The following is a 72,089-nucleotide window of genomic DNA, read 5'->3' on the forward strand; positions in this document are numbered from 1 at the left end:
CTTTGCGCTCCCTCCTCTCTTTTTCTTTGTCTCAGTTCCTGCGTCCCTTCCGGGCGCGGAGTCGAGTTGCATTGTTCTTGCCGCTCTACCGGCGCTGGAGCATCCTTCCGTAGCCCGCGCACAAAGGAGAGGATCCTCATTATAGGAAAGATGATCGCGCGGAGGCTGGCGAGCAACGGAAGAGGGGAAAGGATGCGGCGGATGCGGAGATCACCGAGGCTGGGGCCGCCGCGTGCCTCAATCATCTCAAGTCTGTGCACCACATCGTCTCTCTCCCTCTCGCTCCTCCCTCTCTCTTGATGCGCATCACTTTTTATTGTTTTTTGTTCTCTGAGGTGGAGCTCCGCGTATAGAACCTTTTTCTTGTCCCGTGTTCTGTGCACTGGACGAACTGTACGGAGATGTGATCCGAGTTTCTATCCTGAGAAAAACGCGTCTCTTGGAGACTCGTGGTCAGTGAGCAAGCAAGAAGATCTGATGACAGTTATTTATAACTAAGTTCGCAGCACACTCATTTGGTACAACTTTTTATCCGTGAAATTATGAAGGATTACATGCCCGAGCAAGGCTACTTAAAGTCCGCCGTCAAGAGCAGCGCAAAGCTGGACAATGGCTGCACGCGCTCACATCGTCAGCAAGCAATGAAAGTGACACCGATGTTGTGCGCTGGTGCAACAGGGTAGACCCACGGCATCGCGGACATTCGAGGTTCGACGTAATTGCCAATCGGGAAGGATGAGAGCTCTCATGCTGTGTATATCGGAAATGGAGTCATGTACTTACTGGTTGTTACCTACACTTTCAGTCTGCTAAATTACCCGCCGCGGTAGCTCAGTGGCTAAGGCGTTGCGCTGCTGAGCACGAGGTCGCGGGTTCGATTCCCGGCCGCGGCGGCCGCTTTTCTGATGGAGGCGAAAAGCAAAAACGCCCGTGTGTTCAAGATTTCGGCGCACGTTAAAGATCCCCAGGTGGTCAAAATTAATCCGGAGCCCTCCACTACGGCGCGCCTCATCGCCTGCGTTGCGTCGGCGCGTTAAACCCTACAATCAATCAAATCAAGTCTACTAAATTGGAAGTAACTGGCAGTGAACGAGCAGATTGAAACGGAAAGTGAACTAGCAGACGAAAACCTGGTATAGAACAGTTTCTAAATCGTACTCATTTGTTTCTTTTCGATATCGCTCCATCTCTCCGCCATGGTCTAACCAAACGGGCTGCGAAGCGAGACATGAAAAGGCCAGTGCCTTCTTTAAAAGCTGGGCCCCTCCGTGAGAGCTCGCGTGGCGTTCAGCGGAGTATCATTTCCCTCCGCAGTGCGAATTCCAAGCAGTCCATCCACACGTTTTGCAGAGCACTTTGTGCCAACGGCATTGCGCTGCCATCCCACGAGGCTGCCATCCCACAATCACTTAACCGGGCTGTCGCGCACTCAAGTGGCCGCGTTGAGTCTCCCGTCGCGCCGGCTATTTAGAGTTGTTTGTCGGACGGGCACTGCAGCGTCCAAGCGGCTACACACGGGGTGGGCCTCAGACGGCGAGACTACGGAAAGCGGTTGAGCCGCACGCCTCGTAGGAGAGCGTCAGTGGGCAGTGTGGCCTTCTCTTCTTGGATCGGCCTTCTCCCAACTCATTGAGTCGCCCGCTCCTCACTCGGCCCACTGCTCCGGTGGCGTGACGGGTCGAAGAGCCATCGACGTCCTGCGGACTCGCTGTTTGCACGGCCGGTTGCAAGAGCGGCGGCCGTGAGAAACCCGAACTGCGAAAAAGCCTACGTCCTCTCTCGTCCATGCCATCTCCCTACGTCCCTCCCGTCAGCTTCGTTTGTGTACACGAAGCACAATACGGCGCTTCTCCTCTGACGGCCGTCCTCAGGCGAGTGGCCCTCGCTGAGAATTGGTTGCCTGCTGAAATCACCCTCCGCACACGCACACACTTCAGCCCGTGGATTCTTTCACTTCATGTTAGTGACAGTGACAAGCCACGTAACCCTTCTGACTATAGTTCGTACCACAAGCTACGTGCAGCACTGTGGAGGCTACATTGTTGTCAACAGTCCGCTCACTGAGCACGCCTAATCCATCGTGAAGGGGACCTTGGAAGGACATTTCCTTCGGCGCCCTCAGTTTGCCGCCCTCAGTGGGCGGACAGTTGACAACAAGGTAGCTTCCACAATGCTGCACGTAGCTTGTGGAATGAACTATAGTTCGAGCGACCTTCATTCAGTAGTTTACGTATTGTCTCATCCTAGCATTGATGCCCTCTTTTTCGCAACTTGCGCCTTGTACATCGGCCAAAAAATCATGCAAGCAGTTTTTGTGCCATCTTTTTAATCGTATGGAGCGCCAACCATGCTCGGAGAAAAAATACTTCTTTTTCTTTGGAAGGTTATCAAAACATCGGTTTAATGATTGATTGTGGTGTTTAATGCGTCGACGCAACAATGGCGATGAGGCGCGCCGTAGTGGAAGGCTCCCGATTAATTTTGACCACCTGGGGATCTTTAACGTGCGCCGAAATCTCGTACACACGGGCGTGTTTGCTTTTCGCCTCCATCAGAAAAGCGGTCGCCACGGCCGGGAATCGAACCCGCGACCTCGTGCTGAGCAGCGCAACGCCTTAGCCACTGAGCCACCGCGGCGGGTATCAAAACATCGGCATGGGGTATTTCAATCGAAACGGTCGAAATACCCCCCCCCCCCCCCCCCCCCAATCCTCCGTAAGCACGTGAACACAGTCTCCGTTCAACCGGTCCAAGTGCACACGCGGTAACATTCTCGCTTCAGCCACTGGTGTAAGTCTCTTCGAGCGAATGCCCGGGACAGCGAGTTGACACTCCAAACTCTCGAAAGACCACGGCGGGTCCAAGTGATGCCCAACTCAGCGGCTTTTGTGATTCCCGGAATAAACGTTTCCTGGGCAGGCTCGCATTGGCCATTTGGTACCATCTACAACGGCAGAGTGTATAGCAATTGAGGTGGTTCTGAAAAAGATCAAATCGCTTCGGGTGCGGCAATTCTTACGGGTTCCAAGTCAGCCCTACAACTCTTGAGCTTGGATTTCCCGCAGATGAAACCAACGCTCCCTACGTCTCCTTCAACAGCTAAAGGACAACTGGATTAGCGTTCGCTTCCAATGGGTTCCTTTTCATGTCGGAGTGCTTGCAAACGAAGCCGCGGCCAAGTTGGCCCGAGAAGCGACATCTTGTACTTGTTTTCTGAAAGTGGCTCCAGACGAACGGCAAACTGTAAAAACTATCATTAAAGAACACTTAATATCTCTGTGGCGACCACAACACCAACCTTGTGTTACCAAAGGAATGAAGAAGACAGGGGCATCCCTACAGTTCCGCATCCGGACCAACTCAGCGCGGACACCGGCGTGGCTTCGTAAGCTGAACCTTATCTCCTCACCTTTGTGCTCAACATGTTGTGTAACAGGTTATATCGGACATTTTCTTATAGACTGCCGAGAGCATGCGACGGAGAGGTTAGATTTGTTTAAGAAACTTCGAAGGAAAGCCGCTTTGCGTAACTCTTTGGATGATATAATTTTTCCTATAGCACATTGGATAACCAGGAGAGACATTTTGCGCCTGATCCTCGGGTTTTTAAGTGGCACACGCCTCAGTGACTCCTGGTGATTTCCCGCGCAAAGCGCAAGGTATTGATCGGGGGAGCAATTGCCGGCACATCACGCAAGGCTAGATCTACCCGTCAATAAACATCATCATCCCCCCCCCCCACACCCCCCTAACTAAGAATAAAGAAAAAGATAAGTCACCAGTGAACCCCCAAAAGCCCCGGCCGCACCATCAGAGCTTGACGGCTTCGCGAAAAGTCAAGGCTCTGTAATTGGTACAGTTCGAATATTCCACGCCACTACAAGTGGGTGCTCGTTGTCGCGAATGTAGTTCTCGGGGCACCAACCTCCGCATCGGACCCCCTCACACAACACATTTAGAAAAGACCGCGCTCTTCAACCGCCGTCTCCTGACTTGACAGTAACAAAGAGCCCCGCCTCCCTTCCGACTGCCACCGCAGAAGTTCACTGCGTCGCGCCGACCACCGCCGTCTGGCTCGTGCGTTCGGTGATCCCACGGCTGTGGGGGAGCGCGCACGAACCTCCCGCGAGCCACGCAGACAGACGCACGTAGGCGTGAGGAGGGGGCTCGCGTCTGCTTTTCTCCGGGTGACGGCGACCGCAGGCGCGGGGAGCACGCACGCTCGCGAGCGCCCAGGGCAGCACCGGCGGCGCTGTTTGTTCCGCGCACACTCGGCAGCCGGGGCACAAAACGGCGGGTCCGGGAGGCGAGCCCCGCGTGAATGATGCGACGTCGCCCCTCTCATTCACCGCCTCCATTGTGACGCGCAGGTCCTGCTTCAGGAACGCGACCTCCCTCCCCTCTTCCCACCACGGTGTGACGGGCTGCGGTGGGCTCTTTTTCCTGGACGTTTGACGGACCGACAGCACGATCTGCATGCGTCACCTTCGCTTCGCGGCCGCCGCCGTCTACGGTCCAGGAGCTTCGCAGGTGACCGGGTCAGGTCGAGTCCGGGGGGGACTCAGCTGCGAAACGCGCTGTCTGCGTCGGCCCCCGCTCTATCGCTGCGAACCGCCCCGCTCCGCGACGGCTGCAGGGGCCGCCGCATGGACGGACCTCGCCGTCTCGCTCGGCGAACTGGCCCACGTCAAGCGGCCGGAGAGAGAAACATCGTTCGTTTCAGGTGCGCGGGCTTTCCAACATGAATGAAGACCGAGCAAACGCAGCCCTCTCACGGAAAGTTATGGCGAGTAGGGGGGAGAATCACTTGAGGGGGTTGGGTCAATTTTTCAGAGTGCCGTGCTTTTCGATGGACCCTGGGAAGTGCAAATTTAGGCCGGGGAGGCCCATTGTAGCCGTTGGGTGGCGCTGACATGGATGAAAGCTGGATGAAAGCTTCGGGGTATTCGTGACGGATATGTGTACATTGTAGACGTGAGTTTGAACAGAAAAAAAATCGGTAGAGGTAGAATAATGTAACCGTGGTCGAAAACGGGGCGGGTAAAGGAAGAGGGAACTCGTAATATGATAGCAGCGTAATAATATGAACATATTGCTGAATGTCAATTGCGAGCGGCGCACCGCTGCGCATGAGCGCGACGTGCTTCGCCATTGCCCTGTGCGCCTGCTACAGCAAGGAACGACTCCTGACAAGCGCCGTTCGTCCACTGTTCTAACGTTGGTCGGATGTCAACGGCTTTTTGTAGGAAAATGCTTTACGATCAATTTGACGTCATTCTTAACTTCCGCGAGGCCACTTATTTCTTCGTACGTCAAGCACGTATACGTCCGTCTATCGCATATACGATACGTTTAAACCGCGGAAGCGGGTTCACTTGTCATTCTCTTCCTCGCCCTCTCGCCGTCGGATTCGGGAGAGATGACCCAGGCAATGAAAAGCATATAACGGCCGTACATTCTTGATTTCTTAGTTTGATTTGCGGGAGGATGGGCCTTTGGTGGCCCAATCATCGTTTTGAGGCCTCAGTAGGGAATAAAACAGACTTGAAAAGATTGCTCGGAAAATTACTTATAAGGAATAATTTGAAGAAAGATCATCTTGATGAAAATTTGCGAAGTGTCTTTGAAAGCAATCGAATCTATGCGGAAACTTCGCCTGATACAGGCCCAATAAAAGCAGTTTTTTTTTCATCCTCACATCTTCGAAACTTCGTTTAGTTAATGCTACTCTCAACAGGTGCGGCTAGGGAACGTGCCCGCACAACCTAAAGAGGCTATGAAGGAAAAATATGTTTGGTTCACTCGGCAAATTGCCTGATTGGAGTATCTCTCAATTACGTATAACAGAAACCTCACTCAAACAGGCCATATAATGAGGACAGAACAGAATAGGCAGGTGAGTCACCGGCTAATTTCCCGCTCTAGATTAATGAGTGATTACGGAACGCTTGTAAGCTTGGCAGAGGCTGATAAAGTACAACGCAAATTAAACAGGGATTATAAGCTTGCATAACAGCTATTTGTGCTTGAAATATAACGCTTATTCTTTCTATAGCTGTAAGATTGGTAGGGCAGACACTAAGGGTTCCAAACGAACACGTAAACATACGGTAGTGCGTACGGAACTGCAGCCGGCTGGGCTACAAACACCCCCTTCGTAGCCCTATATTTCAAGTTCACTGTAAGGATGTGTGACACGACACCGACCAACTGGCATAAGCGACACTGCCATTTACGTGAGCCTGTTCGTCAAGTCATACGCGATTTTTTGACGGAAGAACTACTATGAGCCGTAACAAAGCATGCCACATGCAGTTCCGATCAGAAGTAAACTGAGCGTGGTAGTAGCCACCCAGCTAAAGCCACTGGCACACCGAGCTAGGGTGCCCTACGACAAGCAGCATCGCTGCGCCACCTAGGAAGGCGGACGGTAAACAAGCAAATTTTGGCATGGCCCCCTGTCAGCCTTAGTTCCAGTTCTTGGTGGATTTCAGCATTTGTGGGCGACATGGAGTCAACATACTAACTATCCGTTTTAGGTTGCTGACAAACGGAAACATGCGATGCAGCGTGAGAATTGAAATGCCGGCCTTAATTGTTGAATGTCTCAGTGAATAAAGCATCGTCTTCTGCGGAAAAGAGATGATGGTGCTGCAAAACACCGAAGCATTTGAATAAAACAAAAGTTGTATGCTGCCGTAACGCCCCGTTTACGCTAGAAGTCAATTTGGATGCCTGCAGCCTTCACCGCAGCACAACAACGGTTGCGGTGGAGCACCCTTTAAAGGCGTGCATAACCTGCCCCGTTACCAGATCGGCCTTACTCTGGGTTTTAGCTCTGCATATTTGCTTTGCGCGGCAGTGGCAATAAAGTCGTGGCAGCAAACTTTGAAACGATATCCCAGGGAGAGCCGGAAACGTTCTTCGCCCTGTGATGGTCCGGTTTCTAGCAGTGACCCTGGGTCCACACTCGGCGCCTTGCATGGCGGGATGAGCAGTTTCTGAGAAGAGTCACCGGCTGGTGCCCCTTCCACGAGCGTGAGCCGTCACAACACTCCACTATGGTTTAAATGCTAGACAAAGTTAAGCTACAAACTTCAATTTTCGGATTGGACATGTTGCATGCAAGAGGGAGTGGTGAAATTTCGTTGGAAGCTGGCGGCGCCATGGTTGAAAAAGTAAATCTCAGTCTTCAGCACGAGAGCATTTATTAAAACATGTTACACAAAACATACATTAATACGCAGATAACGCGGATCTGTAAACAAACAAGCAAACGCGTGGTAAGCGCTCTCACACTCGCTAAATTTCAACGGAAGCGGCAAAAAAAAAAGCAACGCGTCCGAAAAAAATTGCCAGCCATTCTGACCTTACGATAGAGGCCTAAAGCAGTAATGCTCCATAACTGAAGCTACAGCGAGGCGTTGCGCTCTACGTTAAAAAAAAAGCACTGTGGACTATGTGATTTCAGAGTTAATTCCCCTCTGAAATGAATTGGCCAGAACTGACGATCACTATGAGAAAATGCTCTTCCGCAGGAACTTTAATACACTGGGCACAAACAGTACATAGAATAGACTTGTGCGCAGTGGAATGCGGGAGCGGTCGGTGATGGGTTCGTTCGTCAGCAACTGCGCCACCCCGGAGGGAACGTAAGGAGTTTCAGGTGGAGAGATCTCGCTACTTACATACGAACAAACGGATGGATGCCCGCACGGACAAAACCTTTCCAAAGATCCCCGGCACACATCATATTCTGTGTTCGACATTGTCGGAATGTCGAACGCTCGACGTGAGCCGGACGGTCCTCATCCGCTGCACGTGCGCACGTCTTCTGGACTGGGGAATACAGAGGAATGGAAGCCTTTCACAAGCGAATGACAAGCACGCAGGAAGTCTCCTCCGTCGCCGATGCCCCGGCCGGCAACCCAGCTCCTGGGGGGAGAAAAGAAAAAAAGATGGCATACCAGAGGTCCTAAGGGATACAAAACAAATAAAAATCAAGACAGCGCGGAGGTGGAAGCCCAGAAAGAAGGACGCCGCCTGCGCAGGACGGCAAAGTGATGCCCTCGCGTCCGCTCCTCCGACGATCCCGCGGGCGGCGCGGCGGCGATCGGATTTCCTCTGGAAGCGGAGAAGTAGGATCAGGAGGGAGCTGGAATGAGCGACATGAAGCGGAGATAAAAAGAAAAAAGAGAGCCTGCTGCGCAAATATAAAGGTCGGGGGAAAGGAAAATAAAACGGAGCAGGCGTTGGCGGCAGGGGAAATAGCCAGATAGAAAGCGCCGGCGGCAGCAGCGCTGCGTCGTCGCTCCCACCGAAGAAGAAGCGGCAGAGTTGGCACACAAGACGAGAGAGGAATGGGATGGGATCCAAGAGGCGCAGCGGATGAGGAGGAGAAGGAGAACCGAGAGGCGCGCGTCGGGCCGGTGAGGATAGGAAACCACCGCCGCCGCCGGGAGCCGAGAATCCCCGGAGCGACGGCAGCGGAGGCACCGGCCGCTCAGCCAGGCGTGAGCGCGCGCACACACCCGGGACCTAACGATCGCCGCCGAGCAGCGCAAAGGAGCGGAGAGGGAGGGCGCTGCCGCTGAAGTACAAGTACGAGGGGTTGATGTGTGCGGGGAGGAAAAAAGCTCCGCTGCCTGCCCGCTGAGTCGCTCGCTGGATCGCTAAACGCCTTCTAGATAAGTGAAATGCCGCGCCTCGCTTAAAAATAACTCTATTTCGTTTGTACACGCCATCCCGCTCCCTTAAGAAGTGCTTTACATATTTTGCCTAGTTAAGCTAACGGAAAGTTCGTTGTCAGTGCTTCTGCCGCGACACTGAGAAGACGGCTTCTGTGCCTAGAGGGTGTTGACTGGAGAGCCTCCGCCTGATGGGGCCTTCCTGCGCGCGGGGTCCGACGGCGACGACGACACGACGAGAGCGGAGGCGGGTCGTCGCGGACCACGCTGGGCGGCGGCTGTGTGGGGAACGTCACTTCAGCCACGACGCTGCGGCCCGACTCGTCCCCCTCCCACCGCCGCTTTCCTTGCGCGGCCTTATAAGCGTGGCGGGTTGTAGTTCACGACCGGTGGACCGGCGTTGCTCCGTCGTGCACCTTTGGAGTAATCGGCAGTGGTGCGTCTTTTGCCTGCACCGCTTTCACAGAAATGTTTATTAGAGAGGGAAAGCAAAAATAAAGCTAAGCCGAAAAAAATTACGGGTATGCTTAGAACATCTTAAGACTGTGAAGCCGAAAGCCTAGGTGGGCTTTTTGTTGATATTGACACGTAACAAGAATAATGACGAAATAGTCCGGGTGGGTGATGGTAATTTAATAAGGCGAACTTGTGCCTCCTAGTCACTCAGCGAAGAAGTTGCTTCCTCCGGCCCACCACGCGCTAGACTGCTGTTCTCGATCGTCCAGCTCGGTCCACGTGCTCTCGCGCGCCACTGCCCGAGACACTCTGCTCCTCCTCGTCGTCGTCGACAGTTCGTCGGCACGCGTTGAAGACAGGTGGCTGGAGGCGTTCCCTTCGTCGTCGTCTTCTTTAAACTTCTTGTACACGTGACAATATATTCTCGAACTTTACCTCAAACTTTACGGCCTCGCTAGTCACCACTTGACCAGTCTCCAGGACATCACCCTCTGAAGCTCGTTCTGCTCATTGAACATCTCCAGGAGCCTTGTCTTTGTCGCGATGTCGGGCTCACGCTCTCCGGTTCGCGCACTCCCAATGCGCGCGATTCGCGGCTCACGTTTCCCTCCCGCGCAACTTCACCATACAGCGATTTTCTGTACCTCACTTGTTCCATGGTACAAAGAGATCTCAACATTCCTCCTTAAAAATTACGGTGGATGCTTAGAAGATCGTTAGAATGCGACCCGATTGTGCACGGCATAGCCCGGTTTTGCACTAAAGCGCGTAACGGCTCCTGGTTTTCGGGTGCCACTTCGGCAAGGCCACGGCTAGGTCACCAGGCTGTAGCGCATCTATAGTTCAAGTAGAAGTAGCCATCTGCTGCGGTTACCAAGTAGAGAGCCTGGCATGACTTCTGGAGAACAGGAGGGGGGGGGGATGACAATCTCAAAGGCTGAAGCATTCAAAATAGTTCTCGCTTTTGTAAAGTGTGTGAGCTTTTAATTGACGGGGGCAATTTTCTGTTAGGAGTGCTGACAGTTCACCCCTACCGCACATTGCTGGTAATTGAAGAGCTGAACGAGCTAAAGCCACACTGGTGCATACGTTTTAACTTTTACCCATGCATCTACAAGAATGGAATAACCGGGAGCAATTAGGCTCGCTTGCCCTCAAGACAGTTCACCACATGGCAGCAAAAGACTTAGGAGGTTCTCCTCCCAGCTGACTTAACTTCTAGGCCTCGCTTTATGCTTCGGCAGAGAGCATACACATCACGAATATTGTTCCCTACATTTGCCTTAGAGCACTTTTTTTGTTAAAGAGACAGAGTACCGACATTTGTTGAGTCCAAACTAAAGAGCATCACGGAAAATTACGAGCGAGCATTCTGACTGATGGGGTGGGGCTCACTCAAGAACTGGCATTCAATTTGTGGACAAACTCGTACGACAAAATGACTTCATTGCACGCTCCATCTTCATATTCACCATCTCTCCCACCCCCTTCTGTCCAACCCCCCCCCCCCTTCGCCACTCTGCATACACATGTGCACTTTGCCGAAGCTTCATACCGACGACGCCGATGCCGGGTTTTCGCGAAACAGCACTTCTACTTCTAGTTCAGTTTAACCGTGTGTAGTTAGTACGCAGAACGTAAAAAAAAAATTGGTTTGGTAGCAATGCCGCGAAACGTTTTTAAACGTATTCTTCAGCTTGACCGACGTTGGGTGCACGCCTCTGGACAACCAAGGTGAATGCTGGCAACTGTAGCAGCACTGGAACCCTTGCACGGAGGACAGGAAAGTCCTGAAGACATCATGACGTCACGCACCGCGAAACCGGGAACGTTATCTTAAAAGAAGCCCCCTCCTCATTTTTTTAGTCTGTATGGCTCACTCCTGCACCCCCTCTGCTGCCTTTACTCGCTTCTGCCGCTTTCTGCTCCTGCCCCGGTTAGATATCGCCCAGGCCAAGCCACCGCGGCTAGCCTGGGTGGGCCGGCTTCTCGACCACCTTCTCCGCTGGCAGCAAAAAAATAAAAAGGGGAAGGCAGGGGAAGCTACTTACGCCACACTTTTAGGGGCTCGGGCTGTCGGCGTCTCATGTCTTCATCGTCGTAACCGTTGTCTCATGTAGACGTAGTCATGGTACTAAAACACCGGGACACTCGTTTACGCCTCGCGCTGGGACGCTGCGTGCTTCAAAGACACGAGACTTTTACAGAAAAGCTGTATATACACCTCTAACGCCCAACGGTTTAATCTCCGTTGGAAGAAACGCCACGGCGCCAAGAATACACTTATACACTGCATGCTTCGCCCCTCCCCAGGTTTCACGTTAGTGGAGATGCTCAGGGACTTTCTCTGCAGAGCACGGGGACAGCTGCGGGTGTCTCCTGATCTTTTATTTCCTCAACGATTACGATGTAAATTGAGATTATTTGTGTCTAAGGATATCCAGAGTTTGGACGACACCGGCTATTCATGATGTCCGAAACCGCCTTTATATCAGCATCGAGGCTTGCCTGTAGAGGGTGCTCCCTAGCAACCACATCTGTGCTTAGGTAAAGGCAGCACTACAGTTACCGACGAGGAAAATATCACAGCGGTGACTAATAATAGTAATCATAGTTTAAGATAATTCGGACAACAATAATCACATTACCTTGGTGTAATCGACTGCCGATTTTTTCCTTTGTGTGTAATAAACGTGTCGTGGCAACAATTTTTGTTTGTGCGTTTATCGAACGCTTTAATAGTGTTTCTGTCGACTAAGTTTTAAAATCTCGTCTAGCTTACAGTTAAAAATAAGAAGTGAAGTCACAAAACGTTACCAGACTGAAACAAATTAAAATTATTTGCTCTAACCTTATCGTGATTATTTGAATGTTCATAAGAGCGCATAAACCAACTTTTAACTGCATGGCAAAACGTACCGTCGAGAAATTTCAGCTTTGAGAACTTTTGAGGTCAAATTGTAGGGTGGTTTATGTGCTATCGTGATAAATTGAAATACGAACAACGGGGCGCGTGGTTTTTAGTACATTATCCGCATCCTAAGCGAGGGGATGCGCCTGCGCAGTAAGAATAAGTTACCAGAGGGCTTTCCCAAACTTATACCTGCTGTGCGTACACGGACCGTCTCCAGGGAGCGCAGCATGTACTGAAAACCACGCGCGCGGTTGTTCGTAATTCAATTTATCACGATGGTATGCAAAAAGCATACGGCCCTCTCTGGTCAAGAAAAAGTGGAAGTGCGGTAATGGGCTTCCGTGGTCTTTGCAGCCGCTGTCGCTCCGATGCTCTCGCTTCGCATATGCGTACTGACTCGTGACATCTTTAGACAGTTATGGTAGAGCGGAGAACCGGTCCCGGTACAGTACCCGGTACACCTGTGCATGCGCACGACCAGTTTTTTTTTCGCCTCTGAGCACGCGCGATAGCACCGACTGCCTTTTGGGTGCCGCATCGCGCCGGTTCTCCGCTCAGCTATTGCAACCGGTACCTATCGTTTACCGTGCAACATGGCCTCGGTTTTTCAGTACCTGAAGCTCAAAATTTCTGGGCCGCGGCTACTGTGGCAGTGACGGAATATTTTGCGCTTTCTGACAGCACATGGCAGTGGCAAGGCAAGGGCCGCTGTCGGCCGAGAATGAACGAAAATTCTCGTTGCCGGGCCGCCACAGGCCGTGACGCCTGAGGTAGCGGCGGCGTCATGCCATCGTTTTATACCTGTACTTTGCAGCCAGCCATCTTGATAGATGAAAAAAAAAAAAAAAGCACGAGGCTAATTAAACCACGCAAACTTATATAGTAGCCTTAGCGTTCAAAGATGGTGGAGTTCGGTCTTACAAAAAAAAAAAAAAAACTGCGGTTGATTCGTCTGTCGTAGGAATCAGTAAAACAAGAAAGTGAAATGTGCAGCGAAATCTACAGCTGAGCCTAATTTGTGGGTTGGCGGCTGTCTTGTGGGTGTGCTTGGCGAGCGGCGTCATGCTGGCGTGTCGCTTCGGCAAAGGTGCACTGGCGTCACTTCCGTGACGAATATGACGTCAGTGAAATCTTGCGGTCACGATCGCGGCATAAAACACTTTTGTGCTAAAATATAAAACCCGAAAACGAACAACCCTAGTATAATGTACTCTTTAGTACTAACTGTTGCTTCCCTGCAAGAAGACGCTGTGTGCAGGGATGCACCCTTTACAGGCCACTTGCTTTGTTGTACTGGCGTCACTTCCGTGACGGATATGACGTCAGCGAAATCTTCGTGTATCCCGGAATAAAACACTGTCGTGTTAAAACTTGCGTTGAAGAACGATTTACAGCCGTTTCACCGGACCATGCTCCATGCTACTTACATAACAGCCCGTACATCTAATAGTTCGAAGTGCATGAACAATCCAAAACGATTTTACAGCTCACTTTCTTTAGAGAAAGACGTTAACATTTACATGGTTACGAGACTGTTTTAGCGGCCAAACTTGGTGTAGGCTTTTTGTAATGGAAGAAATGTGCGAGCGCGCGTCACATGTCCTTACTGTGAACATGACCTCCCTTCGATCAGTTTCTGATGAGCTACCCATACAGTCCGCCTGCCGTACGATCTCTGGATTAATTACGCCCAGCTGCAGTGCTTCTGTCTCGCGAACTGGCCCTTCCAATCAACGGTGCCTGTGCCTTGCTTCGAAACCTAATCCGGCTTTCTACCTGTCACATCGCAGTTTTACAAAGTACCGTCTTCTCTACAGATATAACCAGTTTTGTCCACTATATTTAATTACTGCTGGAGCACTTCTCAGATGCACCTGACCCACGGCAATCCTTGGCAGCGTTTTATCTCCGTGGCTTGGATCTGCCCGTACTCCACATCCCACAACGCGCACCGTCCGGACAGGCGTGCGGCCGCTCCGACGCCCGACGTCTACGCTCGCCGTGTCAGCGGCTCCTGCCCGCTCTCGGCCTCCCCCCGTGGGAGACGAGCTCTCGCACGCGCCCCTCGCTCGGCGGCGGCGCTCGACCGGTGCCCGGCGGCCGCTCTCGCGTTCCTGATTAATGCATCGCGCCGCCGGCTGGCTTCTCCGCGGGTGCGCGCTCGAGCGTGCGTGCGTGCGGTGTGCTGCAAATAGCGCGCCGCCGGCTCCTTCGCTTCGGCGAAAACTTTGGCCCAGGTGCGCCGCGCGAGATTGCGAGGGAGGAGGAGTGGGGGAAGGCGCGGCGCTGCTTTGCTCGGTGCCGAGTGCCGCGCGCGCCGTGCGGTCCTGCGCGCTGGCTCGCGGGCCGCTGAGCTGGCTCTCAGCTGGCAGGGGGGCACGGATATATGCGTGCCGTCGGGGAAGGCCGCCGCGTTGCGTACTGAGCTTGAGGAGTGCTCTTCGGCGTTCCCTGTGGGCCCCGCGCGTGTGTGCTTAGAGCACACAGGCAGACGCATCGGTGCCGCTGGGTCGCCGCCGAAGACCTCGTCCTTTAGAACCGGCGCCGAGGTTCGCCCGGTCTCGGAAGGACCGCGCTCTTTTGTTGTCTCAGTCCGAGTGGCCTCGCCTATCCGAGCCCGGCGGCGGTGGCAGCGGTGGCTGATAGCGCTTCGAGAGGCCCGCTTCGCTCTGCTCTGGGCTTCCCGACACCGGAAGCGGTGGTCTGTTGGTTCCTGGTCAAATGCTGCCCGCGGGCTGAGTTTTAGGCCTAGAAAAAAAGAGTTGGGAGGAGACCTACCCGTCGTTCTGGGCGACTTGGCTTTAGAAAGGACGTTTTTTTTCGTTTAATATCGGTGCGTAATACGGGTATTACTTTAACACTGCAACTAATAAAGCGAGGACGTTAGTTCTATTTTCGCCACCCCATTTCGTGAATCTTGAGTGTCGTCGTTGTTGGCGTTCGTGATTGAACCTCCCGAACTTGGCACATGCCCACTTGGTGGATTGCAAATGGCGATGGTAGCTAGCCATCAGAACTTGAAGAGGTTAATGTGCTCCTGGAAACAATTTACGACATATCCACCTGCGCCGCATCAACGTGAGGTGCAGATAGGCTTGGATGGAGCTTTGGTGTTCATACTGATGGCGTTCAGGGAAGAATACGGCTTTAAGAGCGGAACTGCGGTTTAAAATCGCCCTCAAACCTCTCAAATCACCCATAACTGCTCAGGGGGATTGGATAGCGAGAGTGACAGCTACCATGAGAAGTACAAAAATTAGTTACTTGCTCCTCGAAAGCAGTTTACCGCCAACTCTGGTACAGGTGCTGTCATAAGAATTTGTGAATATCACAAAATATTTGTCTTACTAGCTTTATGACAGCCATCAGCGGCTTACAGGAAGTTTGTTCTATTAGCGAGGACTCTTTTAAACGCACACCAATGCAACCAGGCAGTTTCTGGATGAACAAATTTCTGTAAATTTATGAGACCGTGTTCTTTTAACGGTACCTGTACATGATTCCCGTGGTTTGAACGCAGGAGTGAAGGGCGAAGGGGGGGGGGGGAGGGCGGGGGATCTTTCTTTATGAAAAAGGTCACCCCTCCTAAGTGCGCTCCTCATATAATGACCGGAGTCTATGACACAACATCGCCACTGTTTAGAAGGAGGGTTTCAATTCCTCTTCGCTGGGAATGAGGGATGACGTTGGTGAAGAGCAGGATGACCGTCACTGCCCCTTCTGTTGTGCCTACTGATTTGCAAGTTTGTAACGCAATGATGGGCATATTCGCTAGATTGCCATTTCAGCAGACGCAAATACGCAGAATAAATTTTTAAAAGGAGGCTGCAGGTACGCGTACTTCATTTTCACCGCCTGCGAATCAATGCTTAGTGCCGTATGACGAATTCGATGAATCGAGAAGTTCGTAATCGGAAGTTCATCTATTCAAGCTACAAAACCAATGTGCTCTGCCAAGGACCACAGAAGCAAGTACTTTTAAGACCAGGCGCCGACTAGCCTGGTTCCCAACTGGTATTCTGATCTTTGGACCGTCTCTCTTTCCTCTCATTTTCTTTTGGCGGTCTTAAAGCTTGAGGCTTCCTTTACTGCCTGTACTTCAGAGCCAGCCGTGTCTGGCGGTCGACCACTACGAGTCCAAAGGCCCATATAAGCGAAGCCAGCCGTCGGTCGCCTGTTCGCTCCGTCTCCTCCTCTCCGCCCTCTTCCAGTGCAAACAAACAGAGCCGGGTGGGAGCGAAAGTGCGCGTAGGCCACCGTTCTGACTCGCGCGTGCTCCGAACGAGAGCGGCGGCCTGTCCGTATCTGGCCGGCCAAAAGACAAGCCCCAGCGCGGCCACCGTTGATGCCGACGCCGCCGGCCAGCCGGCGCTTATCGGGGAGGATTTATTCCAGCGGCGGCGGCGGCTATCGCGTGGCGTTGCTGGCTCGTTCTCCCAACAGCACACATAAACACACACAAGTGAGCCGCACTCGTGGAGAAGAGGACGCCGCTCGCACGGTGCAGGGGGGTTCTCGGTAGTGGGGGCGAGGAGGAGGACAGGCCTCTTCTGAACGGCGGCGAGGTCATCGCGGAACCGAGTCCGGGGCTGCCTGCGCGACAGCCGAGGCGGCGGCGGCAGCGCGGCCTTCATAAATTGGCCGCCGGCGCGCTATCTCGCCGCGCGGTCGCAAACCCCCCGCCGCCCCTCCTTCCTCGTATCCCCCCTCGTCGCGTCGTCTGGCCCGCGGGCCACGTCCGGGCCTCAATTATTCAACCGCCGGCGAGGCCCCCCACCCCCCTCCCCCTACCTTCCCCGGGTCGTCGCTCGCCCAGCCCCCGGAGCAGCGCGCCGTCTCTGCGCCCGAGGCGAGGCGGCTGTTGTTGATGCGCTCTCCTAGCGCTGGGTCGAAGCGTGCCAAACAGCACGGCCCCCGCTACTCGGAGGAGGGCCGCGGGCCTGGCCGACGGGTCGCACGTTTTCATTTGCGAGTCCGGGAACGCTGTCCGTCGCAAGGGGAAGACGTCTTTCGCGCGCGCGCGCAAGGGGGGGAAATGGAAATGCGGCTTCGGGAGCGCCGCTTCGACGTGACTGCTTGCTGAGCGCCCATCTCCCAGAAAATGTTTTTCGGTGGAATTTGTTCAAAGTCTAATGCGAATAAGGTTAGCGGTATTTAGGAAGAAACTGCACAGGCCGAGGAGGGTTCTGGCGCCCGAAGTCCGCGTTATGCCAATATTTTCTGCGTGGAAGCAGCTCTTAACGCACTCAGGGCTCCGAGGTTACTCAACGACAGATTTCACGGGCGTGTGCTCCTAAGTTTCAGGGACGTTGAGGTTTTGAGGCATGTTTGATATTGAGAAACGCAGTAATGCTTGTCTGGCCTGTTTTCTAAGAACACCACCAATGTCATTATCGTCTGCCTAATTTCATTTGGCTTTGTATGTGTTTTATCTGGTAGGGATATTTTTCAAATCTTTAATGAAGCTGAAGTTGCATTGAGTCTCAAAAAAGAAGGGTGGGTCGAATGACCCCAGTTTTACATTTGATAGCTGAAAAACGTTCAGCTACGAAATAACCTTTCATTGTTGTTCTGAACTAAGGTTTCGATGAGACATACACTTCGCGCCTCTCTCTCTTAAGGAATAACATGAAAGGAAGCACACATTTCTGTTTAAGCAGAGCTTTGGGAGAGACCAGCTCCTCCGACCCCTATGATCAGCGCCTGCCGATGTTCAGGGCAGCTAAAGCTGGGAGGGCTCAGACTCTTCTCAATCACTTTCAGCAATAACCACGTTTATTCTCCCCCTCTTTCCCTGATCGTTTCCCAGCGGGAAAATTACTTCATCGAGCTAGCCCTAGGCATTCACTTCAAACAAGACTTACACGCTCTTGCGAAGGGTGCTGTATTAATTCAGTTCATCTAATGCAGTACTGCCACAAATAACGCAGTTGGTTTGATATACCAAGTTCAACCTATGTTACCAAAAGGGGGGCTACTATTGAAGCGTCAATCAAGAAATGCTGCAATAGAATGGTTTCGTGCAGCTGGCTGCACAAAATTGTGCTTTGGCTTGTTCTTAGCGGAATCACGATTATAGAGATTGGTTCGTTGTGTAATTCAGGGCCCTACCTCCAACTTTTCACTGCTACCGGTGAAAGCTAGGCATCACAAACCAATCCCTCGCAACTAATCACCAAAGGAGAATTCATTCACCTCCGGATTACAACCCCCACCCCGCCTACCCCTTTCGCCCGGCTGGTGGTGACATTCCTTAAGTGAAACATGTCTGCCAAATCGATGCTTAGTGAACAGCAAAACGTTAATTACCGGACGTGGACGGGCAGACGACTGCGAGCCCATGAGCCGTCGCAATCGGTGTGTGATTCTTTTGCTATAGCGTGCAGAAGCAAGTCTGCGGTGGAGCTGGAGCGACAGACAGGCTCGGCCGCACAGCAACAAAGATGTAGCGGCGAGCAGCAACACCTCGTTTGCAACAGCGTCAATCCACGGGTACCCTCAGCTGGACCGCACGCGCAATCGAACAGGCCCTCTGCGTGCCCAGGTGCAAGCCTGACGGGCAATACTCGCCGGAGGGCCGTTTGCGCAGCCGACGCTCGGGCGCCAATCAATTCTGCCTCTTCCGTGTCTTCCGTGTGCGGCAGGTCGGGTGTACGAGAGGACGGCCTGGGATATACGGTGACAAGAGCACGTACAGAGGTGGGGTGGCGCGGATTCCCGCTCGCCAAACGGGGCGTCTATTATTCGGGCAGCGAGCGAAGGGAACCGTCGAGCACGTACACACTAATTCGGCAGGGAATCGCTGGGGGCCCCGCTGCCCAGCCCCAGACTATACGCGCGAAATTCAAATGCGCCGTAATTGAAGATTCCGCGCGGCGGCAGCGCGGCTGCCGAACTCGGGGCTTCGACCGGGGGTGTACAGGCTTCTTCTGCGCCGGCTTCTTCCAACCCTCACTCAGCGCTCCGGCACAGCTCGGGCGTCGCCCCTGGTGGCGTCTCTTTCAACGCGCTGTTAATCCCCTGAAGGGCGTAGGCTTCTTTCTGTGGTGGCCCGTCCCGAACGAACCCCGAGTGAGGCTTTCTCTTGTTTTTTCAGTCATCTTACAATTTCTCGTTTTCTTTTTTTTTGTGTGTGTGCGTGTGTGTGAGTGTTTTGAACAGCGACCGGCCCCAGCTTCAAGCCCCGACGGCGATGGCGGCGAGGCGTCTCCGCGCTAACTAGGCCGGACGAATTCGAGCCGCGTACGCGCTGCGCCGCGCTCAGCTCCCCGGCGCCGTGCCGCGCGTGATCCCGCTGAGGCCGCCCCCCGCCGAGCAGCGGACGACCGAGCCGTGACGCGTAAATAGCGTGCGAGCGGGACCCGCCGCGGTGAGGACCTCTCGGAGCGGTGGCATGCGGGGCTCGCATAATCCCGTCCGGAACAAAGAACGCAGCCGCGCGCAGTTTGACTGCGCATTCTTGAGTAGGAAGGGGAAGGAGGGGAGGGGAGGTTTGTTAGTCGTGCGCTACAGGGTCGACGGCGTTGAAGCTTGAACTTAGTTGTGAATGAGGCAGCTTCGAAGCCCTTTAGTGGCTCTCAACAGGCATGTTGCAGAATAGAACTTCATTACACGGAACTCGGTTAACCAGTAATTTAGGTTCGGGCAAGCGCGTTAAACAAGCAGAAACGTCACCTGGGAGCTTTATCTGCAGCACGCCATAAAATTGTAAGCTCTGGAAGCGAAAACACGGTTCTCTAGGTTACGCTAGCAGAACAGCCCATACTTAAGGCAAATCAGAAAGCAAATGACGCTTACTTCAGCGGGGGTAACGTTAAGCGCGGGAGAGCAGGGAGTCGTCACCGAGCAAGCGCTGTTTCCAAGGGCCCAAAACTGCGAGGGGCCCGCGGTTTGTGCGTCCGTTCATAACGCGACGCTTACCGATGCTTAGGATGAGGTCACTGCCCAAAGAAAAAATTCCGGGCCATCTCCACTAACACGAAACCCGAGGAGAGGAGAAGCATGCAGTGTATAAGTGTATTCTTGGCGTCTCAGCGTTTTTGCCCACGGAGATAAAAACCGTAGGGAGGTAGAGAGAGAGAGAGAAACAACTTTATTTATGCTCAGGGATCAGGTGAGGGGGGTGGGGGCGGTCCACAGGGCCGCCGCGACCGCCAGGGCCCGGGTGGTCACCAAGCCTTGACTCGATGCCTCCGGGTCGCGCAGCGCCTGCTCCCAGAGGGAGGGGGAAGGAAGGGGGGGAAAGGGGTCTGCTGGGCACTCGCACAAGGAGTGATAGTGCGTGTCGAGGGCCCCGCAGGCAAGGCATGTTGGGGAGTCAAAAAGGTGTGGATGGGTGTGAATGAGCTGAGTGCGGTGAGGGAAGGTGAGGGTCTGGAGGACGCGTAGGCAGTGAGCTGCGTCCAGGGTGAGTTGGGGATGTGGTGGAGGGTACTGGCGGCGGAGGAGGCGGTAGTGAAGGGTGATGTCGCTGTAATGCAGGAGCCCGGCGGGGCTACCGGAAGGGGCACCGCGTGTAGGCGTAGTTGAAGTGGTGGCCCGGTCTACTAGTTCACGAGCACGTACGTTCGCCACCTCATTAGCGCCTACGCCTGTGTGGGCTGGAGTCCACAGCAGGCACACGGTGTCGGTTGGGGGATGGGTGGTCAGAATTTTCAGGGCTTGTGGGGAGATGTTGCCCCGGAGAAAATGGCGGATGGCTGTCTGCGAATCGGAGAGGACGTAAAGGGGGGTGGGGCGCTGGGAAAGCGCGAGGGCAATAGCCGCCTCCTCCGCCGTCGTGATGTTAGAGGTTGGAATGGTGGCAGTGGCTGTGCTGTGAGGGGAGTTATGTCCGATGACTGCAACACAGTGCGCGGGGCGTTCGGGGTACGGAGCGGCGTCGGTGTAGAGGGTGTGTGACGCTGGGGGGTATTTGTGGGAGTGCGCGACTGCTCGGGCATGCCGGCGAGCTGCATGGTATGTGGGGTGCATGTGTCTTGGGAGAGGGCGGATTTTAATGTGTGCGCGGATGTGAGCTGGTATGGGGGTGGGAGGGGTAGGGAGTGTGGGGGGCGTAGTGTTAATAGCTTGTAGGATGTAGTGCCCTGTTGGAGACGAGGCTAGCCGCGTGAGTTGGGACGTGTGGTGAGCGTCTAGGTGCTCTCTGATAGTATTGTGGACGCCCAGGGCTAGGAGCTTGTCATTGGATGTGTAGGGAGGAAGGAGTAGTGCATGTCGATAGGTTTTCCGCAAAAGGGCATCAAGTGTGTTGAGTTGGGTGGGTGTGAGACGAAGGTAAGGGAGGTGATACATAAGACGGTTAATGAGAAAGCTGTGCACGAGCCGTAGACGATCCTGCTCATTGAGGCCGTGCTGTTTGTTGGCGATACGCCGGATGAGGTGTGTGGTCTGTGTGGTGTAGCGTTTAATGTATTGGAGGGTGGGCACTGGGGAGCGGTTGTGGGTAAGAGTAAGCCCCAGGAGGCGGAGTTGCGAGACGTGGGGGACTGGGGTAGAGCGGATGTAAAGCTGTATAGGGGGGCTCGGTGGTGGTTTGGAGTGGGGTAGGGTAAATATGAGAAGGGCGGATTTTTGGGGAGAGCAGCTAAGAGCGAGGGGCTCGATGTGGTGGAGAACTGTGTTGAGGCCAAGTTGCAGAGTTGTCTCAATATGGTAGTCGGAGCCGGAGTGCACCCAGATGTTAATGTCATCTGCATAAAGCGTGCTGCGGAGAGTGGGAATGGTGAGGAGGGTGCGGGCAAGGGGTATGAGTGTTAGATTAAAAAGCATGGGGGATAGAACGGCACCTTGCGGGGTGCCTCTGTTTGGCATGGTGAAAGGAGCTGATTGTGTGTGTCCGAGGCGTATGGTGGCGGTGCGGGCAGACAGGAAGTTGTATACATAGTGGTAGAAATGGGTGCCTAAGTTGTGGCGTGAGATGGCTTCTAAGATGCTGTGGTGTGATATGTTGTCGAAAGCCTTTTGGAGATCAAGGGAGAGGAGGGAAGTGTGATCTCGTTGGGGTGGGTAACGGTGGAAGTCGTGGTGTAGTTGAAGGAGAGCGTCTTGGGTGGAGAGGTTCTCGCGGAAGCCAAGCATGTTAGGTGGATAGGCCTGCGTACTCTCTAGGTATGAGTTCATTCTGGTTTGGAGAACGTGTTCGAAGAGCTTGCCCAGGCAGGATGCAAGGGAAATGGGGCGGAGGTTGTGAATGGATGGGGGTTTGCCAGGCTTAGGTATAAGTGTGATATTGGAATGTTTCCAGGCAGGTGGAATGGTGTGGTGTTCCCAATGGTGGTTGAATAGTTGTACGAGACGTTCGATGGCGTCTTCGGTAAGGTGGCGGAGAAGAGTGTTAGTGATTTGATCAGGACCCGGCGCAGTGTTGCGTCGGAGTGCTTGGACTGCGGTATGGAGTTCGGAGTATGTGATAGGGGCGTCGAGCTGTGAGTTGGGAGCGCCAGTGTAGTTGGGGGACTCGGTGGAATGAGGGGAGGGGGGTGGTATGTATAGATCCTTGAGGGAGGCACAGAGGGCGTCGGGGGATAATTTGGATTCATGGATGATTTGAGTGGTGCGGTGGCGGGATTGGGTTTTGCTGGTAGCGGGGTCTAGTAGAGAGCGGAGTATACACCAAGTTTTCTTGGTGGAGAGTTGGCCACGCATGTCATCACAGGTGTTATTCCAGTGATTTCGAGACAGTGTGGCCGCGTGAGCTTCGATTTTGTTGCGAAGGGTGATGAGCTTTAGTTTGAGGTTTCGGCGGTGTTTGTGTTTCCGCCAACGGCGTTCAAGACTGGTGTAGGCTTCCCAGAGATTGCGGAGGTGGGTGTCGACGTATTCGGAGGGGGGTGTGGGGTCGAGAATTTTTGTTGCCGTTTCCTTGGCAGTAAGAAGTTGTGTTGTCCAGTCCATGAGTTCCTCGTCGGAGGAATTGGTGGGAGGAAGAGGGCATGCCGTGCGGAAGAGATCCCAATCAGTGTGTGTAGGGGGAGGGTGGCGGGGGGTTTGAGGTGTGCCTTTGACAGGGAGTTGCGTTTCGATAAGGAAGTGATCGCTACCTAATGTGTGGGGGGTGGGGGCAGTGGTGAGTGTAGGAAGGTTGACACTGAAGGTCAAGTCAGGGGTGGTGTCGCGCTGGACACTGTTGCCTATGCGAGTAGGGAGGGAGGGGTCAGTGCGGAGGGTAAGATTAAGGGTGCAGGCCAAGTCCGACAGAAGGCGACCTTTGCGGGTGGAGAGGGGATAGCCCCATTCGGTGTGTGGGGCATTGAAATCGCCCATGATGATTAGGGGGTTCCGTTTGGCTGCAAGGATAGCTTGGCGGAAGAGGTATTTAAAGGATATGTGTTTTGTTTTGGGGGGGCTGTATATGTTGAGGACATAGAGCGTACTGGGAGCAGTTTTGGGGAGAATGAGGGTGGTGAGGAGGTGAGGGATGGGGGACGTAAAAGTGGTGTGCTGTGCTGCGAGGTTGCGTTGCACAAGTGTGGCGATTTGGGGGAATTCAGTGGGAGAGTAGGTGGCGTAGTCTTTGAGTTTTGCAGTATGATTGGTTTCCTGGAGAGCAATTAGGGCAGGAGGGTGTTCCGTGTTGGCAATGTGGGCCTGTAGGTGTGCCCGCTTGGTGCGGAAGCCTCGACAATTCCATTGCCAGATGTGAAAGGGGTTAGAGGTCTGGTTCATGTTCGGAAGAAGGGGATGGGGTGGGTGGGAGTGGAACCATTTGTGGTGCGGTCATTTGCATCCATTGGAGAAATTCTTGGTGAAGGTCATGTACGGTGGTCTGCAGAGTTTGGATTTTGGCTTCGGTGTACTGGCGGTGAGAGTTGAAAGCCGATTCTATTTCCGAGCGAAGGGAGGTGATGTCAGAGGAAGTGGGTTGGGATGAGGGTGAGTGCGAGCCGGGATTCGGGGGGAGTGCTCGTCTCTTTGCAGGGGACGGAGTGGGGGCCTGGGGGTCTGAGGAAAGTGGCGGGGGCGGGGGTGTGGGGTGATGAAGTTGTTGTTTGAGCAGTCTATTCTCAGAGGCAAGACGCTCGTTCTCAGCGCGTAGGAGAGTGACTGTTTGGCGAAGCTGTTGCATTTCCTGCCGCATTTGCCTCATCTCGGTCTGCCAGCTTGTGTCGGGGGGAGGTGGGGGTGGGGTGGGGAGCAGCGCTGCGCTCACCTGACCCTGGACGACTTTGCTGTAGGTCCGTCTATTGGTAGTTTGCGATATGGGTGGGTGGCCTGGTCCGGTCTGAGGTGGGGTGGTGGTGAGGGCGGTGGGGGTCTTCAGCGGTGGGCGGCGAGGTTGAAAGCGCTTGGGGCAGCCACTTTCTCCGGTGAGGTGGCCCTCGCCACAGATGATGCAGGTGGGGCGACATGGGTGATTGGGGGCAGGGTCCATGACTCCGCAGATGGCGCAGTGAGGGCGAGGAGAGGGGTTGGGACAGACATCTCTGCGGTGGCCGGCTGACCAGCAGGCCATGCAGACTTCGGTCTTGTGCTTGTACGGGTAGCACCGCAATGTGACGGCACGGTAGCGCACCCAGAAGGGCACGTGAGGGCCAAGAAAGAGGACTTGGACGGCGTCAGTGCCCTTCATGCGGCGGGCGTCGAGAACGGTGATGGTTGGATTGTGGCGAGTGAGGCTCTCCATGATGAGAGGCTCAGGATCTTCTTGGGGGATTTGGAAGATGGCTCCAGAGGTTGTTGTGCTCGGTGGTGGTATATGGTTCTGGAGTGGGTAGGTAGTGCTATGCCATTGCAGGAAGGCAAGTTGGAGGTATTGTTGCGCACGGGATTCAAATGGGGTGCTGGCCACGATGAAATTAGATCGGATGTTGACGCGGATTTGGTCTTCTGGGTTGTTGGTGAGCTGAGCTTGTATGGATATGGCGTCGGCAAGGAGAGCGGCGTTTACCTTGCTCAGGTCAAGGCCGCCTTGCGGGCGCATGACGATTTTGTAGTCGTCGGGGGGGAGGGGGTCTTCACGCGGGATGGTTGGTTTCTTCTTGGTGTTCTGTTGACGCTTCGGCTTGCGCTCTGGTTCGGTGCTTTTAGTAGATGGTGGCGACCCTTTAGAGGCCGCCGCGGAAATGCGGGCGCGGATAGTGCGCCAGCCTGGCTCTTGCATGATGTCTGGGTCGATCTCGTCGCCTTCCACCATGCATTGCACCCCGGCAGGAGTGACGAGGACGGAGGTGTTGTCGGCTTGGGGCGGTTGGTTGTTGGCCATTGCAGGGGCTGCAGGTAGGAGCGGCGTCGGAGGAGTGTTTGAAACGCCCGCCAGCCCAGGGAGCGTGGGCGACGTGGGCGCACTCATGTTGGTGTGCGGAGCGGAGTGCGCCGCCGTTGCGCAATCGTTTGGCGACGCCGCCGCTAGGGGAGGCGGGCCGGCCGAAATGATGCGCTCCTCGGCAGAGTTGGGCGTGGTCGAGTGGTCAGGATGGAGATGGTGATAAGATCACTCACAGGGCAAGTTGGGGCGCAAACGTGGTGTCAAGATGTTCCACGCAATGAGTGGCGTGTGGTGGAACGCACGGGCGCTGTACACAGGACGGTGGACCGGCTGGAGATAGAAGTTTCCGCAGAGCTCATGCGATCGCGGCTGGTCCAGTCGGCGACTGCAGCGCCTCCTCCTAGGGAGGTAGAGGTATACAGCTTTGCTGTAAAGGTCTCCTGTCTTTGAAGCCCGAAGCGTTCTAGCCCGAGGTGTTGGAAAACGAGTGTCCCGGTGTTTTAGTACCGTGAATACATGAGATGAGATACGACGACGACAGGAGACGATGGCAGCCCGAGCCCCTAAGGGGCTTCACCCCTTAAAAAATAGAAATCCGCAGTTTTTGTATTGTAATAAAACTGTTTATATTTCCTCTGAAAATGATTTCACACCAATGCCTTTCTGTACAGCCTTGAAGCCGACGTTAGACGGGATCGTAGAAGGTCACTCAACCCTTTTTACACTAAATCGGTCTACGGGATCGTAGAAGGTCACTCAACCCTTTTTACACTAAATCGGTCTTTCCGAATCTGGCTTTCCCTATCGCTTTTGTGTACTGCAGTGAATCCTACTTGTAAAGAGAAGGACGCCATCTAGGTTAAAGACGGTGTCGAAAATAGGCGAGACAAAAGCAAATCATGAACAAAACGAATCTTAACGATAAGAAAGATTCTTCCTCGTGCTGTTGCGAGCCTAGCAAGTACAACAAAACAAAACATAAAAAATAGGGCTACCAAGTGCATCCGGCTGTTTCAAACCGCACACCATGCGGTTAACACCGTCAGGTGGTCTGTACAACAGGTGCGATAAATACAATGCAACTATGAATTATACGCATTATATGACAATTTCTCAAGACAACGTTTCGGCCTGTTTTTTTTTTGTGGTCGTTATTGCTGTTCTGAGTGCGATGGATAACTTTGGACACGGATGCCGTATCTGACTACAGACAGCGACAACCTGAAGTACAAGTAACCGAATGAGGGCACTTGGAAACTTTCACCCGTATGGGGACATTTATTATTAAAGTTTTACCAATAGTACGTCCTATTGACATGCCTTGCGGAGCGGCGCTCCTCAGTGCTAAAGCTTGCGAGGAGTACTCGCCGTTCAAAGAGGCAACAAGAATGCCTGCGAGACCTAGCCGCACTTTTCAATCGCACAAACATTTCTATCGGGACTCATCGAGAAAGCCCGTCTGTATTACTTCATGCGTCCCACTTCCCATGCGTGGGGAAATGATTTATTAATAAAAATCGGCGTTGTACGCAGAAACAAATCAAGTAGGCCAATGTTAATTAAAATCCATGGTCGTGAGCTTCGATCATGGTACTTCTCAATTTAAGTGCACGTGGCGTACTCACTGCACTACTGCTTCGTTTTTTAAAGCGAAGATTTCTATGCCTCACAGATGGCTTCCGTAGTTCACCTCAAAACCCACTGCATAAAAGCCAACTTCCACCTGTAAAGGGTACTCTGCCTCAAACATAAGCTTTCACAGGTGAAGCCTGCTTTGGGTTTTCGTATCAACACAGGAATCTCTCACGGTACAGCTTTGCGTTCCACCATCGCCGTCGTTAGATGGAGGGGTGCATCCTTTTATAACAAAGCTGTATACTTATACCACCCAACGGTTTCACCTCCGTGGGCAAAAACGGTAAGGCACCGAGGCCTAAGACGGTGAGCGCATGCGTCAGGCTAATCAGGCATACAGCATGAAGCCAGAGTGCTTCAATGCCTTTCCGGTCATGAAAGTTCGCCATCACGCTATGGGAGAGCTTCGTACGCTGCCGCGCCGCGGCGTTGGTGTTGATCGGAGGGCAGCCGGGGGCGTCGTCAGAGCGCGTTTGGCAGGGAACGGACCACGGAGCACGGCCGGACTGGAGCAGCGGCGAGCGCGCACTTTCATACGGCCTGCGCACCCAAGAAGGAACCAATACAGCAGATTCTTTACAGTGGGGGCGCTTCGAACCAACCCTCTGCCCTTCCAACCCGCCTTTCTGTTAGTCGACGCATCGCCTCTGGCCGAGCAGCTGTGTGTTTTTGACAGTGCGCTTCGCTGCCGGCGGGCCGCTCAGCCCGACCGGAGCGTGAATAGCGGAATCACGTTTAGCTAAGCGATAACCCTATCTCCCTCGACGGGAAATCATTCGCGTCACTGGTCGTGCCCTGTGCGTGTGCAAACCAAGACATCATCCGAAAGGAAAAATAAAAAAAATAAGAAATGATATTTCAGTCACGGAAAGTGCCGTGTTTATTTGCCTGTCTCACCATTTTCATATAATACAGTCGCTGATAAGATATGAAGACCTCGCATATTTTTCGTCATGCGCCCCGCGTTGAAATGTTTCTTTCAAATGTTTGATTCGGCGCTTCCGAATGATAATGTTAGGCTGTTTGACCCTAATAGACCGAAAATTCAGAAGGGGGTAAGGAATCAACTATTTTAAGAACGCCCATGTAAATTAACACTGGCAGGTATCACCTGTAGCCACGGCAGGGCTAGGGCAGCGGCAAATCCACGCGCACCGCTCCTCTACCCCGCCCGTGCTGTGGGTCAACTGGCGAGGGTTGGTCCGAAGCGCCACGAAATAGCGGCGGTGAAAGGTGGGAACTATACCCGAAGCGCAGGCCGTATGAAACTGCGCGCCCGCCGCTCCTCCAGCCCGGCCGTGCACGGAGTAAGATAAAACAGACGCTCGCCGCCTTATCAAAAGTGCGCTTTCGCTTTACGTGTCGTGGGTCGCTCAAATGGACTTGTCATTTTGTGAGCGGCGAAACAATTTGGTGCGAACGGGCAGCTGCTACTGCGTTCCTGCCTGCCGGTCTGGCTACAGAGCAGCGGCGGCCGCCCGATGCCCTCCGATCTGCAGTAGCGCCACTCGCGGCAGCCTTTGTCCCCGTACGAAACTTGGCCGGGAGTTTCATGACCAGAAAAGCATTGAAGGACTCTGATAAAGCTCAGAAATCGTTTAAGGACACCACAAAACAAGCATCCCAACGCATTGTGGATGATAAGGCGCGCCTGTTAAAAATGGGACCCCCCCCCCCCCCGCCATTGTGTTGCCCGTAAAGATTATGTTTCCGTATTATCTTTGAATAGAGTATTCCTTGCCCAAAACGCCGAGCGCATGCGTCAGGCTAGGCAGGACCCATTATTTTCCACCAGAGAAGCCGAGCGTAGTGTCAGAAGATAAGGTATTAGAATACCGCCACTGAGGCATGCAAGTCAGCAACGGCGGCCATTTTGGAATTTATCAGTGTTGGAGATTGCCGCACCTATGGCCTCGCCGTTCACATCTACCGGGTTGTTTGTTAACAACACTACCAAAGATGCAGCAAAACGGTATCTATGGACACACATCTGCTGCCGAAATGTGTTACAAGCGTTATCTTTGATTTGCATTCGGAACGACGTCAGTCGCGCGAAGCCGCAGAGCAGGGAAGACAAACTAAGCCTACCAGAGTTGATCGACTAAAACGCATAAGCAATAAAATGGCAGCGCCAAGGAACCGTCGCAGTGTAAACAAATGTCACGTGATGCGAACTGACCAATGACCACGGCGGCGGCACGGAACAATAGGAGAAAAGAGTGCCGATACTCTGTACCCTTATCTAGTTGCGCTAGCCGAGCCCAAGCGACAAGCCCGCCGAGACGACGAGAAACATCGTGTACCCTCCTCCATCACCAGTTTTAGTGGTTTACAAAAGCTTTGCTGGACGTCCATTTTCGCAGGGTGGGATGGTGAGCAATTTTTTTTTCCCAGAAAAAATTTTACACAAATAAATACGCGTACAGTTGACATGAAAGCAAGCCGAAGGGCACAGCCGAAGGTCACTAGATTATTACACATGTATACGCAGACAAATATATAGGGAAAAGATCTCGGTTACAGGCAATGAAAAGAGAGTCTCACAGTGCACCAAGAAAAACACACCAATAACAAGTTGCGGACTCTGCAATATACAAAATATGAATCAGACTTGACGAGAGGGATTAAAGTAACTAAAACGAAAATAATGAGATGTATAAGTTGCAGTATTTGGTGTGTGTGCCTTCAACGTCCACTCGTCCCCTGCTGTGCATATGCTACACGGCATAAGTAGTCGAGACAAATGTGTTTGTCTCGGCGGATGGCCTCCATTGTTTTAAAGGAAATCGCCGCATGAACCTCCGTGTGCTAGTGACTCGCGCAGTGCTTCGTCCGATTCGGTTCCCTCGACCGCACTCGTTGTCCAGTTGACTTTATGAACAAAGTGACGCCAGGTGGGTTTTGGGCTCTCCGCGTACTCAACCGCCTCCCCCCCCGCCCTCCAGAGAGAGTAGAGGCCTAGGACGAGAATACAGTTACGAAGGACCGGACATTCAGCTTCCGCACTAAATTACCTGGTTATCTGCCATCGTGTGCCAAAGAAATTCTGCAGAAATTCGGATAATTATCTACTAATGCGTAGCATTCTTATGCCGCTTGTCTTGAGTGTGAGTTTTTTCCAGCGAAATTTTTTGGGTTTTCTAAATAATGTCCGACCAATTATCTCCATTTACGCTATTATAATGATTACAGGTGGAACATCCACGAAGTGTGCATTATTGTGGAAATGCCATACGTTAAACATTTTGACATTTTCCGTAAATATTCTATGTTTTTCTTATTTATTAGTTTTTAAAAATTTCGTCCGACCGTTTATCTCCATTTACGCTATATAACGATTACAGGTAGGATTTTGGCGATATCTGCATTATTGTGGAAATGCCATGAGTTATACTTTGTGATTTTCCGTAATTTTTTTAATATTTCTTTCTTTTTTGGTTTTTCAAAATTTTGTTGAAAAATTACCTCAATTTACGTTATTATAACGATTGCTCTTGGAACTTTCCCAAAATCTGCATTATTGTGGAAATGCAGGGTGTTACACGGTTCGCAATATTGCGTAATTATTTTATATTTTCATATTTTTTAGTTTTTCAAAAATTTTGTTCAACCAATTATTTATTTTTATTTTTTATTTGCAGTATACTGCGGTAACGGAGGACCATGCAGGTGGGAACATGATGATGCAGACATACAATTTATGTGGCACGGCAGAAGCCACGTGGCGCACAAGCACCCGAAGGAAAAAAAAAACATTAAACAAATAGAGAAGGAATAGACGTATCGGCGTAACTAGAAACATTGAAAAATGGTTTAACCCAGCCAAGAAACAAAATAACACACCTTACAGAAGGGTTCAATACACACCACATCTCCATTTACGCTATTATAACGATTACAGGTGTAACTTTAGCGAAATATGCATTATTGTGGAGATGCCATGCGTTTCACGTTACTCCATTTTCCTTAATTTTTTTTTGTATTTTTCTTATTTTTTAGTTTTGCAAAGTTTCATGCGACCAGTTATCTCCATTTAGGTCATTATAGCGATTAAAGGTTGAACTTTCGCGATATCTGCATTTTTGTGGATATGCAGGGCGTTACACGATCCTGGCTGTGAGGTGTGGGGGTGCTCGGCAAAAGAATACTACGCATTAAAAGTATGTATTTCGTCCCTAAAGTAGTGGGCAGTGTTGCATGCCAGGGTGATGTGCCCAGGCGTCGCCGTTTTGCCGTACAGGATGCATCCCGCGCCGCAGGACATAAAGAAGCCCCACGACTCCTGCCGCGCCATAACGCGCAACAATCCCACGTGACAACGAAAGAAATCTTTAGACCCGGTGGGCACAGGAAGATCTCGCACACGGCTCAATACGTTCTGGCCTGGCGCGCTTCGGAAGGTTGCCAATAAAGAGGAGGCGGGAGGACTTTCGACAGGAGGTCCCAGTAAAGCGTTCACGATTTAGCGGTGAGGAGGTACAACCACGAACACTGCTCCTCCAAGGCTACGAGTGCAGCGGTGACATCTTTGTAGAAACCGGTTTGACTTAGCCCGTGGTGACCCACCTTGTAAGCGGAGCCAAGGCGCTGTAATGCCACGCGGAGGAAAGAGTCCGGCTGGTCGCGGAAGTACAGGAAGCGCTGTACGATCAGCTTGAGCTGTACGTTCACTAGGCCCCACACAAACGTCCTTCCTCCAGACTCCAAGACAGGTTGGAAGCGACGCATGGGTTCATATGTTGAACACCATGGAAGATGGCCCATAGACGGGGGATTTTGTAAATTGTGCTAGCGTCGGTCGTAGTGATGTGTTCTCCGTACAGCATGGCAGGGTACACGAGGGCAATGCAGACATGTGACCTTGAGAAAAGTGCGATGTCCCTCGTCCTCCATGACTGAAGTTTTCTCTCAGCAGCCGCCAATTTCCCCCGCCATCGTGGCATGCACGGCTTGCCCAGGTCGAGATTTACGCCGAGGCAATTTCCAGAAGTGTCCTTCCAATCGATGGCGAAGAGGTGTCGAGGCTTGCAAACCCACTCACCAAGCCAGGCTCCCTCTGACTTGGTCATGTTTATTTCCGCTCCAGAGAAGTGGCAGATACGGCGAGCTAGCTCAACTACCTCACCCGCCTGTGACGTGGATGAGCACAAGAAGGCCACATCGTCCGCATATGCCAGGACTCGCAATTCCTCCTCCCCGAGAACGAGGCCTCTGATTGTGTCTGACGCGGCTACCACCGGCAGAGCGGCTTGAGGTACAGGGCGAAGAGTACTGGTGACATCGGGCATCCCTGACGCACCGACCTGTGTACTGAGATGGGAACTCCAGGCCGCCAGTTCAAGACCACGATGGTGGTAATGTCCTTGTAACAAGTCTCCATCCATTCGAGCATAACAACCCCAATCTCACAGTGACGTAGAAACGCATAGGGGTGGTTTACCTGGCCGAAAGCTTTCCTTAGGCCCACTTGGAGCACTGCCAACAGAGCAACGCCTACCTCTGCCCCCTCTCAGGCGCTCCTCATCCGGAGTAAGTTGGCGATGATAGAGCGGCCTTTTGAACCACAGGTCTGTCTCGCGAGCGGTACAAAGGAGGTGCGTGCCTATCGTGTTAGCTGACAAATTGGGTTCCGGTGTTCGCGCACCCGGCCTCAGTCCCCAGGAACGACGCTGAGTCGGGTGGAACCAAACTTGACTACATTACCAAGCTAATAACTAGTACCAGTTCAGCCGTGCGCTGAATGAACGTCCCGCTATGGAGCATAGCCTGGTCTACGATGCGCGCGCTAATCTCAAACGTTACCTTTTCATCACACTGGTTGACTCTGGTGCAAATGACCACCGGCGTTTGTTCACCGCACTAACCGCTCACTGATGAAGGACAAAGACGCAGACATCGAGACGCAGACAACCTGTACCGAAAGAAACAACGAAAGAAAGTACTAAAATGTCGCAACTGCTACGAACACTTGTGGAGTGAAAGAATAGGGAAATCACGCGCACCATTCTAAAGAATCCAGACAGCGATGCTGCACGAATAGGTACAATGCAGAACAAGGTCGAGAAATGGAAGCGCGCGCGACACAGAGCTTCATCGGGAACAAAGAGCTCACTTAAACGTGGACTAAACGCGGGGTTACAAACCCGGAAAACTTTACGTCAAGGAACATGAAGATGGGCAAGTCCGGGCAAAACGCGACAAAGGCCGAGAATGGCACCGTCAGCCACGTGTCGACAGCCGCCATAAGAAGCAGCAGTGAGAGCGCCCTCGCGGCAGGTACCCCAAAGAAAATGTTTTCGATGAATAATTCAAACCTTGTGTAACGTCTGCGTCAGGTTGTGGCCTCTGTTTGACCTCACACAAGCACTGTCGAACCACATTGCAGGCAACGTGAAGCATTCGCTGAGAAAGGCGTCACGAACTATCTGCCGTGCTTCACGTACTTACTACAAGGGTTACCTGCGCGACGGCCAATTTTCTTCGCTTAATTCCTTCGCAGCAAAAGGACACCAACGTGCAGCGGCTGGCGCATTTCGCGCTGTTGAAGGAGATCAGCAAGAGTCACATTTCACACTCTGTGAGATAATATCGTGAACAATATTTTCAAATGGAATTATTCAGTCTGCAAAAAATGAAAACTTTTTAACACGAAAGTGTTTTATTCCGGAAAACGCAAAGATTTCGCTGACGTCATATTCGTCCCGGAAATGACGCCAGTACAACGAAGCAATCGGCTTGTAAAGGGTGCACCTCTGCACACAGGGTCTTCTTGCGGAAAAGCAACCTTCAGTACTAAAGAGTACGTATAATTGGGTTGTTCGTTTTCGGGTTTTATATTTTAAGACGAGAGTGTTATAGGCCGGGACACACCAAGATTTCCCTAACGTCATATCTGTTACGGAAATGGCGCCAGTACACCTTTGTCGAAGCTACCCTCCAGCAGGACGTCGCTCGCCAAGCACACCCACAAGACAGCCACCGACCCGCAAATCATGCTCAGCTGCAGATTACACTGCCCATTTCACTTTCGTGTTTTACCGATGCCTATGACAGATGGATCAACTACAGTTTTTTCTAATTTATTTTGATCAATTCCTAATGTGGGGTAAACAAACGAAATAACGTTACACTACTGAAGCTATGAAAAGTTACTGGCGCAATATTGAAACTCCGCGATAACCGAAGAGATGCGGGCTAACCACGTGCAATACGATACTGCAATCCTGAATGAACTGTTGCCTGCTAGTCCTGCTTCGACAAAACGTTCTAATAATCTAAAATAGACTGTAATGCAGACAAAGTTATCAGGGCTCTAGGAAATCCTGGATTATTGTCAGTATAAGACAAATCAGAGAAACGCATGAACTGCGAAATATTGAACAGGCACATATGTAGAAGCTTGTGCTTACATGTATACAAATCGACGCACACATTGATGGAAACTTCAAAAAATTTACATTTCCATGAGTGATCCTCAATTCAGGAAAATAGATTACACGTCACCCCGCATAAACAAATAATGGGTTTTGGAACATGACACGTTGCATATCTAATTTAATAAATATACACAATATTGTCGCGAAGCCCTTGTTCTGTTTTTTTTTTTCAATTTTTAGCATCCCTCTTCGGCCACCGAGGCCCAGCTTTTCTAAGAAACGCATGCGAAGTGTGTGTTGGCATGTCGGCCGACCCGGGAGACGCGGCTCTCGAGGGGGGACCATCGTCGCATCTTGTGTTACCGCGCGCACTGGCGTCTCCGACCCCCCCGTTGCGCGCCTACGCGGGCCGCTATGTTCTCCGACCCTCGGTCTCGTTCAAACGGCCGCCTGTCTTTTCTCCTTTTCGAGTTTGTATACCTTTACTTTATTCTCACCAGTAATTCTTTTGCCAGAAACGGGCGCCTTCGAGTTTGAACTTTGTGTCTTCTGTGTGTAATTTTTTCCTTTTCACTTTGGCGGGGACATGTCTGATTGGAGCTAAGAAGCGTCTCCCTGATTGGCTGCGGGTGTTAGACTTGCTCCCAGGCGTCCGCACACGCCAGGATGCGCTTTTTCCCCCAATACGTCCCCCACCGGACCGCTTGAAGTAAATATAACGCGGCGTCTCTGGCTATTGAGGGCGAGCACACCAGGACAGCCACACTCTGCCGCCCGTCGTCGTGCCCTCCCGGCGGGAGACCGAGATCCAGTCAGCCATGTCCCGCTAAGTACTCTTAATCTTTTGACTGCCTTTTTCCATCTATGTAATAAGTGTAATTGTTTCAAGTTTATATGTGCTAAATGACATCAATGTTACCCGTAAATTAAATCAGTTAAAATTTGAACATCTGAAACCTTCATCTGAGTGCTTCATCCTTCAACCGTAGCGGTGCTGGACAAAAGTTGCCGTTACAATATAGTTGATATTGTCGCGAAGCGGAGGTCCGCTGATGTTTTCTGGTTGTTTTGAGTCGCGATGCCCACAGCCAGGGCTCTTGCTTCCAAGGGTTGTGCGAAAGCGCTTCGGGCGCGGCTGGGCCCTGGCCCTTTTTTCTGAGGAACGGCTCCGGCGCGTGTGTCTGCCCGTCGGCCGACCAGGAGACGCCGGCCATTGAGGGGGCGATCCATCGCCTCGGCTTGTGTTACCGCGGCCGCGGCGTTCCATTCCCCCTGTGGCGTGTGAGCTGCTCGCCTTCGGGCTCCGTGTCTTCAGTGTTCTTCCGACGGCCTTCCCATCTTCTCCTGTTTACTTTAGTGCGTTTTGTCTAGCTACTTGCTCTACGCCCGTAATTCTCCGAGTGCGCGTTTTCGAGTCGAAATCTTGTGTCTGTGTTTTTGGTCCTTTTCACTTTGGCGGGGACATGTCTGATTGGAGCTAAGAAGCGTCTTCCTGATTGGCTGCGGGTGTGCCTAAGACTTGCTCCCGATAGTCCGCACACGCTAGGATGCGCTTTTTCCCCCAATGCGTCCCCCCAAAGCAAATATAACGCGGCCCCTCTGGCGAGAGGGCGAGCAACACCAGCAGAGCCGCTTGCTGCCGATCGTCGGGGCCAGACGCCGGGAGCCCTTCGCCCGCCAGCTATGTACCAAGTACTCTTAATCTTTTGACTGCCTTTTTTCATCTATGTAATAAGTGTAACTGTTTCAACTTTGTATGTGCTAAATGTCACCAATGTCATCAGTAAAGTAACCAAGTTAACTTTAAAACTTCTTCGACGTCTCGACTTCTTCCTGCAATCTTCATGCTACAGTAGCGGCAGTATGTAACCAAAATACTACGTTACAATATAATCAAAACGTGTCGTTCAAAATCATTCAGTAGAGTATTACGTCAATATTATTCTTTCTGGATTGTCCATTTCGTAACACCTGCACAAAAGAAGTGAAGTGTTGTCACCCGATGCTATCCACATATTTAATTTTTTAATCAAATATTTACAGCGAGAATCGTCCTAGTTGTTGGCAACATCACTATGAAATATATCTGAGGTTTTCTGAGTTTATTATGTCTGCTCCATTGCCAGATGTAAGTTCTTTTGAATTCAGTAACTTTTCTCAGCTGTATACACTGATGCGAGTGCGCCCAGCAGGCTGTGCTAATGGTCCCTGTCACCCAATGCTAAGTAGGCACGAAATCCGTTTTAATAGCCGTCAATATTTGGGAAAAACTTTCAGTGAGCATGATATTAGCGGACAAATGATTTAAATGGTAAAAGTTGTGATTCAGCCGGATTTGATGTTGTGGGCGTTATCAAGTTGCAATTAGTTCTATAGTGTTTAAACGACGCTGAAGTGAAGTTGCTGAATCGGGCTTCAACATGAAAGTTGAGAATAAACATTATAGGGGGTTGAAAAGAACTAAATAGTCCCATTCTCAGCTGCCTTGTACAGTAACGGTTTTTTTATGGTCCTAATAATTGTTTTGTGTTGTCAGTTCGTAGGTAAACGCGCCTCCCATCGCCCTAGAATCAATAGACTAAAGTTTGAGGTAAGGTTATAGCTCGCCACGTCATCTTGCACCCTCTGATCTTGGACGATGCTGTACATATATCAAACTCTGAATCCCCAGCTAGCCTGAATGTGTCAGAGCTTCCACAAATCACAGTGACTCCGCGTATGAAATCAATGCCACTGAACACGGCGTGGTTGTGTGGCTCATTCCTGGACCATAGGACTGTGCCCATACGCTTAAGCCTAACCCAGCCAGGTTTAAGAAGTTGACGCGTTCTTCCTACCCCTGATTTACAGCTTCGCATGGCCACGACGTGCCGTTTTTCATGCCGAGCCACCGTCGTGTGTCCCCTACGTTCTGCGTCGTCCGCGGCCGTGCTGGGCGGACGGTAGTCCCGCGTTTCCGCGAATATTATATCGAGCCGGCATCTATCTCGGCTCGAGATGGGGGGTCGCCGCGCGTAAACCGCGCGACTCACGAAGCGTTTCTGTTTACACCCGCTGAGCGTCCGCAGGCGTTCGCGCGGTGGTCGTCCCGGCGGTCTTTATGGCAGGCCATTCCGTCGAGTCCCGGGGTAGGCGGGGAGAGGATAGAATTATACGGGCGCCAGAGGAGCGCGCGGCACACGATACGGCGTGCAGCTGTTGACGCGGCAGTGAGACTACGACGCGGCTGCGAAAACTACGTGCCCGCATACCATGATCTCCCCGGATCCGAACCGTTTTCACGGCTTTCAAGCGAACACAGGTATACCGAGCTTGACGCAGTTTTCTAAACGCGTGAGTGGAGTCGCTTCAGGTCTGGACAATGCCATCCGCCCCATGAAGCAGGTCCTCAATAATGCTTACACCAACAGGCACTGGAATCTTCCGTACAGTTCCACACGTCGACACACGTAGCGGAGTACGTCACTTGAAGGAACTCAAAGTCTGAATGTCTTGTTGTTTTAAGTGATCGAGCACGCTCTGTACTGGTTTTTGTTCGACACCAGACGATACTGTCGGGGAATAAATAATTAAAGCTGTAGTTTCGCTCTTTTGTTTCCCTTCCGAGTTTACGTGGCGATAAAGGTCACCTACAGTGCAGAAACTTGGAGGATCACTAAAAGGGTTTAAATTAAATTGAGGGCGACTCAGTGAGCAATGGAACGGAGGATGATAGGTGTAACGTTAAGGGAGAAGAACAGGGCGGAGTGGATCAGGGAGCAAACGCGTGTTTAGCACATATTAGTAGAAATTAAGAAGAACAAATGGACGTGGGCAGGGCATGTAACGCGAAGGCAAGATGACCGTTGGTCATTAAGGGTAACAGAGTGGATCCCTAGAGAAGGCAAGCGAGGCAGGGGGCGCCAGAAAGTTAGATGGGCAGATGACATTAAGAAGTTTGCGGGAATAAATTGGTGGCAGTTAGCATAGGACCGGGATAATTGAAGATCTATGGGAGAGGCCTTTGCCCTGCAGTGGGCGTAGATAGGATGATGATGATTATGAAAGGTCGCGTGACTCACGGAACGCATCGTGGCGAGGGACCGCCTGCAATGTCAGTCGAGCCAGAGGTCAAGCTTGCTCAGAATTGAGCTTTCAAGCTTATTTCAAGCTTATGGTCATTCAACTATTCCCAGATATGGAGGTGCCACCACCTAGGGGAAGCAGTAGAAACTACTCGTGCGATTTTCCAGCCAGGCGGCGAAGGCGGAGCTGACTGCACGAGTAATCTTGAAATTTTGCCGCTTAAACACGGACTGCGAAAAGAGGCAATAGTTCTGGCTTTCACTCGCATGAATCTCCTGAGGGTACTTACATTTATTCGGAACACTGTACCGAAATCGAAGCTGAAATCAGCCGTTTTGCTAAAGGGGGCATTAATAGAAAATGCAAGTTTGCTTCATTAAAGAGACTGTTTTGTCACAATAACAACGATAATAATTTTGTTGCAAACTTCGAACAACTAAACGAGGTATCAAAGTAAACGCAAGAGGCAGTGGCGACACCTCAGTCATTTTCCGGGGAATTCGTACGCGAGGTCACATTATATTGTTTGTGCTATATACGATTGGTGACCGCCGACTTAAAGGGACCCCGCAACACTTTCGATAAGCGCTTTCACTCTTTCCTTCGCGTGTGGAACCACTGCGAAAGCTATAGTTATCGCCAGCACGGAGCGGCACTGCGGGACTTGCTCGTCGCACCAGATACGCCTTCCGTTTCTGCTCTGATTTTGTAGCTTTCTTTTTAAAGTTGCTATCAAAAAGCGTTCATTGCTGCAACTGGAGGAAAACCGGCCAACAGCCGCTACGTGGCCTTAGTGACGTAATTCGAGCCGTCGAAAAACGTCAAGACCGGGATAGAGAGAAAAATCTTTTGAGCGAGTTTCCAAGTTTCCTGATGGGCACAGAAAAGTAATGATTGGCTGAGGTACTTTGCGACCACCTAATCTAAGTACTGGGTGTTGTCGGGCGACTACGTTCTGCAAGTATTTAAGATAAAAAAAAGTTGAAAAAAGTGTTGCAGGGTCCCTTTAAGCCACTGCCAAGAAACGTGACTAGGCGATTGTAGTGGGGCATCTCTCAAGTTTCATTTAATCGTGTCACTTGAATGCTAACGCCCGGTTAACACACCGATAACTACGTTTTTAATGCTGGCCTTTATTGCGCCCCTCCTGCCCATATTACGTCTCTGAAGCGCGAAATTTGAACGTTTTTCATTATTTCGTGCATTTTTTTTGCTAAAAGAAACAAGCGCCTTTCGTGGCTGGAATTGATCTGAGGGACATACCAAAGGCTAGTTCCTTCAAACTGAACATACGGGTATTTTGTCTTCATGGCATTTTTGAAGAATGCACTTAATAATTTTGTAGCTAAGGTTCGAACCTTTTTTTAAACACATGCGTCCAGCCAGAGTTCCCAAATGCATTTATTTTACATTGATACGTGCCTGTCCAGAAAACTGCTCAGACAAGCTCCACCAACCCTGTTTCACCATTCACGACGTCCCAAATCGTAATGCCAAAAAGCGTAAGCAGCGGGGATGCCTTTTTTCACGTTGTTGACATTTTGTTTATTAAGCGACTGCTACTTCCACGACTGGTGCACAGTAAACTCCTTTAAGACAAAATCAGTTACGAAAATGTTCATGGTTTAAAAGAAAAGCACTTCATATCTCTTGTGATGTGCTCAATCCGAACAACGTCCGCTTAAGACGATAATACGAACACATCTTCATGGTAACTTGTGGTCATAACGGGAGTTGATTGTCTTTACATTCACGGCACTGTAATATACTGATAGAGGTCCACTTATTTATTACCTGCCGTGGTGGCTCAATGGCTAAAGCATTGTTCTGCTGAGCTCAAGGACGCGGGTTTGATTCAGGGTCCCGGCGGTCGCTTTTCTGATGGAGGCGAAAAGAGAAAATGCCCGAAAAGAGAAAACGATGGAGCCACGTGGTGCGCCATCGTCGGAGCTCAGTTCAATGGAAGCCGAGCCCCCCCACTCCCCCGTAATGTTTTGATTGATTTATTATGGGGTTTAACGCGCTGAACATACACAGATTACGAGGCGTGCCGTAGTGGAGGGCTACGGATTAATTTTAACCGCCTGAGGATGTTTAACGTGCGCCGAAACGCTAAACCATACTCGTGAAAGGCTGGCCCACCACCATAAACTTTGCAATAAACTTTGCGTTTTGCGGCGATGTGATGTTTTGCTGCATCTACGACAGTGGAAACTCAGTTATATTATACAGGGTGATACGAAGATAAATGAGCGTCTTTCAAAATTTTTTCCTGGGCAAACTGCTCCTCCATTCGGTCGCAAAGATCACACGCAGGTCACATTTTGTGGTATACTTTGTCTAACACCAAAAACTGTTAGGGCGCTTACCTGCTGTTACGAATCGACTGTGTGTGTGCGTGCGCGGTGCGCGAGCTTCCTTAGCGCACAGCACGACAGCGGCCCGAGATGCTTTCTCACATAGCATCTGTGCTGGGAGGGTAGGGCCACTTACGTCGATCATTGGACTCCGAAAATGCGGCCGTTGTTGGCGGAAGCGGCGGATGACCCATCACCACTTGCGCTGCAAAAGACTTCTCCTTTCCCTTCCTCTATCTGGCAACAGCATGAATCGGCCCTGCGGAGCTCATCACTGGACTGGTGTTTGGACTTTTTTAGTTGGCGTTTTGGGTTATATATACGGTTCTCCATGAGCGCCGATGAAAACGTAAACGGAATCGGGTCCTGGCGGTACTCCGCTCGAGTCAAGTAAGCAAGCCAGCGGGCTGCTGCTCCTGTAATCATCTTTGTTCGTCTCACCATGCAGCAAACCCGTTAAGTTTTCCTCTCGCCTCTTTGTCGTCAAGACCGAGGTAGCTAGATCTCCTGCTCTCCTATTGTCCACCACGCTACCACCACATGACGGAGCTCGGTACGGGGACGCCTTCGCCGATGTAACACTGGTTATTTAGGAGAAAAAAAAAATTGAAACAATGTTCGCCTGTGGGAGAGCGGTGTTATGATCGGGTTGCGGACACGGCACACCCAAGCTCGGATGTCGGCGCTAATGAGCACGTTTTACAACAGCGGCGGCCAACTTGTACGCTTATGACGAACCTAGACAGGCGGCGTCCCCTTCCGTATGCTGGCTTTTCTTTTTGTTTTAGAAGTAGAGTAAAGGGAAATATTGTTGCAACGAAGTCCTCGGGTCATGAAACTGGCTTCGTTATAAGCAGCACTTCCCCGAAAGCGGAGGCGATATGTACGGCTGCAGTGGGGACTAAAAACGCATCGACTAAAGCAGTAAAGTTTCTCCTCCTGCCTCAGGGTGGTCCTCCTGTTCCGCTCTCCGTTGAAGGGTTCAGCCAGAGGTGAGGAAGGCGGCCGGTGGTAGAGCACTGCACGGCCCTGATTTTAAGGCCCGAGCCCAGCCCGAGCCCGCTTCGCGAAGCCCGAGCCCAACCCGGGCCCGTAACACCTAGCCCGAGCCCGGTCCGGGCTCGGGCATTCATAAGTGAGACTGGCCTGAGCCCGGCCCGGGCTCAGCCCAGGCTGGCCCGGCTCAGCCCATCTCAAGCCCAGGCCCGGCCCGGTCCGGTAATTTATTTTTTGGCCTAGGAATGGCCCGCGCGTGTGTGACCAGGCCCGGTCTTTGACGCTGAAGCAAGTTTGTTTATTATATTCCGGGCGGTCATCTAGTCTGTACCTAGTATCTAGTTTCCGCTTCATCTAGTCTGTACAAGCACGTCATGAGCTGAAACGCAACAAATAAGGGTTTAAAAGTGCACGTAGTTTAGCTTTCACCGTCTGCAGTTCACGCCACATCGGCGTAATAATAGCTCGTATTCTTTCACGAGAGACATCATCACCTTTGATTACCAGACTCTTGGCAACTTCACTTGGTTGTCTAGGCCACAAGTTAGTATTGCTGAAATTTTTTGATCCGCATTTGAATCAACGAATATGTACGCGCGTTGAAATACTTCACCTGCAGTGGTTGTTAAACGGTGGTGTTTCTCTGGCACGCGAGTTTGATTCCCGGCCACGGTAGGCGTATTTTGATTGGTGCGACATCTAAAACACACGTGTACACACATAGACATAGGTGCAAAGCTCCAGGATATCTGAATTGATTCATTCCCCTATTGGGCATTCCTTGTAATCGTATCTTTGGTATGTTATACACAAAAATATAAAATCTTGATGCAGTAAGAAATGTCATTAAAATTGCAGTATAGTGACCATCAGACCTAGCAAAACACGTTTTTAAAACAATGCGTACAAATAACAGCCAGAAGCGGGCCACAATAAACCAAGAATATTCATTTTTATGCTCTTTCCTACACTTCACGTCGGACCCATTAACGGCCGTGCCTATGAATTCATCAATCATCATCATCAATCAAAGTTTTATTGCTTTCCGAGCCCGAGCCCGGCCCGGGCCCACGGTGTCGAGCCCGAGCCCAGCCCGGGCCCACGGCACTGAGCCCGGGACCGGCCCGGGCCCGCCGATAATCGACTTCGGGCGGCCCGGGCCCGTGCAGTGCTCTAGCCGGTGGTCTTCCAGATCTGCCAGCGGCGGTAGTCGCGGAGTTGAAGGGCCCGTCGTTCGCTGATTCCCGGCAGAGAAGTGATCGAGGCTTGGAAAGGTACGAGATAACTTAATTACGAGGCTATATTACAGAACGTACACAAAATTGGTTAACGGGTCACATATAAGCACGTCCGTACACAAAGCGTGAACTCTACAGCGGGCCTACAAACTCGAAGTTTGGAATAAAGGGATTTTGTTGTAACGGAAGTTAACTGTATGTTCCAAGAAACCCAGCAGCAGACACTTCTACTGCTTGTCCTTTCAGAATATGGTAGCCGGCTGCTCTCAGCCGCGAACAACGACGCGATGATTCTCAACCACTAAAAGGGCTTAGAAGACGCGTTTCACCGACTTGCGAATGGCTAACGAACACTCTTGTAACTCCCGCGGCTCGTCAGCAACTTGCTAGCCGCGCCAAAAACTGATCTTGGTTGCGGCGCGCTCCGTTCCGGAAGGTCGCTGAGGGCACCCTGCCCTACCCCGCAGGAAGCGTGCGTGCTCTTGCGTGAAGGAAGAGAGGAAAAGTAGGGCTGGGGCACGCACAGCTGAGCCGTGCCGCGCGTGAAGGAAGCCGTGGGAGAGCGCAAACACGGCTAGGGTGGGGGAGATGGAACTCGCGCCGAGAAAAGGCGAGCGTGCCGCCCGCGCACACGGGCGCGGGTGAAAGGAGCCTCGGCGAGCAAGCATCGCGCAGTCCCGGAGCGGCCCGAAACGACTTTCCGGCCGAGGCAGCAGCAGCAGCCTCTGCTTGTTCAAAGCGAAAGGGCGCACGCGTCCGCGCGGGCCGCCGCGGCGTTTTACGATCGCGGTGGACGTTAACGATCCCAGGTGCTGTAGACGCGCCGGCCAAATTGCGCTGCCGCCTTCGCTGCTGCCAGAAGCGCGCTCAGGCCGCCTTTTAGTGCAGCGGGGGGGCTGCGACGTTGCCGCTCGCAGCCGGCGCACCAGCGCTGCGAGATGCGACGCCTGGGGATGGGATGCCTCTACTCCGGCAGGCCGGCGCGGATATATTCCCTGCCTCCCGAACGTTTAGCTCCTGCAGCTAGGAGCTTTCGCGCCTCTTTCCGGAGCATCGGCGGCTTGGCGGATGCACGCAGGGGCTCCCCCTCTCTCCTCCTCTTTTTAAAGGAAGGAAAGGAGGTGAGCGTGATCGGGAGGGGGAGATAGCAGGGAGCCCCGCGCGTGGTGTTTATGCGCCGGGCCGAACAGAGCCGCCCTTTTCGCGTCGGCGATGCCGCGAGCGCCAGCCGCGTCGGACACTGCCTCGCGGAAGGCGACGCCAGCAGAAACGATTCTGCGGCAGCAGGGAAGAGGAACGGCCAGCGCGTTTGGCTATTTTCTCTTTCGTTGGCGAGGCTCGCGGTACACGCGCAGCTCCGCGGGCGTTGACGTCGAAATAAATGAATTCGCCGTTTCTTTGCCAACCTAGCTGATATCAAGAACGTGCGGAAAGGACAGCAGCGACAAAGACGAGAAAAGTTACACGCTCGTGCGTGAAAACAGCTGTTTCACGATGCTTTAATTTTTCATTCACTTGCTTTTAATTCCGCAAGAACAGAGCGTGCCTCAGTTACAACTGAATGGCATATTTGTTAATTTTTGTCAAGAGAACTTTGTCGAGCACTTAGTTTCGGTTTGTTTTTATTTTAGTCTGAAGGCGGGCAGCCACAGAGTGACATTTCAAAGTAATTAGTAAAGTTACTATGAAAGCAACCTGGCGAACGGAGTGTGTCGTTTTTGTCGTACGACAAAATTTCAGGAGCCACTCAACTGGTGAATTCTCGTGATCTTTTCACTGATCGTATTCTTTTTTCAGAACAGCCTGAACCACGGCGTTGGTACCCGGTACCCCCCCCCCCCCCCCCCCTTTCCTTCCATCATCTGCCTCCTGCAAAGGTGCCTGCGACCTTTCATCTCCAGAGGAAGAGAGCGGAAATTGCGCTGTCCTCATTCTATATTCCATACAACGCCATTCTCTCTCGGAGAGCGTCTTTCACGGGGAGAGAGCTGCAGTCGTGCCAGACGAGAAGCCGGAAAGCAGTCGACGACGAGACCCAGCTGCGGCAGCCACGTCTCCACCGAAGCCCAGGCCAGCGCTGCGAAGCACGCGAGCTGCAGCGGCCACTGGGAAGCTGGCTGCTTGCCGGGAGCCGCCCGGCCGTAAATATCCGGTGGCCTGGCGTGGGGACGCTTGCTGCGGCGGTACCGCTCCGGCGTGAGCACATTAGCCGCTGCGGAGTGGAATGGAAGAGCTGCGGGGGCGAGGGCCTGCTCGCGGGCTTGGGCTGATGACGGAGCGAGTTGGAAAGGCGCTGGGGATGAAGGGCTCCGGTTAAGTTCTTCACTGGACTGGGAGGCACCCCGTTTCGAGACTGTTTGCGGCGAGTCGCCATCCAAGAGCGGTAGTAGTCTTGCTTGCCGCTGATGTCAGCTCACTTCGCATCGGCTGGCAACCGGCGGCAAGGCGGCCACTGATTTAAATCATAGAAGCCTTTCGGGGGTGGGGGGATTCGCTGCTTCTAGAAAAAAAAAAAAAAAACTCGAATCAAAAGCGAGCAGGAACGTCGCTTCTTGAAAGGAGAAGTGTGTGTCAAGCTAACCACTTCAACACTGGTGTTGTCAAAATTGCGCCTTACAATAATGGTGCTGACTTTCGGGGTAATGCGCCTGTGAGCAGGACAATGCGATCAGCTGCTGCGAAGAAATTGTTTTTATTGTGCGAAATGGAATCTAGAATGGAGGATACGTTTCCCAAATAATTCTTGTACACGTCGACGACGTTGCGGTTTTCTGTCGCGATAAACCCAGCGTAGATCAATCATTGCGTGTGACGAACATAATTCGGTTCCTTAGTGGGGCTAAAGTCGCGTTCAGGATGTGGCATGGGTCGTGGGGTTAAACGCCGCTTGGCTATGGGGCTACGTCTTCCGCTTCACAACCTGTGTGGCCTAAATACGAACCCAGCTACTGACAAATGTTTGTGTATTTTTTAGATTTCTGATTAAGTTTTTCGCGACGTACGCACCTACAGAAACTAGAAGATGGTTGGAGCACTGCTTGGATTCCTAATAGCATTTTAAAGCGTGATTTTTCAAGCACTGCTGGCTTAGTAAAGACACCGAAAGCCGGGCTTGTATGCTCACATATGCTTTACCTAGTGATTGAACCATTTTAGTCACTACTTGACAATCCGGTGCAATGACTCCTACTCAATCACCGTACCCTTGGTGGTACACTGGCGCGCGTACTGCGATGCTCTATAGTTGACACAGTAACATGAGCCCCCAAAGGAATCGAGACGACAGGATACAGCGTTTTGCGAAAATATGGTTATGATTATATAAGAGCAGTAATGTGAAATTTACACCGAAAGTCGCACAATTGGCGTCAATATTTTTGGAAAAAGTGAATGTTGGCGACACCTTGAGACATTTTCGCGGTCCCAACAGGCAATGCCATGGGGCGGGCTTTACGGATTTGCTGATGCCGTTAAAACAACAAAACTTTTAATACAAAGGTGTTTTATTCCAGGATACACACAGATTTCACTGACGTCATACCCGTCGCGGAAAGACGCCAGTACAACGGAGCAAGCGGCCTGTAGAGGGTGCACCCCTGCTCACAGGGTCTGCTTGCGGGGAAGCAACCTTTAGTACTGAAGAGTACATTATACGTAAGGTTGGTCGTTTTCGGGTTTTAATTTTTTACACGAAAGTGTTTTATGTCGGTATACACCAAGATTTCTCTGGCGTCATATCCGCCGCGGCAATGACGCCGGTACATCTTTGCCGAAACGACCCGTCGGCAGGACGTCGCTCGCCGAGCACACCCACAAGACAGCCGCCGACCCGCAAATCATGCTTAGCTTCAGATTTCGATGCACATTTACCGTATTTTACCGATTCCTATGACAGAGAAATCAACCACAGTTTTTTTGGGGGGGGATGCGGGCTTCCACCCAGAAATAATTATGTTTTATTTTCTTCACAGCGCTATTTTATAGCGACGACATGGACAAGCAATGACTATGCGGAAAACAAACGGCATTGATTTGCCGGAGGAAATTCCAGAAGGTGAGTACGTGGTACCATTAGGTGAGCGGTTATTGCTACAGTGCGGCGCCATAAAGAAGGTGATATATTTGAATAACTTGGGTATTCAGCGTTGTCTTTGCGGCAATGAGAGCCCACATTAACGCAAGCTGTTTAGGTACTGGCCAGGTATGGACCTTAGCTCGAGGTGCATCGCCTGCTGCCGGTACGGAACTTCCCCGCCACATCATTACACAGGTGACAGGGTCAACTAAGTTCCAATAATTTAAACGATTCTACAGGATGAAGGAGTGCGAGTACAGCGAGGCATGTACGGACGTTCTGGGCTTCTTCTGTAAGAGGTCTTCGCCGCAGATCACTGAGGCTCCGCTGGAACATACGACGGCGACTAATCGCGTTGTGCGCTGTTGAAGTCTGGGCTCCGCGTCAATGCACACAGACACACACATACCGCAGTTGATTCGTAATAACGGCGATAAAAGACTACTTCCGGTTCCTGCCTAACTGTATCTATTTGCAGTCAGCGTACCGACATAATCAACTCCCGGTCTTTTCTGCTCCCCCAAGAAATTGATTGATTACGGGGTTTAACTAGCCGAAGCTACACGTGGGTGTTACGAATCACCCAGCAACACGTGTTTTTCCGCATCAGCGACCACGTGGGAATCGACCATGTGCGCCCACGTGTCGGTGAATCGTACTTTCGTGTCTCGACATGCCGGGTCAGTCACCTCGCTTGGCAACGTGATTCCGGCAGCTGCCAGCGCCACACCCTTCAGGCACCTGCGCGTCGCCTTGACCTTCCCGGCTCAGACGTTTCGCTATCGGCACGATCAGCAGTTGATAGCGCGACCCCGGCACCTTTCAAGGACACTCTCTCCCCCCCTCTCGGACGCCATGTGGGACGAAGCCATGGGTGACTCACCAACTATGAACAGAGTGTGTGCGTGTCTGTGATTTCGTGGCGTGTTACTCTTGGGGGCGTTTTTTGGGTATAAATAGAGGCAGCACAAACGTTGAAATTCATTCCTGTCTGAGCAGCGAATCCATGCGGTCGCTCTGCTCCTGTCCTGTATTGTAACCTCGCCCGTCGGGGCATTGTATGTTTTTTTGGCTTCGGCTCACCTCTCGCTATGAAGTAAACAGTTACGTTATCCTACTGCTCTGGACTTCTTCACGGCTGCAACACCGGCTGGCCGCTCGCACCATACACGCTACCCATCGTATGTTGGAGGCCACGGAGAAAGGATCGGGTGCCCCCGCCCGGTCGCAACAACTGGTTGGCAGCGGTGGGATGACAACTTCGTGACACCTGGAGCCAGCGGTGCGAGACCCAACACCACGGACGTCAAGACGGCTTCGGACTTCGCAGAATTCACGGCGGTCAAGGGTGAGTGCGGGACTTTTCTTCACTGAGTTTTACCAGGCTTCTGAGGATAGCTGGTAGGGCGTGTGTTTTTGTCGCGTGGGTTATTCGCGCAAAACATTTTTTGGAACATTGGGGAAAGCAGTACTCTAGACCGGCCATGAATTTGAAAGCGTTGAAAAAACCGCAGTTGTTGGAGCTTGCAAAAGAGTTGCGCTTGGATGTTACAGACGCGCTGAGAAAGCCAGAGCTGATACAGGCTATACTCGCTGTTGGGGCTGACGATGACGAGCTGTCCGAGTGCATTGAGACGATCAATGACAGGGAGACCGCTAAACGTCAGGCTGCAGAGGCTGTGCGCCAGCGTCAGGAACGCGAGGAAAGAAAGCGCGAAGAGGAACGCGAGGAAAGAAAGCGCGAAGAGGAACGCGAGGAAAGAAAGCGCGAAGAGGAACGCGAGCAAAGAAAGCGCGAAGAGGAACGCGAGCAAAGAAAGCGCGAAGAGGAACGCGAGGAAAGAAAGCGAGAACAGGAACGCGAAGATAGAAAGCGAGAACAGGAGCGACAGCATGAGCTGGAAATGAAGCGTCTAGACGTCGAGGCGTCTCGAACTAGACGTCAGAGTGGCAGCAGCGTGCAGTCTGCGGCGACTGAGCGACCTACGTTGCGAATGTGTGACCTAATGCGACCCTACAAGGTAGGAGAAGACATCGGTCTTTTTTTGGTCAACTTCGAGCGTACGTGTGAGAGGGCCCAGTTTAGCCGAGACTCATGGCCGCAAAAGCTGCTTACGCTTTTGCCAGGTGAGGCATCCGACGTGATGGCCCGCTTGCCAAAGGAGGAGGCGGAGGACTACCAGAAAGTCAAGTCTAGCCTCCTGCGTAAGTACAGGCTGTCAGCAGAGGCATTTCGCCAGAAGTTCCGCGAAGCCGAGAAAGCTAGAGGCGAGTCGTACTCTGAGTTCGCCTACAAGCTGAGGGCAAATATGGAAGAGTGGCTCAAAGAGGCCGAGGCTTTCGGAGAGCACGACAAAGTGGTTGAGTGCTTCGGTCTTGAGCAGTTTTACCGCCGTCTACCAGAGAACCTGAGACTCTGGGTGCAAGATAGGCCAGGGGTAAGTACTGTGGATCAGGCAGCTCAGCTAGCCGACGAGTTCGTCGCACGTCGAGGTGCGCAGGGGCCGAAAGACGGCCAAAAAGAGTTCAGGCCGAGGCCTGATAAGTCAGGGCCGAAAGGCAGAGCTCCCCAGGTAGACGGTGGAGCAAGGGATGTCGTTCTCGTGGATAGAGAAACTGGCCACGATAACGAAGAGAGAGCAGCAGACGCTGAGGAGCAGCGCAGAAAGAAAGCTTTCGAAGCGCGCAGACAGGCTGCATGTTACAACTGCGGCGAGACGGGACATTTTGCTGCCAGGTGTAAGAAGGGAAAACTAGTATTTCACGTACTAGATCAGAGTGAGGACAGCAGACAGTTTCTAGAGCCGTACGTACGGGAGCTAGTCGTCAATGGTAAACCGTGCCGAGTTCTTCGTGACTCCGCGGCGACGGTAGACATGGTCCACCCTTCGTACGTTGAACCGGATCAACTAACAGGGCAGTGTGTTTGGGTGAAGCCAGCCGTAGGTGCACGAAACGTTCGTCTGCCGATTGCTAAGGTCAGCATCGGAGGTCCGTTTGGTGAACTTGTGACGCACGCAGCAGTATCCCCACAACTTCTTCCGGAGTACAGGTACCTATTCTCGAACAGGTCGGATCAGCTGTTAAGGGAAAAGGGGTACAATTTTGAGAAACTGCCGAGGAAAGAACCAGCGGGGCTCGCTGCGAAGAGCTCGAGTAACGAAAGGGTCGCCACCTCTGTGAGGAATGGCGAAACTCAGACCGAAAGCAATGATTGGGCATTTCCAGAGGCTCGCGACGGAGGGCAGCGTAAGTACACTGTGTGTAAAGCCCCTACGCTGAGCGGAGATGTTTCGTCGCCATGTTCAAAGTGCGCTATATCACGGGAGGCCATGAAAACGGCTGTCGAGCCGAACGCGCGCAGTTCACGGGCAACTGAGCCGTCTTTTGAGACAGGGCAGCCTAGTTGTAGTGTAGTTCCGGCAGTGAGAAAGGAGAACGGAAACACGCTTCGGTCTTCGCGTGCCGAGGTTGTCGCTGAAAGCGCGAGGGACGACGAGGTAGTGACTGTTGGGAACTGCAAGGTGTCTAATGGGCTCGTCGTGCCCGTTTCACTCCCAGCTAAGGCTCCCGATGATAGGTCAACATCGGCTGAGCTAGTTGAGGTTCCGGTGTCGCCTGTGGCTGCACCGAAGTCGGGAACCGACCAGCCTAGAAGAGAGAACGCAAACGTGTTCCGGCGTTTGCTTGCCGAACGCGTTCGTAAAAAGGCGAGCAATGAGGAGGTAGCAAAAACTTCAGCGCGTAATTGTGGCGCATGTTTCAGTACGAGCAAAGCCGTGAGCTCGCATCGCGCCGAGGGAACGCCGCCTAGAAGCAGTGCGCGCATAACGTACGAACGGGGGAAAGTCCCGCTCGCTCCTCCGCGCGCTCGACCTTTGTCGAACAAGACGACCGGTGTCATGTCATGCGGTCACAGCAGCGTTGAGAGAACGGCTGCACCTAAAGTGCGGTACCGAAGGGGAAAAGCTCGGGGCATTGACGAGAGCTCAAATCGCAGCTCTCGGCGCGATAAATGGCCTGTAGACGCCTGACTCTCTCAAGTTCATTGTTTTTCCTGAAGCAGGTTTCGCCTTTATGATTACGTTTTTTTTGTGTGTGTATGGGACATTTCCAATCACGCGAAATGTCACCTTTCAGGTTTGTGCACTTGTCTAAAGTACTGCTGGGCTAAAAATATAACTAGTGTAGTTAGTTATTAGCGTATTTTTTCGCATCTAAAAGCCTGGTAGATCTTCAGTGGGGATTTGTCTTCGCACTTGCCGGCGATGCGGTTGTGTCTTGCTGTGTTGTTCTGTTGCTTGCCTGACCAATCCAGAGACGTTCTTGGGGAGCCACTTCTCGTCCAGTGATCAGCCCTGTGAAGCTCCAGCACGGTGTCGTACAGCCCAGGCCTGGAGTCGAGCGTCTGCTGAGCACTTCCCTGCGAAAGCATCCCTCCGGACAACGGTTGAAGACCCTTATCCATCGGGATCTCGGACCCCCGGCGGAGAAGCTGTTACGAATCACCCAGCAACACGTGTTTTTCCGCATCAGCGACCACGTGGGAATCGACCATGTGCGCCCACGTGTCGGTGAATCGTACTTTCGTGTCTCGACATGCCGGGTCAGTCACCTCGCTTGGCAACGTGATTCCGGCAGCTGCCAGCGCCACACCCTTCAGGCACCTGCGCGTCGCCTTGACCTTCCCGGCTCAGACGTTTCGCTATCGGCACGATCAGCAGTTGATAGCGCGACCCCGGCACCTTTCAAGGACACTCTCTCCCCCCCTCTCGGACGCCATGTGGGACGAAGCCATGGGTGACTCACCAACTATGAACAGAGTGTGTGCGTGTCTGTGATTTCGTGGCGTGTTACTCTTGGGGGCGTTTTTTGGGTATAAATAGAGGCAGCACAAACGTTGAAATTCATTCCTGTCTGAGCAGCGAATCCATGCGGTCGCTCTGCTCCTGTCCTGTATTGTAACCTCGCCCGTCGGGGCATTGTATGTTTTTTTGGCTTCGGCTCACCTCTCGCTATGAAGTAAACAGTTACGTTATCCTACTGCTCTGGACTTCTTCACGGCTGCAACACCGGCTGGCCGCTCGCACCATACACGCTACCCATCGTATGTTGGAGGCCACGGAGAAAGGATCGGGTGCCCCCGCCCGGTCGCAACATGGGTTATGAGGCGTGCCGTAGTGGAGAGTTGCGAATTAATTTTGAGCACCTGGGGATCTTTAATGCCGGGGCCGAACTCTCGCACACACGGGTGTTTTCGTTTTTCGCCTCCACCAGAAAAGCAGCCGCCGCGGGTGGAAATCGAACCCGCGTCCTTGGGCTCAGCAGCTCAATGCCTCAGCCACTGAGCCACCATGGTGGGGTACTCCTCAAAGAGGTCAGATGGCATTTCGGTACGCTGTTTGGTGGAGGAAGCGGATGACCTGAAATCTGCCCCTTTAAGTGATAAATACTGTGAATGGAAGCATTGTTTCCAGTCGAACCAAATGGTAGGGAGGTACGAGCTGCCTAGTTTTTCCCTATAACGCTAAGCTCTGTGTTACGATTACTTTACGAGTACACCAATCCCGCACAGTTTAAACATCGCAACCCGCAAACTACAGGTGCGCTCCTCCGCTCACATCACAGTTGACGTATCTTCTGCTGCTTTTAAGTGCGAAGTACCTTGGGACCGCACAATGCCCGTCCGCGTCCATGCGTATATAATTTACAATCGCGAAAAGACACACAGGCACCGGTAGGATTCGAGCCTGTGTCTGGTAGACCAGACAGAGTTAGTGTCAGTCGTCTTACCCATTGGGCTACGACCATGAGTTAGCACCCGACAGTCAACTTCCTCGCCTGTAACATCGGGGAGTACCTTAGGAGACCTCCCAATGTCCGTTCGCGTCCATCCGTGCGCACACCACCATCAAGCGAGAATCAAGCGAAATTCGATTTCAGCCGCGATTTGAAGTTTCGTTTAGGGAATAATCAAGGTGCAACTCGCGGCTCAAAGCGAATGACGAGCGGGGCGCAAATCGGATGTCACTCGGGGCGGAACTTGGACGTCATTTCGAGTCTTCGTACTCCGCACCTTCGTCATCATCCACACAGTGGAGATGCTGCCATTTTTATTAGCCATGAGGGCTGCGTTTGCTTTAGTTGAAACGTCAGCCACTAGTGACATGGCAACGACGAAAAGAAAAAAAAACTGCTGCAAATATGCGTAAATTGCGCAGTGCTCGGCGTCCGAGCACGTTTCACGACTTCTGTGGATCGTTTGTTCGCGGCGATACGAATTCCGCGCTCCCGACCGCGCGCCTACACAAACAAGGAGCGTACTTCCCCTCCATTGCGAAACTGCTCCCAGCCGCCGCCGCGGCACGTAACGAGCTCGCAACAACGACGACGACGACGAGGGGCCGAAGCGAGCACGCACACATGCGCCAGCGCTTCTCGCGCCAGAGAAAGACCGGGCGACCGCGCGCGCGCGTGAGCGCGCCTCTGCCAGCCCGTCAGCCTGCCTGCGCCGCCGCCAAGAACAAAGCTTTCTCCCCGGCTTGCGTGCGTGCGTACGTCCGTTCCAGCCTCCCCCCTTCCTCTTCGTGGCCGCCGCGAGCTGAGCCGCGCTGCACGCCCGGCGAGTCCGCGCCGCTTCGCCGCGGGCGAGACCTTTTATCGTCTTCTTTTCTCTTTCTCTTATTTCCTGCCCCCTTCGCTTGAGGGCGCACAGGCCTGTCCGGCTCCTCGGGGAAGAAGCCGCCTCGCTAATGAGTTCCCCCTCCTTCGTGCGCCTCTCTTCTGCCCTCGGCCGCGTGAGACGCCTATCGAACTATCGAGCACGCTCCCCCGCCTTCTCCCGCGCCGCTCACACAGCCCGCCGCCGAGGCGATGAGCGAGCGCCGGCGCTGAGTCTTTGCTGATAGGAAGGGAGACGGCGCGCCGGTGGGACGCCGCTGGCGTTTCAACCGAAATTACGTACGCGCGTTGGTGATGCAACGCTTTGACGCAGCACCACCAACGCGCGGACACACTTTCGGACTAACAGCTGACGTAAACATGTAAAGAGAGAGAGAGAGAGAGAGAGAGAGAGAGAGAGAGAGAGAGAGAGAGAGAGAGAGAGAGAGAGAGAGAGACGTAAATAAGAGCTGAATCGCGCACATTTGCGGTCGGGGCCGAAAAACGGTTTGTCAGGTTCGTTCCCAGCCTTCTATTCGCTCTTTCCAGCTACGCTAGTGACGCCGCGCGGAATTTGTCCGAAGCCGGGAGATGGTGATCGGCGGACCGGTCGCTCCGGCGGAGGCGGCCGGCGGCATCCGTGCGGGCTCACAGAAGCGACAGGAAAATTGTAATTTCATATATAGTACTCGACAATGCCGTATAAATAATCAGAAAATATAGACTGAACGAGCGTTCATATTCTCTCAACTTTCTTAAAGCTATATAAGCTGCATGTAAACGAAAGAGTTTTGGGACTCATCGGTGTCTGCTGCGGAGAAAAATGGCAGTTTTTCGGACCGACGCGTGCATACGTGGGGCCTTAATTTTTCTTTACTGAATTACGGCTGCCACATTTAATAGTTATTTGCGGTGAGGACGCTGATTTTGTAGGCTTTTTGTATAACCTTGTGATCGACTTTTTCGGGTACTGTTTACATTCACTGCCGCATAATATGTCAACCGATCACTCGCTTATCTGTTGTTAAAGTGGCTCAATTCCACTGCTTCCAAACATATAGGCAGCAGAGGCTGTCCAATCCGCTTGCTTTTATTTCAATAAAGAAACAACTTAAAACGTTTTGCACGCGAAGGCGACAAGCAAATGTGGGGGTGTGTTTATTGATTAATCATTGAATATCGAAATAAGTGTGTCTAAGCGAGATGTTTTAGAAATGACAATACTGTAACTGGGTCTGGTAGTTCAAATGCGAGCTCTTTAATTCATTTGGTAGCCCCCGCTTTCGTTTTGGTAATAAGGATCGATGCACTTAAAAATCTTACCGGCAGTCAAATCAACAGATCGTAATTTCAGCCGTGAATTAGTTTTTAACGTAAATTAGTTATCACAAGCCAGAAGCACACCTGTAAAGTACTGCCTGTAGTTTAACAGTGTACGCTTCAATATCACACGCCAGTGCATGCTACATGCATGCGTAAATACGTGGGCTTACAATGTATATTTTTTCATATAATTGTAACACGTTCGTTTTTACACCACTGGATACGGCGTAATGGGAGCCTCTTTTTTGCCGTTTGACTACTCAATGTCGTGATTAGGTTTTACTACACCTAAGCAAAACACCGCAACACGCACATATCGCCCGCGCATGGTGCGCACGGGCTTCTGCTTAGTGTGTATGCACGGAAACGACCACGCCTGAAGTAAAACGTACACTCAGTGACGTGCACTGCAATAATGTCCCAAAACTTAGCGTTGCACATTCTGTAGCAGGTTGTTTGCCCAATAAAGCGGGGTTGTTCTCAAACCACTTTCGTGCGGCCTGATCCATGCACCGCCGATTGCCTCGCACGCACCGCTTTTTTTACACCGCAGCAGACACCCTGAAACGAATCGAATGGTGTCTCGCGATCAGCAACGTATGCATGCATTTATTTTTCAAGAAAGTAGTTGTTTCAAGCGGAGCAATGGGCTTTCAGGCCGCTACTGATGCTGGCACGCATGTTGCTACGGGGGCCCGATCACCGTCTCGTCCGCCATTGCCGTTTTCTGCAGCGCCACCTGTAGGGGCTGGAAAGAGCGGTATGACGTCGTTTGAATGGAGTCGGGCGATAATAAATTGATAGCGAGGAAATCAAGCACGGAATTTCTGCCTCTGCGGTCACATGACGCTGACAGCATGCCAGCTCGTCGTATCTCTCCTCATCATCTCTGCGGCGCTACCAGCGACAGCGATCGCGCACCACCGCGCAGCATCTGACGGCAGGAACCTCTGCCGTCCTATCAGCTAGTTACGAGAGGTTCTGTCCCACTACGGCGGACAGTCGGGTTATGGCGAAAAATGCATTGCGACTAAATGTCGCAAAACGGCGGAGAGTCACTACGGCGACAAGTGCGTTACGGCTGAGCGTCGCAACACGGCGGAGAGTCTCACTATGGCGAAAAGTGCACTACGGCGGGGAGTCGCATTACGACTAACAGTCGTATAAAATGCCTGAGCTTTGCATTACGGCCGAAAGTAGTGGTACAGCTAAATGTGCGGTACGGATGAAAGCCTCTGTAACAAATCACCAAGAGGCCACCGGAAAGGTAAAACAACCAAGAACAGCAAAGTCAACCTCTAAGAGTAACTCAAGCCACGCCGAGGAGCGCCAGCGGGGACGAAGCAAGACAGGGAGAGAGCAACTTCTTGAGTCGCTGATTGCTTGCCCGGAATATTTGGTCTGCAGTCCACCTTTCTTGCGTAATATGCATCAACTCCACAAGGAATGGTAGACGGCGGCCATAACAACAACAACAACAACAACAAAACACAAAGTCTATTAAGCACAGGAAATGTGTTGTAGCAGACGACAACACGATCTGATGTCCTAAAAGTGCCGTTACTCGCCGGTGGCGCCACGATATATCCTCGAGGTCAATAGAGAGATCGCTAAGTTGCCTGATTTCAAATCAAACGACTTTGTGCAATATGACTATTTCGAGTTTATTTACCGTTCTGAGAACACATTTAAAATAATTACCACACAAACATAAAATGCTAAAGAAACGTCATTTTCAAGTTGTTAGTAAATGTAAGTCAGCAAAAGTAAAACGCATAAATTTCCCTTGCCAAAATGTATTTTAACACCGAAGAGTTCTGTAGTTTGGTTGTAATTGAATTTATTGGAGTGATTTTTTTTGCAACAAAACGGTTGTTATGGAGCTCTGAGTCTCAGAAAGCGCGTTTGGGTCACTGAAACCATGCGAAAAAAAAACGCATTTAAAAATTTCCAGCTCTATGGAATTCAGCGTGATTAGAGAACAATAAAGTAGCCGGTGGTACACAACAGCTGCAGTACCAAGTTTCCGTTTTATAGTGCTTTGGATAAACAAGCGATCGTCTCTTAAAACCGACAAGTACCATTCATTATAGTTCCTTATGGCTTTTCCAGAACTTGCAAATGACTCTCTGGTAAAAATAAAGGTCCGGTAAACAACGTATGAACAGGGTTCCACAGAAGTGTGTCGTATGAAGTCCCTCACAGCGAATGATTATTACGCAACTGAACTAATGTATGCTTCGTATCCCCTGAGCAAGCCTCGCATGTATTTTTTTTCACTTTATGCGGTGCGCAAAACAAAATCCGAATTGGAAACAGGAACCGAACCTGCATTTTGGCCGGAACTAAGTCGAACCGTCGTTTCTAAGCACGCTGAAACCGAACCTGAACTCAACCGAAAAAAGGAGTATCAGTACCAGTGTCATCACTCCACTATCGACACATAAAAAGGCCGAAAAAATAATAAAAACGAAAGGAACTTATCACATGGCCGCACGGTTCAAAACGTCCGCTAACTCTGTTCTATGCCACTACTAGAAGCTTACTAGACTTTCTTGCCCCATAGCGGCCTCCCCACGTTTTTTCTTGAGCAGACAGCCTTTGCTGTAGCTCCATGAACCAATAATAAATTAGTAGTTGCTGCATTTATAAGTAGTAATGCCTCAAGCATAACTGACATATTTATAACGGCCATTTTTATACACTAAATATTAGAGATGCATTTGTGTGTCTACTCATGACAAAGAATTTGTCTTTGGAATAAATATCTTACCAGGGAACTGTATATAGACAATTCCACGGCGTGACGTCACTCACACCAGGGCGCTTAGGACATTTTTCAAGGGATAATATTAATGTTCACTTACCGATTTAATTGAGAAATTGTGGCAGCTAGAATGGTTCAAGTCAGCTGCATCTTTGAACTTTAATTAGATTTAAGTTATATGCAACGATGAACAAAACAAAACTGTTTAAATGAGTGGGCAAAGTTACAACATATTCTTGCGCCGTTATGTCAGTTACGCAGCGCCTTTCATAAGACTTTCCTGGCGCTTGCAAGAAAGGCCGTATTACTATAGCTTTAACGGCAATATTGCAGCAATGGTTGATGCAGTTACATTATTACAAGAGAGCGCAATTTTGGCATTTCAACCTCATAAAATTATAAGCATAAGTTTCTTTCGGCCTAATAACCCTCCCTACATATGTGACGCTGAGGGACGGCGTGTCTTTCCTCTCAATGAGACTCTCAGTCATGATGCGACTCTTACCTGTTTAAACTGAATTAGATAAAAGCAATAGGGTCAACACGACAGCAGGGGGTTGACTATAACATACTTACACGTACAAAACAGCACGTCATTTTTGGTCGCGGTCAAAATGCAAAGCCCCCCCCCCCCCCAAGCGTCTCTTCACGGGTGCGGGTGCAGCTTGAGTGATTATGATGTTAAATGCGCCGAAGCTACATGGTGGAGGTTTCCGGAGGAACTTTGAACACCTGGGGATCTTTAACGTGCGCCGAAATCTCGAACACAGGGGTGTTTTCGCTTTTCGCCTCCATCAGAAAAGCGGCTGCCGCCGCCGGGAATCGCAATGAGGGCCAAGCTCTCTCCATGTTTGTTTCCGACCCCCCCCCCTCTACCTCCTCCTTGCGGCTTGGGTGTCGGGTTTCTCGGGCACCTTGGCTTAGATTCCGAGTCAAGAGATCCAAAGAGTCAAAAGATCCAACGAGTCAAAAGGTCCAATATTGGATCTTTTGCACGTTCGATCTTTTGACTCGTTGGATCTTTTGACTCACTGTGGACCTTTTGACCCATCGGATCTTTTGACTCGTTGGATCTTTTGACTCGTATTGGACTTTTTGACGCGGCTAAGGCAAGTCAAAAGGTCCTAGTCATGAGGTCCAATATTAGACATTCTGACTTCTATCTTTTGACGCAGCTAAGGCCAGTCAAGTGATCTAGTCTCTGTATGGGCCTCACCTTGGCGCACTTTTGTTTGATAAAGGTCAAGGGTCAAGGGTTCCGCTGCCTCTTCGTTTTCCCTACAAGGAGCGTGTTCATTCGTTTCAAGCACCAATTTCCGAGCCATATGCTAGTTTTTGTTTCAAGTGTATGCATGTTTCTCTCATACAAAAATACGTTTGCGTCACGGGCATGCGAAATTATCTCAGTGGTTAAGCGCACATTAATAATGCCGTTTACAGCTCCGGTCTTTTCAGTATAGAGCATTTCGGTTTCGGGGCCTTTCGGTACACTGAGCTTTGGGTACAAAAACCAATTCAAGCGCGCCTTGTAGGCCGCAAGATGTGTGCGTCTTGGCAGTTGCAGGCACAAAAATCGTACGTATTTATTACACGTGTTCTTGCTCGTAATTCTTCGTTATTTTAACGTAGTGAAAAGGTCATGCGGCCTTACCAAATGAAGCACTATTTATCTGTGGAATAGTTGCCGGAATAACTGCACCTTTGAGATAATATTATTGTTACATATATAGTTTTCTTTTTAGCGGCTTATTATCACCATATCTTTGTTTAAAAATCAGTGAAGGTAACAATTTTTCTCACTTTCGAGTACCTGTGATAACAGCTGCGTAATTGATCGCCTTAGCTAGCGGGTAGGAACCAGTCGCTTTCTAACTCAATCACAAAAAAACGTAATTTTTTGACAATTTGCATCCATGTGCTCTTCTGTTCGCTGATAACACAACGCACATAATGCCTTATGATGAATGCTTTAGCAAGGGTACCTTCTCTACCCCGCCGGACGTTTCCGTCCTGGCGTCACCCCCATTTCCAGGAAATCGGTGTGTTTAGTGTGTGTGTGTGTGTGTGGTTTGAAATACCCAAAGACATTTTTAATGCTTTCTGGAACATACAAAGATTTAGTTTGCTGAAAGGAGAGCACATTTGTAATTTTCGGCGTTTTTCCTCAAAGCATACTGGTCATAATATGGTCCTGGCTTTGTTCTTATCTGAGACCAATGTCATCATCAGCTCCCCACCGCCTGTACCTCTTTATTTGCACAAAAGGAAAAAATCACTTATGGAAGCGAAGCCGCACGAGCAGGGGCTGGCACTACATTATCGAGAGTGTCAAAAAAAAAAAAAAAAAGAGACACGCGGACTGCAACTAGCGGCTTCAGGTTATTATGACGTCCTTCAACTCGGGTCGCCTGGAAACCGAGCTTCCCGAAGTGTAACACTCATGTAGCACTGATATTCGAACTCTTAATTTTTTTGCGGGTGTAATCATGGGTCATATAATGGTCATTTATTTGATGGATGTTGACTATGATTAACAAGATGCAAGAACATTTGTCGGAAATATTTTCAGCAGCAATCATACAAGTCAGCGCAGCGTAGCCGAATATGAGCGACATGGGGTCGTGGCTAGTTGACATCATTGAAGCTCACACTCTACACAAGCAATAACTACCAAATTATTCTAATGTCATAGTATTTGATGACAGAGGAACGAGAAAAGATAATAAGTGTTCAATGACACAGGAACGAGAAAAGATAACAACCTGTGAAAATAATGAGAAATAAAAACACGCTTCATGAATGGTGTTGTTTATAACGTTCAAATTACCTACAGCTTAATTCGGAGCACCAAGTGCATAGCTTCTACATTTAGAAGTGAAAGTTCAAGTATGGAAGCCAAAACAACACTAAAAATACAATAAAATGGCGTAGACTATAAATTGCATACCCTAGTCATGGCTCCGAAGGTTCTCATAATTCGTCGGACCATCTGACGCGGTTTCGGAATTATTGGACCTTTTGACACATTGGATCTCCTGATCCGTTGGATCTTTTGACTAGCTTTGGACCTTTTGACTCGTTGGATCTTCTGACTCTTTGGACCTTTTGACCCACATTGGACCTTTTGACCCGTTGGATCTTTTGACTCGGCTGTCACGGGGTTATTGGATCTTTTGACTCTTTGGACCATTTGACTTTCTGGATCTCTTGACCATAAGCGCTTGGCTTATTTGGTCTTGGTTCTTTTACTTTGGCGGTGGGTTTCTGGTGATTTGTTGCAGCCATTTTCAGCCGTAGCGCGCATTCAGCCGCACCGGCACCTTCCGCAATAATGCAACGCTTAGGCGTCATCCGACTCTGAGTCGTAATGCGCCTTTCTGCCGTAACACACGTGTAGCTGTAACGCAACTGTCAGCCGTAGTGGGACGGAACTGAGAATTCTTAGTGCCGGAAGAGAGTCACCCCACGCTCCGTCTCGGCTACTGAACCACTCCGCTGCGATCCTGAATTATGGAAGGTAGTTGAACAAGTTTTCCCCTGGTACTAAGCCGTTTCTTTTTCAGAGGTTGGTGTCATTTCTGCTAACGTGGAGCACTCGACAGTATTTGTAGCTGCTGGAGCTGGGAATAGGGAATCCCGAGAGGCTAAACCGCTGTACGACGACGGCGCTTCGTGGGTTGAGTGAGGTGGCGTGGGTTGACTCCCACGGAACAGCTGACTTTCGAGGAATGCCGCACACTGAGCGCAGCAAGGAAGTGGCAGTTGGTGGACGAGCTCCGCTCCCGACGAAGCCTTTGTTATCGCCGTAAGGACGAACTGATCCCGCGGCTGCTTGGAAAGCAACGCAGGCTTGACACAGCGCGTGAACATTTTGACAATAAGAATGGCAAAATAGGGCGGAGTGAAAGGGAAGGTAGAAGCGCATTTACCTCCTTCCACTTCCAATATAGTCCCGGGTGGAGAACCAATGCCCGCGATTTCGAAGACCCGGGTCCGCGTTATGTGCCCGTGCCAGAAGCCCCGCTCTTCTTGCTCCGTTTTCAAAATTACCACGTCCATATGCAAATGACACATCTGCACCAATGACATACAAAAAAAAAAAATACACGACGAGAGCATTGTCTGTCAGGCGCAATATAAATTGATCAAAAAGGCAAAGTAAGTGGCTTTAGACATGGGACAGATATTCCGGGCCACGACATATTTAATAAAAATTATGGATACTGGATGGTAATTTAAGCAAGCAATTAACTCGTTTTCTCAGATTCTTAAAAGCTTGTATCGCAAAAACTCTCGAATCTTTGCGCGGCAAGAAACAACTTTGACTGCTGAGTGCTCCGATGCCAAAGAGGCCTTTCCAGGATGCTCCCATCAAATACTCACTAAAACGTTTACAAAAAAAAAAAAAACGCAAGAAAACAATTATTGCTTCCCCACTACGGCAGAACCTGCCGGCGCTTCTATCCCGGCCATTTCCCCAAGCAGCGCCGCCTTTAATACAGGACGAACACCAACGCACAACTTAGTAACGCACGAATACGCGCAATAAAAGGAGCGTGTCTGGTATTACATCACTGGGAAGTGTGCTACAAAGCTTTCTGAGTTGTTTCGCTCAGTAAGTCTGACCCCGGCCCAGATCGTCTGTCAGAGCGCAGTTTCTGCGTTTACTTGAAGGTCCACTCAAACAAATTATTGTAAGCGGCATCCCGGGCGTCATATGTGGAACTATCCAAGAACCTGACTAGCTGCGGCGCCACAACCTCGCTGACTGGCTCCTCGAACCGTTGTCTGCCTGCAGAAACTGAAAGTGTGACGTGACGGAACTGTGCCTCCCCTCCGCTCTGTTCGACGAGGCACACTTCCAACACGTGCCCGTGGCTCGCGAAAACGTTCTCGCGATGGAGGGCGTCAGCGCACGGTCGCTTGCCTGCTGCCTCCGCGTGCGTCCGGTGGTGTTCTTGAGCTTGTCGGTGCCTTCGCGAACACTCCTCACGCACTTTCGACGCACAGCCGTCTTAACGGGTGGATGGTTTTGGCGCGTGTTCACTAACCCGGGCGCGCACTCGTGGCACGTACGCGCCGGTGCTTCATTCCGCGTGTGCGCGTTCCAAAGTGTGACGTACTGCGAGCAGTCGCTTCGCTCGCCTGTTCGTTGTACTTAAACCAAGAGGTGCCTGGAGCCTGAGCATCGCTCGGATAGACGCGGCTTCACCAGAGGCTGCGCTGCGAACGAGATCGATCGTCATAATGACGTGTTTCCCAGCGGTGAGGAACGTGTCCGGTTCATCACGCACGCGTTGTTACGGGACGGGGTCGACGGGGCCCTCAACACTGGATAAAAGATATTCTTTACGTGTTTACGGGGACTCGGTAGAAGTGCCTTTCGACATGCAAACGCACTTACTGACAGCACGTGGGAGGCTATGCGCAGAATGAGCATCGACTGGCTACGGGGAACAGGAGCCTCATCTGACATAACCATCTGCGCGTGGACCCCCGCGTCCAGGTGATGATTACTAAAACGGTTCGGTGCGCCCGGCAAATTTCCTGAAAGCTGTAAATCTCTTTTTCAGATCACACGAATGTGTTATCCATTCTTGAAGCAATGTGATTTGAGGATGTTCCTTGGAGCCTGTCAGTCCAAAAGAAGGTGGTGGCGTTTCTTGGGCCGATCGGCACTACTCAGAGCGATAAGGGGCGGGAGGGAGGCACTAGAGGGAGAGAAGAGAAGGCAGAGAGGCCGTCGTCACTGATGTGGTGGCATCAGGTCCTTTTCTGCCGAAACGGTTGCACCAGGTCCGTCGGTCACGGCTTCAAGAATGTAAAGTGAAGAAGATTCAACAGAAGCGGCCCAAAAACAGTAAAATTGAACTAATGTTTCCTTAGTGAGTCGCGATTCTACAGCCAGTAAGGGCAGTAATCACTGGAACTAAGTAAGTAACACAGTGATGAACGCGCCAGCTGCGTGACGAAAACTCTAAGTAATTCAAGCAGCTATGAAGTTGAAGCAGCGTATGGTAACGAAATGTTGCTAATGGTTCAGTAAAGTGTACACAAGTTTGTATAGGCCCGTGAGGCTGACGCGCTCGAGTAGTTTTGATTTCAGTACAGCACGTAGTTGGGCGTTGGGAGTCTGCGCCCGTCCTGTCTCCTTTGCAGTGGTCTTGTCTTTGATGCGTATTTTTTCCTTCTCTTGAGATCATTTTGAGTCGTGTAGCACGCAGCGTGTGAAGAAAATCCCTAACCGCAGAACAAAAAGAAAACGAAAAAAGAGATGCCTGAAAGCAAGCACGAAAACTATCGACAGTCGCCTAAAATGCCTGTTTCTTATTCGACTGTAATTATTCCTTGATTAAGCTTGTTTTCGCAGTCTAGAACCTGCAGCACGCTCTCAGAAATCGCCGAAGTTGGGCTTCCCCAGAATGCCCCAGAATGACTAATACGCATGACTAAATGAGCAAAGTTTACGAATGGCGAGTCGATTAGAAGAAAAAAGCCTTCGCAGGAACATCAGCGCGCATGCACGCCTGACGCTGTCGTGCCAGTTCAGATTATTTTTTTTCTCTAAGTCCTCGTCCTTCGCCAAATTCACACATTTGGTCATGCTGATTGGTCGTTCTGGAGCGTTGGGGTGAAGCCCACCCGCGACGATTCCATAGAGTGCAGCGGCCCACTCCAGCGAGTGAGCCGCTCGTTGCATTGGTCCCAGGCAGCGGTATACGTGGCGCCACCTAGGGAAGACGCCAGTACTAAGCGCTCGTCTGCCCGCGCGGTTGAAAAGATGGTGATTTGACAGGCGTTCGGACCTTCTCTACTCACCCTCCCTAGAGCATGCTAGTTCAATGGCTGGGACTTCCTACAGGTTTTATGCCATAGGTCACCGCTAATATTTGCATGCACGTCCACACAGCTTTTCTGCGATTTTCCGCACAAGTTGATTGGAGCCCGCTGACCTGCCCTTATATATATATCTCGCGCGGGTAGATATTTCGTTTTTTTAATATATCTTCCTTTGTAAACATTATCACTTATGCTCTTAGCGCGAAAATAGCTCGTAAAGATATATGTTTTTTGATGAGATGTAAAAACAAGGAGTGGGTGAAAGTTTCCATTTTATTGCACTATCATTTGCTCGTTGCGTCGGGGGATATAGCCAAAAACTTTTATAACTCGAGATGCCCTTGCACTGCCATCCAAAATTTTCATATCAGGTCTTCCCTCTTTCTGTACGCATTGATTTCTTCGTATGGCCACTCAGGACGCGAAGACATCTGTTCGAGTAGCGTTGCAAACAAGCATAAGCCTTATCCGTGGAAACGAAATTATTGGCGATTTCAGCAGGCAGCAGTTAATAAAATGAATTCAATTAATCGTGCAATCTTCCTAGTTTTTCAAGAAACGACGCTCGGTGAAACGCTTTTCATTAAGTGCCCGATAATCTTAACGAATAACTTGTCTCGAGAAGCCCAGGAGGGGGAAAAAAAAAAAAACCTTTATTGCTCCCATTGAACGGGAAGAAAGGAGCGCGGGATGGTTGTCGGTCATCCATGGCGGGTAGCGTCCCTAGTCCGGGATGCCACGGCCAGCTGCAGCTCGAATGGCCCTGGTCACCAGGCCACGCTGGTTTTCCAGGACATCGCTACTCAGCAGGACCTCCCACTGCTCCTGTGTCGGTGCGATGACTTCAGGTAGTTCGGTGACGCCTTTAAATTCCCACACCATGTGGTACAGGGTATTGGGCGTCCCAGAGCAGAAGTTGCAGTCGTAGCTGAAGAGCGTGGGGTGTATTTTGGACAGCTGTGTGGCGTGCGGAAATGAATTTGTCTGCAGTCTCCGGAATTGTGTGGCTTCTTCTTTGGTTAGCTTCGGTTGGGGTGGCGGGTACAGTCTTCTTGATGGCCTGTAGTGCTCTAGTACGTCTCTGCTGCGCTTGGGGATGGACGGGTGGTTGTCGGCAGAGTGGTGAGTGCCTATGAGGGTTGAAGCCCGGTGTGAGTGGCGTCGGGCTAGGGTATTTGCCACTTCATTGCCCTCTAAGGACTCATGACCCGGTGTCGCGGTTTTTTTTAAATGCTTCAGACCTATTTTTTAAAATATACGTCTGACAATTTTTTGGAGGGATAAGTAACTTATATAAATAACTTGAAGGGATAAGTAACTTCACGTAAGTATAATTGCGCTGCCTGCGGAGAATGCACCTAAAAGATTTTCCGCTCTGTTGATAAGGTAACAGACATCATTGACCAACTGCCTTAGCGCCAGTCCTACGATGGTGTAACAAGCACCGATTAAGGCCTCTGAGTGAGTGAGCGAGTTAGTGATTGAGTGAGTGAGTGAGTTGAGTGAGGGTAATAGATTAGGCTTGTTGGCACTCCCATGAACTGCGGCGAAAATAGCCTCTCAGAAGAAATCTCGCCGTAAGAACAAAACTTTGACAGGCGTGTTGGAATATTCAACTTTTGAATTTGAATTGACTTTTTATTTCTTACAGCATGCGTTTGTGTACAACAGCTGTTGTGAGAACAGGAAAAAGTGGCTTGGCATCGTGCGAAGGCCCCTTTTTTACGCATTACATTAGCCGTTTTCTCGCATCAAGTTAGTCATTACTGGAACGCTATTGACTGGTTGCTAGTTAAACGCTTTGCAGTTGCGATCTTGTTACTGAGCAGTTGTTTTATTGCACGCATTCCGTCGACATTTGTCTTTTTTTAAGCAGGCTTCACTGCAACTGCACATTTGATGTGAGAATGCCAACTTACGACGACCATGGTTATGCCGAGTCCTTTAACACCGGCTTCACTATTTACAGAAGTGCATAGCTTGGAAGACATCTTTTAAGGCCTATGTACACTGTCAAAATATGATGACCCTAAGGCCTTCTTAAAAACTACCAAGGTTTGTTTTAATTTCCATGGTAACACATAATCAACAGGTGAACGAGGACAGGTGCAAAATGCAGGTCCATAGGTCCGAGTGTCGGGAGATCAAACAACGTCTAGTAGTGCATTTTTTAACTCGTTGGACCTCTTGGCCCGCAGTAAATGTATTGTCCGATTGGATCTCTCGACTCACCTTAGCAGTGTAAAGAAGCACATTACTGGTGAAAAGGTCCAACAAGTTAAGAGATCCTGAGAGTCGACGCATCCAATGCTGGATTTCCTGACCTTAAATATTGAAGTGTGCAGGTCGAGTCAACAGATACAAGTTTTTTTTTTTGGCACACCTCGATCAGTGTGAAGTATGTCGATGAAAGGATAAAGAAAAAAAAAAGAAACGAGCGTGTCCTTTATCGTTTTTGACGGCAGTGCGCGCACTGCTTGGAACAGCCATGGAAGAAGCAAACCTAGCATAATCTCGTTGTGGGTGATGGTAAAAAGTGTCACGCTAAGGCGCTGTCGTCGCGGTCGGTCGGTGCTCCCGCGATAACCTTCAAATTGATCCCGACTGTAGGTGCGCGATTGCGGAAACAGGCGCCAATGTGTTTTCGGGTAAGTGCAAGCAAGCGAGCGAGGTCCGAAGCGGTTGGCAGACGACGAATCGGGACTGCAGTCTCTTCCACGTAAATGTTCTCAGGGCCATTAGAGGCGCTCGAGTCAAGCAAAGCCATTAAGCAAGCTCAAGCGAACTCGCCCGACGATCGCAATTATCCCCGTCGTCCTTATGCCTCACTCTTTCTGCTTATTTATGGTCTCCTGTGACAGGTATTTCTCAATGACAGCTTTTTTTTTTTTGCCTTTTCACTGAGGCATACATGTGCACCATTGTGAGATATCTTTTCACGGAACCGCAGCAGCCGGCGCAGAAAGTCTCATCAGACTATGTAGGATTTTTTATTGTTCAACTTCTTCCTCGGCTCATTATCCTGTTTCGTTCTTAGAAGCTGCCTCATTATTATTGTTATTATTATTATTATTATTATTATTATTATTATTATTATTATTATTATTATTATTATTATTATTATTATTATTATTATTATACTGTATGTCATGTACATTAAATATTTGCTTATATAGCTCCTATTTTTCCCGTTCCTTGAGCGTTTCGCTGGCTGAGTATCACGACTTACAACGCTAGGCCTTTCTTATCTTTTCTTTTCATTTTGTTACCTTTTTCTTCTTTTTTTCCTTTTCTTGCTTTCTGAGATTTCTGAAACTATTTTTCCTTTCTTGTTTATGTCATATGGTTTTTGTGGGTTGTCTCGTCTTAATTTTCTTTTTGTATTGTGTACCAGCACCAAGACCCTGGGGTTGTTCCTTGGCACCGAAAATAAAGGTTGATTGATTGATTGATTGATTGATTGATTGATTGATTGATTGATTGATTGATTGATTGCTACTATTGGTTTCAGCTTGCTTTGGGATACTTCCTTCACCGTACTTGACATGAGTATATCTTGCGAGGTCTCTTGTCTTTTGCACTTCTCGTCCTGTGTTCCTTTCTCTCCTGTTTCCCCGTCTCCTGCGTCTTTCCCTCCACGCTTTCCACCGTCCTCTCCTCCTGTTTTCTCTGCCGTTTCTTGTTTAGAATGCACTACCCACAATGGGTTCCCAGCGACTCACCGCAACTCTTAAAAAAGCCTCCCCTTAGGGAGGCCTTCTTTCCTCATTTTACTTACCGCTATATCCATTTTCTTCTGCAATAACCCGTGGAAATTTATAGAAAAGAATTGTTGTTTCCGGCTCTCGCAGAGCGAAATTATTTGTTCGTGCTGGAAACGCGGAACGAATGGTAACTTCGGAGACTCACCGCCGCCGACAAGCACCGCGCGGAGAGGAAACACACGGGAAGAGCGTAAAATCGAGAACGATAAATTTGGAGTGCGATCAACGGTCGATGCGGAAACTTTTCTGCGGAGTGGGATCAAAAAACGGCTCGGGAGGATGCAGACGCCGAGGGAGCTCGCGAAGAAGGGAGAAATCGTTGACGTCCATCGCAGCCAATGCTTCAAGCGTTCAAGAAACGGGGGGAAAAAAGGGAAAGAAAACCCTTGCTCGCAGTTTCTCCGACATCGACCGGCGGCGGCCCCGAGCAACCCACTCTCGCGAAGACGGCGACGTCGTCCTCGCCACTGCGCACACAATCGCGCGGCTGGCGCGTGGGACGATTGACGCGGGCAGGTCGATGAAGGAGGAGGCGGCCCGGCGACGACACCGCCACGCGGGGACGCCGAGGGTGGCGCGGACGCAGTCGCCCGTGCCGAGCATCAAAGCAGATCAAAGGAAAGAGCAGAGCGGCGTCTCGTGCATCGACGGCCGCCTTGGCGGAGCAGCAGCAGCAGCGGGGTCGGTCGGCGACCGGCGCCGCGGCTTGCATCGGCCGCGGAGCGCAATTAGCCCCCGGCCTGCGCTGCTGCCGCGGGGCCCGTTTTGTCGCCCGCCCCGATCCGCTCTTTCCAAGGGGCCCACTGCAGCCACGTGGCTTGATTGATCTCTCCGGACCGCTCGTTATAACGCAGACGCACGCGCCTGCCGAGTGAGTCTCGTAAAAAAAGCGAGTGGCAGAGGGTGGGGGCAGCGCTGCTGATCGACTGGCAGCCTTTTCATCGGGAGGCGCGTGCTATTCTGCGGCTGCCTCTGATGGCGGTCGCAAAAGCGGCCGATCGCACTCGGCGAGCGGGCGTTGCGGTGGAGGGACAGTGAGCGTTGCACGCCATGAGGACATCGCCACGTGTACGAGGGATTATTATTTCTTAAGGTCGGGTGAGGTCTTGCACTCTGAACCACAGCTCTGAGGTCCAAAAGTGTCAGTCAACATGTGGTCACTGACTATCTTTTCGAGCTTCAAAGCACGGTCACTGGGTCGCTCAGCCAAAGCACGGTCGCTGGCACGGTCGCTCGCAGAATGCTGCGCGTGATGATCAGCTTTCCCGCGCAAGCCCAGTTGGCTGAAGACACCGAGCTCCCAAAACACCGGGAGCCCCGCTGTCCAGATGACTGAGCGAACAGCTCAGTGGTGCAATCACCACAACTTTTGGGCAAAATAAAGTTACTACAGTCGAACACGGATATATCGAACATGGGTATATCGAATTATTGTCTATATCGAACTCATAAATTATCCCCTTGAAAATTCTGTGTAAAAGTATAGGAATTCGTACGTTTATATCGAACCGTATTTTCCCCTATATTGGGTATATCGAACGCCGTGCGAACTGGAAGGTGCTCTTCGGCGGTCGCTGCACCCGCGATTAAGGTTGAGGAGGATGTGGAGCATGCGCGGGGATGCGCGGGCATGGCGAAGACTGGCTCGCGGAACTAATCCCCTCTACCGGAACGAATTTCCACTTGCCCAGTCGGGCCCCGCTACAGGCCGCCGTAGCGTTAGCGGACGGAGTCTGGTATGCTAAATCTCTCTAGGCACACAAGCCCGAACGCTGGGAAAATGTGGCTGTGCGAAGTAGGGATGCCCCGACTGGGGCCATACATATGATGACAGGCGCTTGGAGCGGCATGAAGAAGGAGACCGTGGCCAACTGCTTCCGGAAAGCAGGCTTTGTGACGGCCGAACTTTCCGAAGCTTGCGAAGACGGTGACGACGACGACGACGAGTGCATGGGCGACACGTTTCGTGAGTTGTCGTCCCTTTTCCCGGCTGCTGTTCTAGCGCTGTCTGCCGACGACTTCGTGAACGCTGACACCAATGTTCAGGCTGTTGCGAGCCTCGGTGACGAGGATATCGTAGCTGCGGTCGCAGGAGCCCAGGCCAATAGCTCGAGTGGCGAAGATCGTCCGGACGAGGAGGCGGCTACACGATGGTACTCCGTGGGTGAAGTGGCCGCTGCGTTCAGCTTGATTCGCCGTTGTTGCGACGACATGGAAGGAACTGGGCTGTCGCACCTGGACAGGCTCGAGATGATCGAGACCAGCGTCTTTCATTTCATTTCCAGGACGAAGAAGCAGGACAAGATCATGCGATTTTTTTTTCACGGAAATAAAGCGTCCTGTTGCGTCGTGAGTGCGGAATTAGTTGTCATTCATGAATGCGCCGATCGGTAAGTGATCGTCCGCCATAGGTGAGGTCTCAGAGCCCATATTTTTTATATCGAATTTTTCATATATCGAACTATTCAGCGATCCCCTTGGAGTTCGATATATCCGTGTTTGACTACTACTACTACTACTACTACTACTACTACTACTACTACTACTACTACTACTACTACTACTACTACTCCCGCGCAAAGCGGGCGACTCATGTGCGGAGAATGACGCCTTCCCAAACGCGTTTTTCCCCTCTCCCAAACCGGTCCTGTAGCCTTCATGCATGCTCCTGGCCGCCGCCGGACCGGTTTCCAGAGTGCGAATACGCGTTCCGATACGCGTCCCTCCCCGCTCATGTGTCCTCCGCTTAAGCCTTTTCTCGCTCGCGATTCGCATTCGGGTTGCGATGGATCCTGAGCGCAGCATTACAAAAGCCATTACAAGGGATAAACATTCAAGCTGTTATGAAAGCACGCACTCAATGCCTCTCGGTCGCACCCTTTGCGCAAGCTCGTTAGGAGCTATTGCTTCTGTTTCTCCTTTTAAGACAGTGATGTTAGGTTGCTTGCTCCTTATTTTAAAGCGCAGCTCTTCGGCGACCGTTCCAGTGGTTGATAGGCGACATGCGCCGGCGTAACCGCGCGAACGATTAATTGGCACACGATGAGGATGAAGGAGAGGGAACGCGGAGCGCAGAGGCGAATGAATGACGGTCATAGCGAAAGCGGACCAAAGCGGACGAAGGTACAGCGAAACACACGAGAGGAAAGGGACGCGTCTGCGCACTTTTGAGCCGCTCCGAGAACCGGTTTGGCTGCGGAGGTTTGTGCTACGTGAGGGGCGGATAGGAGAGGGCGCGAGGCTAGCGCATCGTCATCCCTTCCCTTAGCGGAAGTCTGTCTACAGCGACTGCTGTGAAACGCTTCCACTCATCGGCTACGGGCTCCCTACCATGATTTCCCGAGTAGAGAGGCAGTCGCATCCAACTAAGCTCTGTTTACATTGTGCCGCACAACGCATTGTCCGCTCCAGAGACGTTACTTACAGCGCTCTCTTAATTACAATACAAAAAAGTCGTTTGTAACTGTGCATACATGCACATCTCTCTCAAATCATTTGCTAATCAAAACAGCTAAACAGCTGAGCTGAAATTCGAGGTTAGCGAGTGGCGCCAATTTTTGTATTGATTATCATGAGTGGTCCAGACTTTGATTTTAACCGGGAGCGCGAAAAAGATGCGAATGGGTATTTTTTGTATGTATGTGTTGTCACCTCAGTCATAATAAAAGAGTTATGAGTGCGCAGTCTTTACGACAACTCACGTTTCCTTCCTGCAGGTCCATCTCAGTG

Source organism: Haemaphysalis longicornis, unplaced genomic scaffold (genome assembly GCF_048455015.1).
Source record: "Haemaphysalis longicornis isolate Haplotype H1 unplaced genomic scaffold, Haemaphysalis longicornis Haplotype H1 scaffold_2, whole genome shotgun sequence".
Lineage (NCBI taxonomy): Eukaryota > Metazoa > Arthropoda > Arachnida > Ixodida > Ixodidae > Haemaphysalis > Haemaphysalis longicornis.